At 41.1% G+C, this 60,948-nt stretch overlaps 2 protein-coding genes across 4 annotated transcripts; one reads left to right on the top strand and one right to left on the bottom strand.

Annotated features, from left to right (window-relative positions):
* Positions 1-6,805: 6,805 nt before the first annotated feature.
* On the top strand, positions 6,806-32,994 carry TERF1 (telomeric repeat binding factor 1). Of its 3 annotated transcripts, XM_075141658.1 has the most exons (10): positions 6,806-7,085; positions 10,736-10,831; positions 13,055-13,185; positions 13,871-13,957; positions 15,328-15,477; positions 19,575-19,681; positions 20,762-20,827; positions 20,917-20,960; positions 22,066-22,130; positions 29,931-32,994. In XM_075141658.1, the coding sequence occupies exons 1-10, from the start codon at positions 6,806-6,808 to the stop codon at positions 30,087-30,089; spliced, it is 1,185 nt and encodes a 394-aa protein (XP_074997759.1). In that variant the 3' UTR covers positions 30,090-32,994. The 3 variants fall into 3 exon arrangements, with proteins under 3 accessions (XP_074997759.1, XP_074997762.1, XP_074997760.1); XM_075141661.1 differs by lacking the exon at positions 15,328-15,477 and having other exon boundaries at positions 6,870-7,085; XM_075141659.1 differs by lacking the exon at positions 20,762-20,827 and having other exon boundaries at positions 6,870-7,085; positions 29,931-30,303.
* On the bottom strand, positions 32,356-43,017 carry SBSPON (somatomedin B and thrombospondin type 1 domain containing). The gene is made up of 5 exons (XM_075141662.1): positions 42,748-43,017; positions 35,100-35,294; positions 34,435-34,525; positions 33,424-33,600; positions 32,356-32,729 (listed from the first exon to the last, which is right to left on the bottom strand). Exons 1-5 carry the CDS (start codon positions 42,962-42,964, stop codon positions 32,612-32,614), a joined length of 798 nt encoding a protein of 265 aa, XP_074997763.1. The 5' UTR covers positions 42,965-43,017; the 3' UTR covers positions 32,356-32,611.
* Between the last annotated feature and the right edge of the window lie 17,931 nt (positions 43,018-60,948).

Below are 60,948 nucleotides of genomic sequence, written 5' to 3'. Positions count from 1 at the left end.
TACTGCTTTAATTATTACCCACTCTTGCTTGCCTGAGTGGGTAATAATTAAGACCATATAAGCAAGCCCTGTTTAATCACTTCAAGCAGGTTCCACAAGTATGTTTACCTTAGTAAGGTAAGGAGAAAAGCTCTAATTTTTCTATGAAATATTTCAAAACTAAATCGAAAGTTACCACATTTCTTGGGGAGGACAAAATAGGATTCCCAGTAATCAAAAGAAATAAAGAGCTTAGTATATACAAAAAAATCAGTTCTATAGTGTTAAATAGTAACAGAAAAGAGTAGCTACTGTTTTACTGCTTTTTGTGTCTGAGCCCTCATTCTCACCCACGAAAATGAACAAAGAAAAAACAAATTTAAAGAGGCACTACTGCATAAATATGCAGCTACCTCTGCTTTCTGTGAGAAAATTTTCACTGCAGTATTTCCCCGCAGTTAACAATGAAAGTGATTTTTGGATAATCAGCATGTCTTGTTCTCCTTGAAATTTCTAATCATGACTTCTGCAGAATTAAATCAGAGGGACTGTCAGCAATGTATCCAGAGCTCTGAATTAATAAAATTGTAATTCCAGGAGTGTGTTAAAGTTGCAAATTAATTTGACATTCATTGTGATATGTCTGATCAGGGCAAACTACTTTGTTATCGTGCAAATGTTCAGAGGTATCGCCTGTCACAATAGCTATTTAAAACAGTGTGTCTATCTAATGAAGTCTACCAACCTCCCACTTCTAAATTTTAACCAACAGTAAATTATCCCCCTTTCATTTGGAAGCTTGGGTTGATAACAGCACCAGATTCAGTTTCACCCACTCAGCTGAATCTTAAATTTTCTGGTTTATGGTATTAACTAGAACTCATCTTCTGTGTCACTTTTACAGATATACAGGTAAGCATGTCTCTTTTTAATATTTTCACAATATTTAAAGTTGTTGCAAGTCCATTCTCTTTCTCCCAGTCTGCTAAACGCATGCAACGTTCAGCTAATCAGTAGAACCAGAGAATCATATTTCCAAGACCTTATTTTCACACTAGGAACATTTTCAAAGCTGTAAGTTTCTAGTGCCTGGCACACTAAGCAAAATAAATAAACACATAAATAAATTATTACTTCTAAACGAGCAAAGTTTCCGAGAGGTCTCTAACAATCATTCCATGGAAATATAGTTACCTAAGCTGAAATTGTGTATCTCAGGGATAATTCCACAGAAAACGGTGCCAAATGTCAGTCATTACTCAGAATACCAGAGATACCAGTATCTGGCCAGTAACTCAGGGACTCATTCTGCAGACCTTTATCAGGCAATCTTCTTTTACATAAAACGTAATCCATAAAGATCATTTAAATTCATTAAAGCATGTAAACATCATGCATTTGTTTAATTGATTTAAATGCCTTGATCTTAGCCAAGGAGAACTCCATATAACTTCATCAGGAGTTTGGCATATGGGCTATAAGAGCATGTCCCTGGTTAAAACAAGAGACATCTAGTAAAGTCAAAACGTGAGAAGTATTTGCTTTTGGTAGCAAGTGCTAGAGAGCATGCCAAGTTACCATTCTTCTTGCTAAGGGGAATCTCACGCACTGTGGTAAAACATTAGTTTGACACTCAGTGATGCGAATGTGCCAAGGGACATGGCTGGTGATAATGTGGTCAGCTATATTGTCTTTAACTCTATTTGAGTCTCTGATGTAGCTCTTCAGCTGAGGCAGAATAAAATACCTATCAATTCCTTTTCTGTGTGTGAATTAATCTCAGCAAAGGGGAGGAGACCCTGCCGAGTTCATTGTATTGAATGCTATAATATGTTTGTCTCTAAAACTGCATTACATTAACTGAGAATAATACAACCTTTATTCTTTCATACATATATTAGCTTAATGAGTCATTAAAATGTCTAGAATTTAAAGCATACAATGAGGAGATCTATAGTTTAAGCTTCAAAATCATCCAAACATCTTACAAGTGCTAATAGCACTCTCAACAGGAGAAATCTAGCCTTTCATTTATTTTTAAATTCCCCTTTCATTCTATTCCATAAAATGCATTTATTTACAAAGAATGCAGGAGAAATCTGTAATACTGAATCAAGTAATCTAAGTTAGGAAAGGCAAAATGGGAGCATATATGTTGGATAATACCCTGCTCCTGCTCAGGTCCCAGGAAATTCCACTCATTTTCTCTTACACTTTCTCTAGTTAATTAATCAGAAACTTCTTCCTTTCCCACTGATCAGCGTTCCATAAGGAATCTGTCCCCTTGGAACCAACAGTATCCTTCCACAAAGGGGCCATGTGCTTTTGCAGTGACCTCCAGATCCCCCAAACACAGGCTCTTACACCGAAAGGTTGGGTTTGGACCTCACCATGGGAATTCCCCAGCACTCATGTGGCCTGTGACTGTAGACAAGGGAGTCACTGGTTCAGCCTTGCCACTTTTGCCTGCAAAGCCTAAACCATTTGAAACCACAGCAGATGCATGCCCAGACGATCAAGGAAAGACAGAACACGGTTGCAGAGATATAACTATTTTCTATTGCAGACCAACCTCACCCATTGTACTTTTCTCCTCTCAGAAATTTACTGCATCTAATTGCTTCTGTATGATTGGCTCAGGAACAATACCCATAAATCTATGAAATCTCTATACGTATTATGCTTGCATAATCTTGGCATACTCCTAAATAAAATCCTTCACCGAAGGGAAAGTTATTGTCAGTAATTTCTAGACACGTGATTTTCCAAGATCTGTTACTTTTGACAGTATTCTACCAGCAGTCTGGCCTGATCCTTTATCTCTATGTATGATGAATAACTTCAGGAATATTCTTTTAACAGAACTTGCAAGGCTCTGTTACTTTGATTTTTCTATCAGTCTATATTGCATAACTATTACCATTGAACTAATTTAATAAGGTGTATTACAGTAAAGCAACATTTCGGCTGATTAAATGTGTATCAAGAGTATTAAACCATCTCTTTCACCTTTGTTCCAAAGCAACTGCATATACTACTGCATAACCACTACTATAACTAAATGTGTGTTTCATGGTTGTAAGGATTTTAATATAACTCATTCTAAAGTCTACGGGTTCAATCGGTCTCATGGCTCAGCAGTGCTAGTAAGATTAAAAAAAGAACCTATACTATAACACTCAGGAGAAATTACAGTTTGCGAGCCAAGAAGCAGCTTTGTCATGCAACAAAAGACTGTAGTACAACACGCCTGAAAAAGCTCAGCAGCTTTGAAAGTGTGCCTTTTAGGCAGAAAAGACAGCAAAAGGGATAAACTGGACTAACACCATAAAAACTTCTATAGGGGGCCTTGGAGATTTCAGTGCACAACTTCTTTTTCCATCTCGCTAGCTTCTCTGATAAATATTTTTAATAGGATTCTTGATTCTGGTTGAGGCAAGATGAATATAATAGAAGACCAATTCACGCAGAGATTTAAAAGGAAGGCCTTCAGAACAAGGAAACCATTGCATTTTGTATTATTTATGGAAAAAGCAACGGAAAATGTTTTGGGGGGACTCTAAAACCTATGAAGTGCTAGAATGTATTCCAAATTTGGAGCAACAGTGCAAAATATTGATTAGTGAGGCAAATGTAGCAGTAAGAAATGCCACTGGATCTCAGTGTATTTTCCAAGAAATAAAAAAAACAAACTTAATCTAACACTGTTGCAGTTTAAAAACTTTGACCAACCTATCAGGCCAGCTCAAGAACCTCTGCATTCCGGCAGGGAACTCTGTCAGGCCCATTTAAAATAAAGTTCAGGCTACCTATGTCCTATACTCATATCCTTCCTTTCCATATTTGTTTCCTTATAAAATCCAGAAAATAACTGTAAAAAATGAATTTATGCAATGTTAATAGTTAATGCTCAGTTTATAAACATGCAAAAGATGTATTCTCAGTAGGCACATACACACAGAGCACATGTATTCACCACACCTATACATACATATATATACACACACACATATATACACAGCTGGCCACAGAGATCACAGAGAGAGATTCAGAAAACTTACACAAACACTGATGACAGTACCAATGGCCTCATCCTGCTCCCTTCTCTGGCTGAGCAGGATGGAGGGCCACTGGGCTCAGACACAGACACACACAGAGCCCTCATCCAGAAAAGAGTTAGAAATTAATTTAATAAGGACATAGGACACAGGACACACTGCACTGATCGGGTGCAGACAAGCATAACAACCAGACAATTATTTTCATGCAAACTTTTATCCCCTTGCCCCTCTATTTTCCCACATTTGTCCCTCCGCTGTATCACCTAATCCCTCCCTTTTCCTGCCTTTTGTTCCTCCCTAAGAAGTCCTATAATAAGTCCTGTGCTATTGGAAAATGCTCTTCCCCTGCATCCCATCATGTCCTCCGCTCCTTGGCAGCACTTGAAAGGTGATCTGGAGAGCTGCTCCCGATGACTCATGGTGATGGGTTTCACGCCTGGACACAGGGGGCTAAGACTCTCTGGGGGCAGCCCTGGGAAGGGGCCAGATAGAGTGTTCATTCCTGGGAGTCTGCAGTTTGGGTTCCCGCCTGCCATTGTGTCCTGTACTCCTCTGGGCTTGTGGAGATGGGCCTGTGATGGGCCTGGGAGTATCCAGGGCAGGGGATTATTTGGGTTCTCCCTCCCCCATCACAGTCTCTGGTGCTCCTTTGTGGGTGTGCAGACAAGCTGCTACAGATAACTTAACACAGAGTACCATAAAACAACAGAAAGGCACAGGCTGCAGAAAGGAGTTTGAAAAGTACATTAAAGTAAAGTTACATTAAATTTGTACTTTCCTAGCTGAAAAGTTAATTGCATTAGGAGCATCTTCACACATTGTTTTCAGATTGAAGAGACAACGTAGTTTTTAAAACACTGTCCTCTGACGCTGCCCACAAGGCAGGCAGAAATGTTGTAGTACTGTTGTAAGGTGCACAGGTATCTTGAACTTTCCAGGTCTTAGGAGTGGAGATAATCTAAATACAAAAATCCACCCATAAAGATGATAACTAAAGGAAAATCAAACAACACTCAAGTGTTTGTCACAGAACGTAGTGTAGAGATACTGCACTGGTTGGGGGGTATTTGCTGAGGCTGAACAGGTCATAGCGACTACTGTGGCTTCCCAAAATACATTTTCAAGAAACTATCTTCTCTCCATTTGAACCACTACAGTCAGAATCCTCTGAAGGTCCTCTGAAGAGGACCAGAACAGGATTGCTGCCAAAAAGCCAACAGTTTGCAGGTTTGCTCCTGCTGTTGTTTGATCATGGTGATTTTGAGCTTTGATATACCTTCCTGCCACAGTTTCTACTACAAAACCCCCAAAATCCATGCTCAATTAAAGATTAATGCATAATGATCTCATTTTTATGTCTAACTGGTTCATGTCAAACACTTTGAGAATTTTGATTCCTGTGATTATCAGCAGCCTGATAAAGCTTGTCAGAGTTTCTGGCTTGCCATTATCCTGAAGTACTATCAAGCAATATGGCAAATAACAGCAAATTTGCCTAGTCGAAAGAATTCATGTCCTTGAAGTTGTGACTGTAGATACGATACACATGCAAACACGCATCTGAAAGCTTACTATAACATAAGCTTACGACTATTGCCAAACATTAGGTCTCTTTCAAAGTGCAAAATTAAATCTTGTATTCTATTAATAAAGATGTCCAAATAGATTTTTTTTTTAAGTTAAATTATGTATTTTCTTCTCTGTTTGGCCTCAATTTATTTATGCCACAGCAAGACTGCCGCAGGTACATTTAATGTGACCACAGGAGTCAAAGGCAGCAAAGACCTACCAGTTCTTTCATTCTGCTCTCTGATATCACACTGTTCATTCCAGGAGTAAAGTAAAGCTCAAATTAAAGGCTTTCACCAGATCTACCAGAAGACTATTCCACTCTCCATCAAGTCGCAGACAGGAAAACTGTTCTGCCTTTCAGCATTTGCCTTAAATTCACCTCTTCGTAGACTACCTTCTTGCTCCTTAGGTTTTACACTTTAACATATACAAGGACTGCCTTCTCAGATAGATGCACTCCACACTCCAATTCAGTCCCTCTTCACATTCCATCCCGGGCTTCGTTGCCAAGTCAAGGCTTCCACTTTTCAGTTTCCAGGGCCTGCAACGCTGACATGTCCTCCCTGCTTCCTCCAGCAGCCTTCTCTCTCTAGAAGCCACATGAAGACATGCTTACGTGAAGCCCTTCACATCACACATGCACAAAACACTTCTGTTTTGCCTTTTACTCTCCCAGAAACCGTGGGACATGGCAGCCCTCATGGCCACCTGCTCTAAGCAGGACACTCCTTTAACTTTTCAGCCTCGACACCAAAAGACACCTGTATTCATATCGCTACACCACAGGTTCTCAGGACACAGCAAGAGCAGAGGAAAGCTCTCAAATCACGATCGGCCAGCCGGGGCGTGGCCCAGACCTTCCAGAACATTCCTGTCAGGGGACAGGGTGCCGCGACACGCTTACACCGCGTGGGTCGCGTCACGTCGTTTATTCAGATGAGGTAAAGGGGATGCCCTGCAGAGGGGCTCCTACAGGCCGAGGAAGCAGTGCCGGGCACGCTCCGCCCTGGGGCCGGCGGCCCCTGGGCCCACACGCACCAGGCGGGCCCCCCCTCCGGCGTGGTGGCGCATGACGTCCCTGCCGCACCCAGCCCCGGCTCCGCCTCTCCCTCTCGTCAGAGGACTGACTGGCGCGGCCCCGCCCACCCGCAGCCGTGACGCGGCCCAGGGCCGGGAGGAGGTGGCCGTGCTGAATGGCTGCCGCGCAGGAAGGGGCGGGGCTGGGGGAGCGCAAGCCCGACCGTTGGCAGGGGCGGGGCCGGCAGCCGTTGGCGCGCGGGTTGAAGATGGCCGGGGCGGCGGGGAGTTCTCCGGGAGAGGCGGGCGAGGGCGGTCGGGTCTGTTTGCCCCCGCCGGCCGAGGTGGAAGCCGTAGTCGCGGACTGGATGCTGGAGTTCGCCTGCCACTGCCTGTGCCGGCACTTCGGGGATGGGTGCGCGGCGGAGTTCCGGCGGTGGAGGGACGTGGCGCAGGGTGAGGGGCGGCAGCCGTTGTGGGGTTCTGAGGGCGCGGGCGCTTGTGGCTCTCAAGCAGCTGCGGCCGCTCCGAAGGCGGTGTGTCCCCGCGGAGTGCGAGGGGCAGCTCTCGTTAGCGCGCTAAAAGTGCTTCTGCGCTTAGTTCTTGCTCCGCGTAAGCACGTTTTACACGCGTAAAGTGCGTTTACACGCACGTAACTGCGTTTAGCCTTCTAATGATCGCCGTCACTAGGGTTGAGGAGGTTTTCAGGGCTTTTGAGGACTTCAGAAGATCCCTCGAAAGATACAGGGTAGTCTGTTGAGGCGATTTAACAGTATCAGCAGCGTTTGTACATGGTGGAAATACAACAGTGCAGGCTGAGTTTTTTAGTTTTTGAGGGGGTTTTTTGTTTTGTTTTTGGTTTTTTTTTTTAATCCACTCGTGTTTGAGTTTAGCATGCAGTGGCAGCTCTGCTGGAGTATTGTAAGATAATCATAGTTTCGGGGAATTTTGCTGTTTTAATTAAATGAGACCAGGGAAGGAAGCAAACTGAACAGTTGTTAGAGGGCTTGCGGTGAGGTCTTTTAGATGATGAGGTAAATACAAGCATTGGTGCTGATCTATCATCTTGATTCTATGAAGCTTGAATGTATAAAATATATATATATGGTTGCCTCTATACCACCAGCAGTTACTGAAGCTGAGGCTTCAGATGCTGAGAGTTCAAGGCTACTGAAAGCTTAAAGAGGATTTAGTGAAGAGATGCATATGTGGTAAAAGGCAGAGTAGAATTACTCAAATACACTGAGTTCCTTGAGTTTATATTCAGGGCTATGATAGAAGACTAGAAGTATTTCAAGGAACTATAGTCTAGCAGACAAAGGTGGAATGAAGTCTGCTGACTGGATTTTGAATAAAAAAACATGTATTTAAAATCAGAAATACTTAAGAGTGAGAGTAGTTAACAGCTGGAAGCAAATGTCTAGGTCTCAGATAAATTTGATGGTTTTATGTTGGTTTTTCTGTTAGAAATAATTTTCCTGAAGATACCGATTTAGAACATTCGGGAGTTTTTTTTTTGCATGTGTGAGTCATTACTCTTGACTCAAGTAAATGTCTTAGTATGACTTGTTTAAACTTTTGCAAAGAATGGAATACAATGGCATGCAGAATGATTAGTAAGGAGATTGATATGAGAAATTGTAAGAGGTAAGAAATCTAAAGATAACATAATGAAGTACATTGAATGGGGGGCTGCTAGATTAAATTATTAATGGTGCTTCTCTGTGTCTGGCCTTGGGACTGTGGCTCCGTGGGAAAGTCGTACTGAAATTTCATGAAGATGTAGGTGGGAAGCAGAGACACTGTCAACACAGAAGCAGATTGGATTATCTCCTGAGAAGAACAGGAAGACACTTCAGGACCGTATTAGTAGAAACAATTAATTAAATTGTACAGAATGCAAGGTCATGTGGAACTGGGAACTAAGAGCAAATTTGGAATTTGTTCCTGCTCTGTTTGGCAACAGGGGAAAGAGTTGAGCATATTGGTCCTATAAGATTAGAAAGTCAGAAGTGTAAAAGTCTATGGAAAAAGCTAAGCATGGTCATAAGATTGCATTAGAAAAGTGGGTGTGGGTTTTCTCATAGAAATAAAGAACTACTACTCTTGCATATGTCAAAGTGAGACCCTACTAAAATAATGATTGGCTGTCAACAAGAAAGTCAGTTCAAACTGAAACAAGTGCAGAAAGGTAGGAAGGTTAAGGGAACAAGACGAGCTGTTTTGTTAGGAGATAAATAATATTTCTGTTTTGCTCAGTACACTGCCAAGTAGAAATAGCTAGGTTACCTGGGATTAAAGATTTAAAGACAGCACGGCAAGATTACATACCTTCCCTACCTTATCCTGCCTTGACAGGATATTATGGTCTATATATGTGAACTAGCTTGTGTAGGTATCTACGTGACAAGGAACTGGATTTCTAGAATTTCTAATGAAGGGCGAAGATGAGAAATACATTTGAGTGGCCATAAGGAGGAAAGCAATTATGATTGAGGGCACTATTAACAAAGGAATTAACAGAGACACTGCCTTGGGGGCCAGGAAGGAGAACAGTCTAGAAAAGATTACTAAGGCTATGTCTCTTTCTGTTTATCTGCATTACTTGTGCATAATTGCTGCTAAGGACCCCGTGTCCACACAGTAAACATTTCAAGGTTTCTTTTTCTTTGGAATAGCTCTAAAGGAATTCAATTTGTGAACTCAAGATTGTTCCATTGTACAAACCAAGCACAGGAAGTTTGTTTTAAAAATGCACCCTGCTCTGAATTAAAGCACTAACCTAGGTGCACCTTAAAAGAACAGAGAAAGCTGAAAGATCTCAAGCTACTTGCCAAGATGACCCCTTTTGTTCTGTGGAATCATTCAGCTATAGTATTTTGCCTACTTCGAAAATTTCCAAGCTCTGGCTCCATCTTCAGGGCACCATGATGGTGCTTATGTCTGTAATTGAACTCATCCAAACTCTTTCTGAAATTGAGCTCTGTTGTCTGCTATGGAAGATGCATGAATTTGTGATTATAACGAGTGGCACTTTACTGTTGTTCTAAGCAATGTTCTTTTTTTACTTCCTATTTTGGCTATAGGAATTAAAAGCTCTTGTATCACCTGTCCTCACCGAAGCAGTTGTAAATGTGTTCTTCCAAGCCCAAATGACAATATCCTCTTTGATGTTAGCTTAAGTAATCATTTGGAGCTATTTAATTACTTCGTAGTTTCATGCTTATCCATTGTTCATAGGAGGCAATCATACACTGATAAGCAAGTAGGCTGAGTACTTCCAAGTAAAACAATGTGTTATGTGCTCTAGTTGTGTCACTGCAAAATTCGGGGGTCCCATGCTCCAGAATCCTGGCCTTTTGCTAGGCTGACACAAAAATGTGTACACAAACACTTCCTGAACTAGGGTGTTCGGTGTGCAGCTTAGGTAAGTCACTTCACACATTCTTCACTTTTCATTTTGAATGTTTCTGTGTTATGCTGTGAAGACTAATTACTATATCCAGCATATTAAAATAAGAAGTTCACAGTAACCAGCATGGTGGAAATAATCTCATGATAGCTCCCATTCTAAAATGTATAATAATCCTTGTGACCTTCCAACCTTGCGAGGAGGATTTCCTGTGTAGATTTACATTTCTGACTAAGTACTCCTTGTAGCTTTTACTGCTTTTGGTCTGTTGGTTGCTATAGCAACATGTAAATGTTGCCAGTCTGCATGTGGCTCATGTTTTGTGGGCATTCCACAGAAATGTTCTCTGGAGCAGACCGTTGTTTCTTACAGTAAGCTACTGAGCAAAACAAAACTTCATTTATGTATGTAAGGTACTGTGGTCTTCTAATTTGATGAATATAAGTCTGTAATGCATCTTACCACTTCTAGGTTACTCTTATGAACTGCAAGAAGTATAAATTTTTCTGGTCAAATTCTTAAGTATGATTTAAGTTCTTTTAACATGGAAGAATATTAACTAAATATGCTTCATCAGTTTCTAATGAATTAGAAATTTAGTAGATTATTGAAGTCTGATAACACAGTGTCTAGTATATTTCTAGCCACACTGTGGCAGTGCCGGAGCAAGACTGACTTAACTTTTCTTTTCCAGCTCTTATTAACGGCCTCTCCAAAATACCTACACATCAGAAAAAAACGGTGTATCTCTGTCAGCTTTTGATAAGAATTGCAAAAGGAAAAAACCTTGGTAAATACTTTGATTTTTTTTTTTCCACTTCTTGTTTAAATATATTTGTGTGAACTTGCACAGAGGTGTATTAGGTGTGCTTTCACATAGCCTTTACTGTACATATATGTATGTAAATAAAATGACTGAACTCTACATTTTGGACTGTCTATATTCCACATGTGACTGAACTGTATGCAGGACCAGTGTTATTCTGTGCTGAGTGATTTAGCTGCTTTGAATTTGAATGGCTATATGCTTCTTAAATTATAGGTCTCTTTTGTCAGAGTAGCATCAACAAAAGAAATACACTGGAAAAGATTGACTAGCTCTTAGTGAGCAATATTTGCAAGTTTAAAGCACAGAACGTGCGTTTCTTCCTGCACATTTAACTCTAGAGGTTAAAGTAGGACAGACAGTAGGAATAAGAATACAGATGAAAAGGATGACTGCCCTTGTTTCTTACAGAAGGCTGTAAGACTTTCAGCTGGCAGCAGGTCCTTGGGACTCCTGTTCACTACCATGTCTCCTGTTTGGCTGTATTCACAACTTACTGGTTTAGCCAAGCTGATTTTGCTTCCACGCTCAAGTTTCTGGAAGACTTAACTTTTTTGCTGCAAGTTTTCACTGCTTGATAAAACTTACTGGAATTTAAGGACTTCAAAAGCAGTCTTGCCAGCATGAGCATGGAAGAAAAAAGTGTACTTTAGCCTAGCAGTGCCACAAAGGCTTGTTTTTATAAAATAAAATTTCTCATGTTGCTTGTCAGGTAACACTCTTCTTGATTTAATTCAACTTGAGAATCAAATTCTAATATTTAAAATACTTCATCATATACAAATGATGAAACTTTTCTGATAATGCCTTAAAACTCTATTATTGTATATAACACTTGGGAATATTGCTTCAATGAGTGTTTTTATCTATCACTGTAGAGAATGACCTGTGTGGTGAGGAAAATTGCATGTGCTTAGTAGGTATTACATCAGATGTAGCTGCACAATGTACAAGGAAAGCTAATATATTGTATGGTAGCTTTCCTAATTCTATTCCAGTTATTAAAATATTTAATCTGTACTGAGCCTTAAAACAGAGTAGGCTGTTTCAGGTGCCAGCTCTTTAAGAGTTAAACACTTTGTTTTTACAGTATTAAAATAAACCTAATATGAAGTGTCATATTACTTGATTGAAACAATAGTTAAAGAAACACAGAAGTGTTTTTTTTAATGTGTATGCGTGTATATATATAAAATACTATTTAAATTCTCAGTGTTTGTCCTTTACTGTAGCAGGTATCAAATTTGCTTTTGTTTTTTCAGTATTGCTTAAATTGTTTACCTTCTATCTGAAAAATACTTACTGTAAGGGATAAGAAGATATTGAGAGAGATTCTGCTATGATGTCATATAAAATGAAGGAAAAAGTGAGGCTGTAGTTCAGTGAACACCTTGAGCTAAGCTGGCAGTGCCATGGCAAAAAAAGCAGTCTTGTGCACCTGCCAGCTCCTACTGCATCTGTTATGTTGGCACACTCATTTGTGTAGATGTCCAATGATGAGACTGGGAGACTGTTTCTGGAGTGTTGAGGGGGTAGTTATTTGGCTGGGCTAGATTTCTGCCAGAACTGGTCACTGATCCTGCTTGCTGGGAGTTTGCACAAACCTTAGTGTTGGCACAGCGGTACAATGACATGGGAGGCTGCTTCTGCTTTTCCAGTGACACTCCTGTGTTAAGCTGTTTGAATTTCCTTCTCAGTTTAACCCCTTCAGATATAACCAAAAGTTAAGACATGGAAATACAGAGATAGAGTCAGGAGAAAAAAACTTGGAATAGTGATTATATTACAAAATTAACAGTATCAATACCAAATGTTTTCATATCTGATGCCAAGCTTAATGTAAGAGTATTATTAATGCCAGCTCAAATATGTGATGCTAAACTTAGCACTATTGCAAGTGGCATTTTAAGTGAAAAATAATTAGCAGTTACATAATCTCCCTTAAAAATGCAATAGTAATGTTATTAGCAAGGGTAGGAAGAACCAGTCTCTCTGAAAAGAAGGCAGTTACTTCCGGTCTCTTAAACACACCTGAAGAAAGAGACTAAAAATTATTTAAGGAAAAGAGAATTGAAATTATGTATAGTACATATTACTTTATTGTGTATAAATAATGTAATATATTTAGCTTTATCCTTTAAGTTTTTTAAATACCTTTTTTTTCTATTTCCCCCCCCCCCCCCAAAGAATGCCGTTTTGAAAATGATCAAAGAATTTCACCTTTGGAATCTGCTCTGTCTTTCTGGACTTTACTTGAAACGGAAGAAATTAAACTGGAAAAGCTTCATGAAGATATTCGTCGTTTGATTCAAATTCAGGTCTGTGTGACTTATTCAAAATGCTTCAGGGTACTACCTATTCATTCTGCTAAAATGGTGCTCCTTTTAGAAAAAGCTTGGGCTATTAGCAGACTGAACTGAATATTCTAAGTTTGCTGTATTTTCAAGTACAGAGTAAATAGAGCTGTACAGGGGACCTTTTCCTATCTAAATTGGTTCCTATTTGTCCCAGTTCAAAATCGTTTCAAAAGCTGCCAATGTGAAAAAAATGGGATATCGAGAGAACAATTTCAAAACACTAGTATCTTGAGCTTTAAAATATATTATGAATAGCTTTTTTGTTGCTATTGCTTAAAAATAGTTCTTTGTGTTAGAAAACTTTTGATTTCAAAGAGAAACATGTAAGAACATCTTGACAGCTACTGGCACTATCAAAGTCTTTCAGGGAAAGATGAAAGCAATACTTAGTAGGTAAGTATGGGACATTTTGCATCAATGAGTGTCCTTTTAAATGCCTGATGGAGAGGCTTTAGGCCTTTGTACATAAGGTTTAATATTACTTCAGAACTAACTGTTATAACTAGATAATTGTTGGTGACCCTTAAATATATAATCCTCTGGATTTTGGAAGTCTTACAAAACTGTAAAAGTGTGACTTCTCTCGTTTTTTCTGAATCTCACGTGAAATGTATTTCAGCATATCTTGTAATTATATTTGTTGTAGATTGTAGCGGTCCATATGGAAAACGGGTATTTCAAGGAGGCTGCTGAAGTTCTTGAAAGGCTATTTACAGACTCGGAATCGGATAAGGTAGTAACTTGCTTAACTTGCATTAAGTGCTCTCATTTTCAGAGGAGAAGAGGGGAATGGATTTCCAAAGTTAGCAAATGCTACCTGCATAGCTTTGTCCTAATTACTGCCTATGCAGTCACTTACACACTCATGGCACTTGTAAATACAAAAGGAAATTTGTTGCTAGGGGATTGATAGAAATAATGGGTGATTTGGGGGAGTAAAATGCTTCTAGCAGCAGTTGTTCTTCGCTGTGGGCAGCATCAGTCTGAACTTCATCCCCTTTCCCACTTCATATGAAGAGTGAGGTGTCACTACAGATTCTGGGAACTTGATATTGCTGTTTTCTCAGAGTAAAGACAGTATAAACATGCTGGTAGAGACATAGTAACTCCCTAATAATCAGTCTGCTGACTTTTTCTGAACCATTGCAGTGCATTCTATTTATCGTCTCTGTTGATTATTGTTCTACACACTGAAGCATCGCAGGGAAGGAAAGCTCATTAGCATCTGTAGTATAGAGTGGATATTATTATGCCTCTATCTGGAAAAGATAACACATGTTGGTCAGGCCACTTCCTGGTTTGATGTTGACTGCATCATTCAGAAAAATGCAAGTTCGAGTGCATATCTCTTTAAAATAATAGCTAGTGCACACACCTGAATTTGCTGGGGTGGAGAAAAGAGCAAAAGAAGGACTGAAGGAAAAAAGAGAAAAAGTAAAAAATGCTGCCTCTGTCTTCCTCTGGTACATTAGGACACATGTTCTGTGTAAAGAGCAGCATGTGTATAACTTATTCTTCGGATACACTCTTCATTCAGAGGATTCAGATGTTCGGAAAGTGTAGGCTGTGGTAATAGTATTCAAATTTGTAAATAAGAATGCAACCTGTACACAGAAATTAATTCTTGGCTGTTTTGGTCTGTGTAAGAGTGGTTGGTAGACAAATTGTGAAGTTGCGATTATGAGTATCGATGTGTCCCTAATGCTACTGTACTAAATAGTCCTTTTCCTAAAAGCTGCAAGCCCCTTTCAGTGCCAGTCTTTTTGAGGCAGCAAATGAGAAAAGAGAACCCAATAATGAGCGGCCTTTTCTGGGTGTTTTTGCTCCATTGACAACCCTGCTTTCAGTTTTATTCATAAAAGGAATGAAGATGAGGATCTCTGGAAAGTTATACTTTACTTTATGTGCTTAGTAAACAGTTAACTTCTGGTATTATGCCTAGTTAACTTCAGAACCCTTTCAAACTGTAGCATGAAGTTGTATAGGCATATTCAGAAAACTATATAAACATCATGTTTACCTTTGTGTATGTCCTGTTTAGCATAGATGCCAAGTTTACCGCAGGATATATTTTTGTGTTGTGTAAAGCTGTGCTTTTCTTAGCCTTTAAGGGTGAAGCTGGCAACCGTAATTAAAAGCAAGGATCCATATGTTCCCCTTCTCCAAAGCTTCAGTTATAATCTTTTGATAAGTAAAATCAAGTCTTACATTGCACTTTTCATGAAAGAAAATGAAACTAACTTCTTAATACAGGTATGTCAAAACTATTTTCAAAACTTATTTCAAAAGAGGTACCTAATAAGATTAAATAGATTTATACTTTCAAGGGAGTTGTTTAGACAATATTCAGTTATTGTATTAGATGAAAAGGAAGTTTTATCTTCCTTTAGATTGTCTTATTAATTAAAACAAAAAAGGTTGAATATATGTTTAGGAGAAAGTACGAGTAAGACTCCTCTAAAATATCTTTTGTGAATGTTTTTTCCACAATTGTTTTGATTAGAAAAATAGTTAGGGAAAAAAGCATAATTAAAAAGAGGTCTGTCATTAATGTATTTTTAATAGAAGCCGTTCTGATCTGAGACTCCTTAAATACATAGTTTCAAGTTTGTTTTAATGTTTTTTTTGTTTGTTTAAGTCTATATGACTTCTCATACTAAAACTAAAAGATCAAGACCTGTTAATTTGGCTAAAGGCTTTAGGAATGTCAGAGGAGTTAGGAAATAGAAAACAATTAATGCTGTTTTCCTGTAAATAAGAAAGCTCCTTACAAACCATCTTGCTCAAAAGTGATTTAAAATTGGCAAGAACAACATTCCTCCTGCAGTTCATCTTCAGGAGGATTGTAAAGAATTTCTCCTATGTTTACTTCCTATAAAAGAATATTGAATTACTCTATTACAAGAGCACAAACATCTAAAGGTAATAAGATGCAAATTTTAAATAAACAAACCTGAAGTTCCTCTGGGGTTTTCATTTTCTTGCCACAAAGAGAGACTAGAGAAATTATTAAATGCATTCAAAGTATAATACAAGGAATGTCTTTTAATGGTTTTGCTCTGCTTTCAGTTTTCAAGTTTATTTTTCAAGGCTATTTCTTTGAGTCTAAGAGGAGATGGAGGTTTGGAGGTGTCACAGAAGGCCCCAGAACTCCATACTAGTGTACCTAGGCCCTCTGTGTTGCCCCCCCACTGCCTGCCCATCTGTCCTACAGTCTGCACCAATGTTCCAAATCTTACTTCTGAAATCTTTACTTTGGACTGAGTTACTCTGGGATATGGAGGAGACAACTTTGTGAAGAGTTCGCACTTCTGCTGTGCAATACATGTAACTGTTTCCCAGCAGCGTACCCTGTGTTCTCTACAGAAAAACACTCTAGCTTTAACTGTTAATCTCTCTTGTCTTTTTTCTGGTACCATATGTAGAAGTATAATCATAGAATAGTTTGTGTTGGAAGGGACCCTTTAAAGGTCATCTAGTCCAACCCCCCTGCCGTGGGCCGGGACATCTTCAACTAGATCAGGTTGCTCAGAGCCCCATCCAACCTGACCTTGAACATTTCCAGGGATGCGGCATCTACCAGCTCTCTGGGCAACCTGTGCCAGTGTTTCACTACCCTCATTGTAAAAAACTTCTTCCTTATATCTAGTCTGAACCTGCTCTCTTGTAGTTTAAAACAATTCCCCCTTGTCCTGTTGCAACAGACCCTGCTAAAGCTTGTCCCCATCTTTCTTATAAGCCCCCTTTAAGTACTGAAAGGCCGCAATAAGGTCTCCCTGAAGCCTTCTCTTCTCCAGGCTGAACAACCCCAACTCTCTCAGCCTGTCCTCATAGGAGAGGTGTTCCATCCCCCTGATCATTTTTGTGGCCCTCCTCTGGACCCGCTCCATGTCTTTCTTGTGCTGCAGGCTCCAGAGCTGGACGCAGTACTCCAGGTGGGGTTTCACCAGAGCAGAGTAGAGGGGCAGAATCGCCTCCCTTGACCTGCTGGCCACACTTCTTTTGATGCCTTCTGGGTTGCGGTTGGCCTTCTGGACTGCGAGCGTGCATTGTCAGCTCATGTCCAGCCTTTCATCCACCATAACGTGGTCTACATTGCTAGACTGTTTTGTAGGCTGCTTGTTCTAGGTTATTGTCAAGCTTGGAGTCTACAAGATTGCAGCTCCTGCTGTTGATTAAGTTCTTGTGCTTCAAGAAACTCTTACAGGTTAGCTGCCCTAAGAACAGTCTGCAGATAATGCATTACAAGGAAAAAGAACCTATACCAAGAAAGCATTTGTCGTGGTTTAACCCCAGCCAGCAACTAAGCCCCACACAGCTGCTTGCCCACTCCCTGCTCAGTGGGATGGGAAAGAGAATCAGAAGGGTAAAAGTGACAAAACTTGTGGGTTGAGATAAAGACAGTTTAATAGGTAAAGCAAAAGCCGCGCATGCAAGCAAAGCAAAAAAAGGAATTCATTCACTGTTTCCCATCGACAGGCAGGTGTTCAGCCGTCTCCAGGAAAGCAGGGCTCCATCACACATAACGGTTACTTGGGAAGACAAACGCCATCACTCCGAATGTCCCCCCTCCTTCTTCTTCCCCCAACTTTATATGCTAAGCATGATGTCATATGGTATGGAATACCCCGTTGGCCAGTTGGGTTAGCTGTCCTGGCTATGCTCCCTCCCAGCTTCTTGTGCACCTGGCAGAGCATGGGAAGCTGAAAAGTCCTCGACTTTAGCAGCAGCTAAAACATCAGTGTGTTATCAACATTATTCTCATCCTAAATCCAGAACATAGCACTATACCAACTACTAGGAAGAAAATTAACTCTATCCCAGCCGAAACCAGGACACATTGATCTGAATACTTTATAAATTTTCCTTGTAACTTTCATTTCTCTTTCAAAAGAATTATTTTTAAGGACAAGTACAATTTGAAAGCTACTGTTAACTTTTAAAATACAATATAGTGGATTTAAACTTTTTTTTAAACTAAATCCTTTCTACCCATTTATCTGTATGGAAACATGTCCTCACTTTCACATGTGTTTTGCTACCATCAACCATTGTGAAAGAGACAGTATTTTGAAAACTTACAGCTAAAAGATGTGGTAGTTAGGGTAGCTATAAAACTTCTGACAGGTGAAACATTTTCTTCTGTGATTGGAGGTATTCTGTGACCAGAATACCTTCCAGTATTTTCATGAATGAATGAGTGAAATAGAGAATATTTTTATATTATCTGACTCCTATAAATGTTGAGAGATTCTGCAAGCTACTGTGAAGGACAGGTTAAGATTTCAAGACGACTGAAAATTGGATGGATAACAGAAAATTAACTGGAGGCAAAAGCAAGCCCTGAAAGAAGAAATTCTTTTTCTGGTTAAGCAGAAAAAGAGTTAATATTGGGCCTGTAGTGAATAGTGAAATTCTGTCAACTCTGAATCATTTTGATATTTGAGTGTTGCAAAACAGATCACCTTTGGGATATATAGACAGTGTTGATGGAAGATGGTTGGCTGTGCTTAGTAATGATGGTGCACAACAGGATTTTTTTTATGGTTTGGGCAGTAAGTATACCTTAAGATGCTAGAGAAGAAAGTTGATAGCAAAGTGGCAAGAATGACCTCATGTGGACTAAGTGATTTTTTTTTTTTTTAAGGTGGTGTTATAGCAAGTAAGTGGGAGGAATCTAGGGAAAAGTACAAATCCTATGATCCTCTGGACATTCTATAAAGAGTAATGAACTACTCCTTACTCCTCTTGAGAATGCAAGAGAAATAGTCTTAGTTTGTGGCTAAAAGTTTAGGCAGGATGTTACGAAATTCTTTTGCTAATACAAGAAAGGTTACATTACAAGCCTAAAGTCTGATTAGACATGTGTCTTCTGAAAGTGTTATTGGTATGCTTGATCCTGCCATGCGCTACAGAACTAGATGAACTTGTGAGGCCTGTCAGTTTTCAATTTCTAATCCAGTTATAAAAAACAGCCTTTGGAGTACTTTGATACTGAAGTATTTGCAGTCTTAGTTAATCTCTGCAATGTATTTCACACATCTGTATGTTCACTTATTATGCAACTATTATGCAAGTATTTGTTATATTTCTGTGTGTCCATATAAATATCACTTGCGGCTATGACTAAAATTTCTCTTGAGTTACTGGCGGATAAAGATCTTGGTGGATTTCAACTTAACATGCTACAGTTGTTTTGAAACTACTTATTTTAATGGTAATACCTCTGAAGAGTCTGTGAAATAAGCACTGTCAGTGCTAATAGAGAGTACATATATTAATCTTAGTGTAAACTACTATCTAGGTACTGGCTGGTTTTAATTTTAAAGTATCAATTCCATTTCTCACAGGCAGCCACAAAACAGGTAGAGTCTAAAGGATTGGGAGCAAAAGCATTGCAAAACAAAACTGTGAATGTTGATGAAAACGACAAAAGGAATCTGGAAACAAAACAAAGGTTTGTATTAAGCATTATACTGCTGAGGGACATGCTTGGACAGTAACTTGAAACTTGTAGAACTACAAGTAGGTAGAAGGAAAGCTGTTAAATTCCAAACTGCTATCCAATAGAAAATTAACTACAAGAATATTCTCTATTTTTAAGTTTTGGCTTTTCTGTGGTTGTTACTTTTGGCATTTACACCAAATAGCTTGGCATTAAGTTTAAGTACTTGTTGAAGATGCAGATCTTTCAGTTTAAACAGCTGTCAGTCTTGTATAACAATAAAAACATAAAAATACTTCACTTTTTTTTGTTTATGGTTGATTGAGCTCCTTTTAGTCCTGGCCTCCTAATTTTAGGCTATAGGTCATCTGGAGAAGAAAGAGGATAAGGAAAGTCTATTACTTTTTCCTTATAGCTAAACACAAGATTCTTTTACTTAGTGATACTAGTGTGATGGGAAGTAGTTATGTTGCTTCATGATTCTGGCAATGGGAACCCTCAAAATGCTTTTCTAAGAAATGCTGGGGGAACTTGAAGCCCAGTACCTTCCCCCCTCCTTTGACTTTATTTTGAAAAATACTAATATTCTAGGTTTATCACCACTTGTTTTTCATGGAGAATAAATTGTAGTCTTTAGTTGGGATAGAGCTTGTATTTCTGCAGTTTTATACTTGGAATACTTGGCATAGTTTAGTTAAGGAAATTGACTGATGCATATAAAGTATACAGGAAGACAAGTCGTAAGATTTTTTGGTTTGGAAGGACAGCTTCTGACACAATTACATCTCAGAGGTATGATGAAAGATCTGATCAAAAAACCTATGGAAACAATTCCTAGATTGTGAAGAAGGTATGAAAAAATAGATGTGCAAAATTCCTCATGTCTTCAACTTAAATGTGTAATGTCTTGTGTATTTCTCCTCCAGGTATAGGGAGGCAAGGTTAAGAGGGTTGACAGATCGAAGCAGTTAGTGTTTGTATGCCGCTGTTTCTGTAGAGAAATCTTGGGATTTTCTTTCATTCAAATATTGTTGAATCACATAAATGCTAAGTTGCTGCCTAGAAAATGATTTTTTGGCTTTTTTTTTAAAGATCAATGAAAGAGCAACAGAGTATTACAAATCAGTCACCTGGAGACATAAAAAACCCCACAGTAAGGTAAAAATTTTTGTTGTTGTTGTTGCTCTTGTTCATAGACATTTCATGAAGTTCTGTGTATTTTTACTTCAGTTCTGTGTTCCTTGCAGGCCTCATTCAGGACAGAAACACAGAATGAGCAGTGCTCTACAGAGTGAGTATTAGCTTGTTTTTACACTTTCAAAACAAAGTCATGTCAAACACTTTCTCCCCCACCCACCCCTGCAATAAATGGGTTGGTGGTTTGATAACTGCTATTCAGTGATTGGATTAATATAAAAATGATCATGGTGAAAAAAAAAACCCTCACAATTGTTGTGTGTGGTTTCTGCCCAAATGCACAGTTGGTGCTTGCCACATTTAGGAAACTGTGAAATGGCTTAAGGTTCTCTGGCAACTCATTTTGCAAAATCATTCACTATTTTCTGGTTCGCTGGGGTTTTTGTTTGCTTGTTTGCTTTACTGGGATTTATGGTATTCTGCGCGAAAGCAAGCTGCCAGAGGAGTACTGAAACTTGTTGCTTTCTGACTTCTGACCTAGATAGCTTTGGGGGGAAGGAACTAAAGAGGTTGGCTGATTGAAAAAAAAAAAATTGCAGTGTAAAATGCACAAAGTTAGGATGTTCATGCATCTTCCTGGTATTACTCTTTTAAAATCTACAACATGGGTTATATAATATCTATAAGTAGGTTCTGAAAACCATTAGCACCTTCTTACTACAAAGAGATGACATTATAGCCTCTGCATATGGCTATGTTGTACTTGGAGGGACAAACTCTTAAGATGCCTTGGATGCTTGCCACAGTTAGAACCTGACACGTGTTCTGTGGAGATGATGAAACCTGTATATAAAGTATCATAGCTCTGATTGCTGGTTAGTTTCCGTTGTCTCTATGTAAAATGAGAGCAGTATGTATAGTAAAAATGTTTTTACCAAAATGAAATAACAATGTTTTATTGTGTACCAATTTTTACCTAATTGTGTAAAATATAATGCTTCTGTGAGCACTATTGCATAGAGCTATTTTGCACTATTGACTTTTTTGAACACGCTATTTTTTGAGTCCTTAGACGAAGGTGAGATTCGTGTGTGTGTGTGTGTGTGTATATATATATATATATATAAAAAAGTATATTCATATATTAACAGACACTGAAATTTTCCTAGTCTGTCAAGCATATCAAAATAGTGTATATTCTTGTCTCATGCAAAACTCTGCCTTAATGTTGGTCTGGATATATATTAACTGTCTTCTAGGTCTGAACAACTTGCAAAATGTGGAAAAATATGGAGATGCTTTGGCTTGTGGCCGAAGAAGACAGGTTTGTACCCATTCTCTATTCTGAATGGAGATAAAATTAATCTGCACTGCATAGAATTTTTTTCCCAACTTCATTTGACTCTGTCCCCAAAATGCCTGGGTTTAAGATTCTCCACATTATTCAAGCTGTGCTACAGTTCCTGAAACTGTTAAGTTCTAATTCCTGTCTTTAAAAAAGAAGGAATTTGTGCAGTCTCAAATATTGTTGCTAATGCTGACAAGCCTTTAATTTGTTGAAATACACTGTTACTAAAACTTAGTCTGAGTTGTTCTAAAACATGTGAAAAAAAACAAAAAATTCTTTCCACTGTTTGGATTAAAGAATTCAGGATGTCATTTGCGTATGAGAGTTTTGGGCAAACATCAAAGACTCTGTTTTCCCACTTAAAGGGTTAAAGATTTAGAAATTTTATAATTCAATACCTTGTTCATATGAGGTGAAAACATGTATTTACTTGGGAAACTATTCTAGTTTTTATAAACCAAATAATAGGGTCTTTTTATAATGCTACATTTCAAATAGTCCTTTGCATTCTCTTCATGGGTAAGCCTACTTCATTGAATTACTTTAAAATAATTCTACTATATTCACTAATGCTAGAATTCCCTATTGGTGGGAAGTACAGAAGTGTATGCCTTAATAGGAGGGAATTTGAAGCTGACTTGATGTTCGGGTGAACTATTACAAACTGATTTTTGTGCATAGCCGATTTTCTTCAGTTAGCATGATAAAATGATAAACACTTCTGAATTAAATTAATATTAAATAAATGTATTCCCATTGTTGAGTTCCTCTTGAGAATATTTCTTAGGAAACAATATGGAGTCTTTCTGTTTAGATAACAGTGCAAGTTATTAACATACGTCCATTTTGGTGTGAGCTGTTTCATTTTTCTGATGTTCATTTTGACATTTCATTTGTCGTATAACAGGGAAGGACATACCTGCTTATGTTTTTTCAGACTGTCCTTGAGGAGAGTTGTACTTATTCCTAGTGCTGTAAGCATTTTTACTGAAGTTGAAGTACTGGTTAAATCTTCAGTTACATGCTGTCCTCAAATTGGTTGAGATCTGAACGAGAGCTCATCTATCCTTGGAGGTTAAGCCCCCTGCTATATATCCCCCCACAAATCTCAGGAATAGTTAAATTGCTGAGAGCCTCCTTAAAAGCTGCAAATACAGCCAGTGCCCTAAAAACCAAAATACCAGTGCTTACTGGATTTGCATGTTACTTTATTGTACCACCACACCTTGTCAGCCAGTTGCTGGTAAGCATGCACACTTCCATCAGTCTTGTTTTCAACATCAAGATTTAATCTAATGGAACCACAGCTGACACAGAGCTAATGACAGCTTTATATTCACCTGTTTTTATGTTGAGGTAGTCTGTTACGGTGTCAGCTACAAACACTGTATCCTGGTCTAGGTCTTGTGCACAGATCTCACTAGAAAAAAATAGATGTCATGTGCTTAATTCTGTTGTTAGAGTTCAACCTTAATTGAAATGTAAAGACTAAATTTATAGACAACTACATCTGACAGTAGCAAAGCAAAGAACTCACTGAAAATTTTATAAAAACTTGCGAGAAATTAAAATTCACAACTATGTTTCTTTAAACACTTAGAAAAGTAGGCATTTGCTGTCTGCCTGAAATTTATGCCATACTCCCTGCCAGTGAGACCGCTCATAAATATTGTATAGAAAGCAATGATATTGGCCTTTTAAACAATAAATCTGCTCCTCTGCTTAATTATCTGGGTTATAAAATTGTCTGCATGCATGAAAGAATGCAGTGAATGTCAGAGCTGTTGACTTCTAGAACTTCCTTTTCCATGTAGTCCCTCTTTCAATGTTGGCATTGTTTGCTCTTGTTTTGTAAATGGCATTTCATTGCAATGGTTCAGTGCCTGTTTTCAGCCTTTCATTGCTGTGTTTTCAGTTAGCTGCATACAACAGTCTGCAGTGCTATTGAAAGGAAGTGACTTTATTTTCTCATTCCTAAATTAGGGGATGCAAGTGTCACAGATTTTAGGGAACTGTTTGTACTCAGCTTTATATCCTGTATGTGTCCTGCGAGTTGTCTAAAATCTGACTGACAGTTTGCTTAAATTAAAGAATGTGTCTGAAAAATCTGGGTTTTCAGAATTCAGTCAGACCTGTATGGAAAAAAAATCCATATATTTAAACTCGGGGGGGGGGGGGGGGGGGAGGAATCAGCATCCCAGAGCGCATAACCAAAGGAAGACAGGTTACTAGAGCAGAACTGACTCTAAGGAATAACAAGATCATTAGACATGTGAGGGTATGTCTACAAAGTCTGTCCAGCAAACTCAAGCTTGCTCTGCGAGCATTCTGAGCTAGCCAAATGTCACATTGCTCTGGAGTAGGCGCTGTGATTACGTTAGCTCAAGCATAGCGCTGCATTATGTCCAGTCTCTCAGCCAGTCTTGCTAGCCTGTAACAGTGCAATGCTAGCGTCTACATAACTGCCATCCCAGAGGGCACAGGCAGTTTCTTAGTGTGTGTGTGGGGAGGCAAGTTACTGCTTTATGTAGTTCCTCAGTGAAAAGAAAAAATCAGTCAGTCTCTGGTTTACCTGTAAGGCAGGCTCCTTGTTTGTATGTTAAACTGGAGAAATTTATTTTTAAAAAAGCTCAATGTAAGCAATTTAAAAGCAAAACAAGCAAAAAACCAACCCTTTTAACAACAAATGTAATTAATCATTACAACAAGTAATAAGGATTGTGATTGTCTCTGTTGCTGGAAGTATTTGAATTATCTGATGCTGTAGGTCAAGCATAACTGTGCTGCTTGAATAAAGATTTTATTTAGGAAAGTTTCTGGCATGCTCTGAAATGATATGAACTAGATGATTCCAATGGAATCTCTGGCCTTTTAATAATAGTGGGGGGGGGGGGGAAAAACCAAAAAAACCACCACCATTCACTGCTAATGTTGCAAGAGATCTGTGGAACAGGAAGTATTGGAAAAAGGAACTATAAGTATTTTTAATAAAGGGTAGACTACTATAGAGAAGTTTTAGGTTTCTAACCGTTTAGAAACACAGCTGAACTACTACCACTCTTAATTCTTTCACTGGTTGGTGAGGTTTATCAGGGATCATAGTTTCTTGAAGAGGCACTGATAGTTGCATTAAGCTGGAATAAGTCCCAACTTTCAGTATACCTCAACTTGCACTCTGTGTAGATGCCAACTTTTCGCTTGTTGCAGAATAACCAGAATACAATTTTGATCAGGCTGAATGTTATCTAAGCTCCTTCCCCCCAAGAGACACCCCGCCCCTGCCTTTCACCTCTGAGTGCTGCTGCCACTTTTAGCAGCTTAAATTCAAGAGAAGGGGGGAACCATGCAGACTGGCACTTAAAATTGTCACCTGGCCCAACCCTGGTGCCTAAATTGTTGTTGCTCTTAAGGGCAGAATCTTTTAAGGATCCCCAGAAGGGTTCCAGTTCATTTGGAGAGGAGAAAGTTGTTTTTTTTTTTTTTTTTAAAAAAAAAAAATCTCTGTGGATGAGGGATTTATCTGAGCATCCTTGGACACATGGACCTCTTGTGCCACTGACAATCATACTGGCTGGCCCTGGATTGTCCAGCCACCCCTTGTGCACAAGCAGGATGGTATGCATTTGTCTAATCACAGCAGCCCTGAGATTTACATTTCCACTGGGTACATTATTTGCGGAGTTAAGTGATGTTTGTTCCCCTGTAATTCACAGATTTCCTCTGTACTACTCAGTTCTACTAGTTGGCTTTATCAAGTTTAAATTTCTGTAAGTTGAGGTTATTCCTTTGCAGCTGCATTTCCCTTTCTACCCAATTTTTCACAAGTTTGAAAGTTCCAATTGTAAAAGTCAGCCTTAGCCTGATTTTCTCAGGTTCCCTCCTGCTTTATAGCCAACACCATTTATCCATTTGGTAGTTGAAAGTGATCTGTTACTTACAGGAGGAAGTTTTGTACATATTCTAGTAAACCTCTCTTTTCATTCCCCACGCTACACATTCTAGGCCTTCAGCTTCAGCCATTTAAAACTCGTATTGCTCTTCTAATGTTCTATAAGCATTTTTTTTTTTCCTTCTTTTAATCCAGTTATTAGCACAGGTCCCCTTTGGGAGCCCCCATAAGGCTCTACAGGTTTGGTTAAAAATTTATCATTGTAGGCACATTAGCAAAGGATGGGTCTCCCGTCACGTAAGGATTGTATACTTTTAATCTCAGGAATACTCACAACTCCACCAGATCCTGCTGGCTACAAAACTATTAAGGGATGTTAGGAGCAGCCACCTCCTCCAGCATCCCCAGCCCAGGACCCTCCTGCCTGGCTGCTGGAGCCCAGCCAGGGGACCCAGGGCCTCTGCCCAGGCTGGGGGGCGCAGCTGCCACTTTCCCATCTGCAGGTTCACCCGGTAGCGCAGCTGAGCACAAATCCCAGACACACACAGGACACGCACACAGAGGACACTGACATGGCTGGTCACACAGACTGGTATGGACAAGGTGCTGCCCTCAACAGCACCCACACATGGTACCCATGTAAGACAAACACAGGCAGCCAAGTCCTCTCCTCTTCTCGGTCTGGTTGAGGTGTAAGTTCACTGGTGAAAGCACACACATGCCTCTCTAGGTTCACGGGCACAGGAATGTTTGCAGATGCCCCAGTATGGGCACAGCCCCTCTGCACACCTGGTAACCCTGCCTGCATCCTGGCCCTCGCACCTGCTTCACGGGTCCTTTACTTGCCAGCTGGTGCAGCCGGATGCACCAAACACAGTCACACACTCATCCCATAGGCACTCTGTTCTGGTCGTACTCCAGTGTACACTTGCAAGATGCCTCCCTTTCAAGCAAAAGGTGAAATTTTCACTCGTTCAAGGAGATGAAGAAAAGGCAGAGGGGGCTGTGCCGCCTGGATGTCAGCTCGCAGTCACTGCTGCCAGGCTGACCCTCCAGCCTGACGATAACTAGAGACTCAGAGGAAAAGCTACAAGACATACAAGGGCTCCTCCGGGTTACAATGTCTATCCTGAGCCTACTGCACAGGTTGGCACTGCTAACATCAGGTCCCGAGGAAGCTTGTACTGGAGCTGGAGAGAGGGAAGGAGAGGGGATAACTGGCAATCCAGGACCAAACCTCCACCCCTCGCCCTTGGAGCCAAGTTAATGCCGATCCCTGCTGGGGCGGCTGCATGTGGCTTCAGCCCTGTCTTGAACCCAGCTTGTTCATTCCACGCTCATACCATGTTAATAGCTGAAACCAACCCAGACTTTCCCGACCAACCTCTCCTAAATTTTACCAGATACCAGAAGTACCTTTACCAGACTTACCTTGACCAGACCAGAATTACAATTACCTTTCCCTCTTCTAGCTGGCAGTGGGGCGCTGGACTGACCTGTATTAAAAGCTGGGATTCAGCAGCCCCCGCATGCCACAGGAGCCTCTAGATGACCCTCAGCTGAAGCCCCAGCAGGGATTTCAAAAGGTCCTATACCTTTCCAAGCAGTGGCAGGGAGCAGCCCATGGTCCTCCTGAGCGAAGCAGGACATGTAAATCGCATTCACAGCACCAGATGCTGTCGTGGAAATAACCCAAATTGCAATTTAGATCAGGTCAGAGCTGAAGCGGTTTATTGCTATGGCTAGGGGAGAAGATGGGGAGCAGCAGAGCAACAGCCCCTGCTGATGTGAACTCTGCCCAGCTACAGAGGAGCTGGGGCAGCTACAGAGTTCCCATAACTTTTACAACCTGTTTTTCACCAAAACTGTGTCAGATAAGCAGTATATGGTACATAACAACAGCGAATTAAATTCATCAGACAAGGAGGCTCTAGACAGTACATCCTTTTACGAATAGTTCACTCCTTTGTCAATTAAATCGTTCTGACCAGCAAGACCATTAGCTGCAAATGCTTCTTAGCTACTGAGGCCTGCAAAGGCCTATGAGACATTAACTATTTTGCTTGCACGCACTGAACATGAGTAAGTAATTGCAGCTTTTGATCACTTGCCTATGTAAATTTCATAGTGCTCTTATGAACAAAAACACTGACTTATTTGCTATTTCAGAGCAACTCCAAAATAAGTAAAGCACAGGCAATGGTTAAATGCAGAAATAAGAGAGCTTCTTGGTTGGATTTTCAGCAGTCATTTGCTTATGACATGCACATAAACACATGCAGATTTTGTAAAAGTCCAGTAACTAATGATTTGTAATGTGGAAACTGCTGGTGCTCACAGAAATGCCAGCATGAGACCACTGAAAATTGATCATTCGTCTCCTTTCATAACTTACTATGGTCCGTGACACCATCAGGAGCAGCAGGACATCTCCAGTGCAAGAAGCAGAAGTGAACACAGATAAATTAAATGGAACAGCTACACAATACAATTCTTTGTACATCTCAGTCTCATTAGCATTTTTAAGTTTACATTTTTTCTGTAAGTTAAGTCTTCACATTTCAGATTTTGGGGAATAAATTTAGAAAGAACATGCTATCAAACTGCAGTTTGGAATAGAAATTGGTACTTACTTTTTAGAAACAGTTTTCCTACACAGTTTTTTCAACTGGAGACCCTGTCCTGTATTTGCATAGATGATATGCAATTCGGTTTGCCTAAGGAGGTATGCTGATGATACATCAGTATGATTAGTTGTGTATTAAGCAACCAAGGATTTGAAGACATTTGCGGAGGATCAGATTCTAGCAGAATAAGTTGTTCTAAAATAATTTCATATTAAAGTTGCTAATTGCTATTTGAGCGAAAAAATGACTGTAATATACCTGTATTAAAAGTGCAGTGGTTAAAAATGGGCATGATAGGATATATAGGATCTGTAAACTTGTAATAGATATGCTACAATAAAAAATACAATAAAAAAAAGTTGATACTCAGATCTCCCTCACACTTTACTGTAAAGGTAAGTTTTTAAAAATCAAGTATTTGGTTTTTAAAAAACTCAGTTTTCTTTCACTCTGTATGCAGTCTTAAAATTGTTTGTATTGAGAGATTTGTATCAAGAAGCAACTAAGGAAGAACTGGTACAGTGGAGAACTTCATTGGAAGGGGCTGCTTACAGATGTGTAACTGCAAGTAATTTTCTCCCCTTTCATGAGAGAAATGTCAACCCCTAAAGATTAAAAAGCTTGTAGGTCATGACAGTGAGACTTAAGTAGCGGGCTCAACAAATGGCCAAAAACAAATGCATAGCTGTTACTTGAGGATATGAGTGATCTCACTTTCAAATGCAATATGTATCATTTTGCTTCTATCAGCATTCTAAATAATGGAATTTGTTTTTTCTAAGCACACTGAAATTCCTTTGTTGTTGGTAAATGGTGTCTTGGTTCTCAGTCCCTAGGTTAATGTGTCACAAAATGCTTTCTCTTTTGTGAGGCGTACTAGGATCAGTCAAGGTTTGTCTTGGCTCAATTAGCTAATAAAATACAATTTTGGAAAGCATGTTTTGAATGAAACAAAACTTTGCCCAATGTCTTTTTTCTTCTCTTTTCCACCTGTAACTTGAAGCATGTGGTACTCGTTCCAGGTGATGTCTGCTACCGTGTTGTAACACTTGACTTGGTAACCTTTATTGTTGTATTTAGTGTCAAGTTAATGGTGCTCAAAAGAAAGCAAAATGACCCTACTGACCCTCAGACATCTGTACTCTGTAATAACTAGAAAGCTGTATAAAAACTTGCTTTTATATTTTCTATAAGTTTAGCTCTTACATTAATATCTTTCTCTGTTCATGAATCTGGTATTTTTCCCTGTTCTTCCCCTAGCGATGGACTTACAAAGAAGATTTGGAACTGAAATCAGGAATAAGGGAGTTTGGAGTGGGTAACTGGGCTAAAATTTTGGTCCATGGTGACTTCAACAACCGAACTAGTGTCATGTTGAAAGACCGATGGAGAACACTGTGCAGGATCGAACAAGGCTAATTTGGACTACAGGAATCAATTCTTCATGACCTTTCCCTACATAAGAACCTAGTCTAGCTTTTCAGAATAATAACTTATTTTAGTCTCAGAGTGTCCAGCAGTGTTGCTGTCCTAAAACATGAAACAGAATAGTAATAGCTATAAAATGTTCATGTAAGCTCACTTGCTCAGGTAATGGTGCCTTATATGTAAAGCTTGGTCTTTTATCTACATGCAATAGATGACCTAATTTCTGAAATGTGAAAATGCTTGCAGTGATTTAAGAAAGGTCAATTATGTACATAGGGGTATTAGATGATTGGCAACATGTTTAGCTTGATAGAAGCTAATAGAGTCAAGTGTTTTGTATTTTTAAAGGGTTGTATCTCTAGTCAGATTGAGCTTTTTATCATTTTACTTCCTGCCATACATCCCATTCTAATCTGATTTGCTTCACTTTGAAATTTTGGTCAGACTTGTCATCTCTGTCAGTAAGTTATACCAAAAAATATGTATGTATTGGTATTGCTAATTTTACAAACTGATTCCTTTTTTTGCGGTTAAAAATGTGATACTCCGTGCAATTTTATATTTGTAAGTGGTAAAGGTGCTGCTTTTTTTTTTTTTTAAGAATTAAGGTTAAATTCTAGGTGGAAGATTATTTTGAACTTACTGTATTGGCATAATAGCACTTTTTATCTTGCAGAAGAGATGGAAAACATGGAAAGTAACAGTATGATACTAGCTCTTAACATCTCTAGATTATCTTGTGCCACCTACCTTGTCTTGAGAAGTGGCTTCTTCTAGACCAGCAGGAAAGGGAAAGCTCAAAAACGAATGGCCAAAGTAGGGCTCAGTAACAAGTCTATATTGACACTGATAGCACAGCTCATGAGACATGTTTCACCTGTGCTCTCCACTGTCTCTGTCTGCAGCGATAGCAAGCAAAGATACACTCTGATGGGGGTAACGAACTATCAAGGTGTCAGTTGGTCACTGTAAATGTCCTGCTCATGAGAGACTAACAGATGGATGATGGTACTACGATGAAAAGAGTTCCACAACCTCAGAAAACCCATACTTTCTACTGTCATACTGGTGTGAATCTAGTGACCTGAACTAACATATCACAGCATTCTTTTAAAAGTGAAATCTCTTCAGTTCAGATGTTTTCTGTACCTTTGTCCTTGGATAAGGTTTTTATTTTACAAGAACCTTAAAAGGAAAAGCATCTGTCCAAACTGGTCATAATAAAATAAACCTCTCAGATATTTTTGCTGGCTACAAAGGAAGGGATATATTCTTGAAGGCTGAAATGTTCAGGAAGTATTAAGATAATCTCTCTGCTTTCTGTTTTGGAGACCTGCTTCCATTACGATAAAATGGTAAAGTACGGTTACAAGGTTTGTTTCACACTGTTATTGTGGACAGGACCTCAGCCAGATCACCTTCCTCATTCTTGCCACCAGAGACTACGGTTTCTTCTTGCAGCTGCTGGAAACAGCGGCAAGCAGTAGTCTTTAGGTTCCACAGAGATGCTGCATGTCTTAATCGTAAATTTTCTCAACCTTAAGGCATAATTTCTTTTTAGCAAACATTGTGAATTTCAGGATCTTGATAAAATACAGGCTTTGTCCTTCAGCAAGGAATGCTAGAGCAGCTGTAAGCCAACAATTCAAAAAGTCATAGCAGGTATCTGACAAGTGAGAAAGTGCAGTATGCAGCCTCTTTAATGCTGTAACAATAATTCAAGGTAAGTAATAGGTAACAAGGATTTGAGCTACCTGCATTGCAGTCTTGCCAGTGCTCTAATTTGCAGGTTTCTGTGTTAATCATTGTACGTGAGCAGTTTTAACTAGTAATAAGTAATTTTTTTTACTGTTAGCCAAGGCTTTAGTCACGAAGTCTTGTTTAGGTTCGTCTGCCATAAAGTTCACACTGCGTATTAGTGACATGAAGTTCTGAACAAGACTACTTCCTTAACAATGCTGACTAGTCATATGTCTTTATGAAGGTGGCTGAACATTAAAATTGCTATGTAGAGGAAGAATACTTACCACTTTTAGTATAAACAACTGTCTAGATGATATTGGGAAGGAACAAAGGATCTAAACTGAAATCCAGTTTTAGCTTTCAAACTTTCATTTTTATTCACCCTTGCTACTTAATGATGACATAACTATTCTCAGACTTGAGAACGTTTGGCTGGCTCACCAGTGAGTAGGAGCAGTGCCTGTAGACAGAACGGGGGCCAGTAAAGAACGAGAGCTTTAGGAAAAGCGGCTACTGCAGTTAGAAACATTAGCTCTTTAATTACAAAAGAGAAACATGGAAACATGCTTCTAGTGTTCTAATACAAAGATCAGTCTTAGCGTTTTGTATTAAGGCAGAGAGAGTTTCCCAAAATGCTTCTTCCAAAGTTCTGACTCCTTTAAAGTTTGTTTAGGCTCCAGAAAATGCAGCAGAAAGATGTAGGTTTCTTGGCATTGGTGTTAATTTTCTTAATCTTTTTGTTGTTGCTGTTTTAAACGTCTTTTAAACTTTTATGTAAAAATAAAGCTATGCACAAGGGGACATGAACAGTGCTCCAGTTGCCGAATCTTCTTCCAGGTTCCTTGGCACTGAGAGTTGCCAACTGCTTCCCAGTGTAAGATTTTACCTCTGAAATGTGACAGTAAATGAGGAATTAAAACACTGAAAACTGTATATTTCATGTCACTACGTTGTGTTATATAACATGTCAGAAGATTAGATTTGCTTAATAATGTAAGACTTTAATTAGCTCATCTAGCTCTTAAAATGCTTTCTGGAGCAGGCACTATATTCCTAAGTATAGTATAGAGGATGGTGGATTGAGTAGCTGGTTGTACAGATGTTAAGTAGAATGCATATTAATAAATGTATAGATCAAATAAAAATCCATTCCAAATATTAAATGTCTACTTTCAAAATTACTGTTCTAGAAACCAGGTGTATAGGTTTGAGAGAAATACTGATCCACCAGTGTTAAACCTGAACTCAGATTTGGATTATGGCAGGAAATACTGTTTTTAAGTCAAAGTGCCCATAGGTGTAAAAATACCTCTTGCACAGAAGTTGCATCATCCCTTCACAATAGTAAATAAAGCATTCAAAGCACTGAACTCTTATATTGAAATTATTTCCCAATTTTATCTAGGTTTTAAAAGCAATTTCTGTGAGAGCTGAACAGGTGAATCTTCTGAGCTCTACAAGTGTATGAGCCGTTTCATTTTTTAGGTATAATAAATGTAGCTTTTAATGAGACCTTGAGAAGTCTTAACTTCTGTACTGGGTTTTGCTACGGAAGAGACAGCAGAAAAACGGCTTTCTTTACCCATCTGCATTATGGCCATCTCCAGAACAACGATGCGTGTCAGTATTCATAGCTGGAGGCTGGCAAGCTACACACACAGTATGTCCTTCTCGTAGGTACTGCATCCATCGAGCGTACGGCCGATTCTCCAAAGCACAGTGGTGTGAAAGTGATTCTGTTTTAAATTCCACACAATATCTGCTCAGAAGGAAAAGTTCTAAATTAGTTATGATAGATGAAGCACATGCTAGGTATACACTTCAAATGTACTTACATATCATACGGGTGGTATTTGTGAAGTGCAAGTTAGACATCATCATTGCTAATAAGTCTGTTTCTGACCCTAACCTAATTAATGGATTCTTAAAAACATTATGCAAATTATTTCTCATTCCATGCCCCAGGGCTTTATGTATAATCTCACTTTCTGGTTGTGTTCTGTATTCTTAAATTATATTGAAAAACAGGTGTCAGTAACCCATATTTTTTCTTCTGTGCTGCTAAAAGAAAATGGAAGAGAGGCTTTAAGAATACTGACGGGCTTTATTATCCTGGGGAAAGTAGCATAGGGCAAAGCATTATGAGCATTACAGACCCAATAATAGCCTAATTTAAACTTCATAACCATCTCTACCGGTAACTAAACAAAATTTTTTACTGCTTGTGTCAATTAATTTAGAAAAAAGGTCTCCTGAGACCGATCACATTCAGCCCATTTTGTTTGTTCAGAGACCTACATCTAATTTCTCAGACTTACACTTACGGATACTTTCTGCTTTGGCTTAGCATTATTTACTGTTTGCTTTCAAGAGCAGCTATCCTTAAGATTTGCCATGACCCCAATGTCTAATTCAGGACAATTAGCAAGTAATAGAAAACAACATCTAGAACATGCAAATGAACTGCAGGAGAGAAAAACAGTACAAGCTATAGCTTATTGTTTAATTATTGCAAATTTAATTACATTTTTCTTTGTAGCCAGCTATTTTCTATTGAACAAGATGACCCACATGCATATGATAAATAGGTTACCCAGCTGCTTCTTTGTCTGAAGGCCAGAGAGAAGATGCTGCTCGTCGTTTTCTTTCTTTACCGTATTCAGAGGTAGTTATGAAAGCAGGGACTGAGGAAGAAAACAGTTACGGTAAGGCAGCGAGACACAGTTGAGTCATATTTCAATTACTGTAACTGAATGAATCAGGAGCTTGTGGATGGTGATGCTGACTGACTTCATTGAAAAAGTGATAAAAAGTTGGCAACATCAGACCTCAACCCCATTCGCTACAGCGAAGCTCTCTCCTTATTCAGAAGAAATATATCTAGAAATGTATACCATCTAGTCTGTGAGGAAATAGGATGTGCTGGAATCCTACAAGGAGCTCTGTTTCCTGTTCGTACTGAATTTGTGTTCTAACTTTGCACAGAGATAATCTGATGCTTACTGAGGGGCTGAAATCAAGAAACTGAAGGAATGCATGCAGCTTAGTTGTTTACTTAATAGAAACTGAGAAAAGCCTGAGTAGGAAAAAAATATAAGAATAGAATAAAGAGCAATGTGACAGTAGAAAGTAAGGTTTTAAATGGTATATTTAACCAGCTAGCTGCAGAGAGATACTTTTTTTTCTGTTCATTGACATCAGTAAAATTTATGAAGGCCCTGATGGGCACAATGTACAGATAAATCAAAGAGAGAATACCATGTTCATGGCCGCAGTCCTCTCCCTGGTAAGTCAGGTATTCCAGGCAGCCAGCCTTCTCCTCTAGAGCAGGACAAGGTTCCCCACCATTTTTAGGTTCCTGTTGTACATAGCGCCTACGTATCCGCAGGTCGGGTTGACATTGTTCTGCGCAGCCACTCCAATGACTCCACTCCCCCACAACGCATGGAAGAGCTGCAAAGCAGTATTAAAACATTACTAGTAGTCAAGACTTCTGTTTTACCCTAATTGCTCTCAAAAGCTTGAGTAATAAGGCTGTGTCTGGTTTTTTCTTTCTTACATACTTTTATTTATAGGGTTTTAAATGCTTTTCCAGGAGTTTGCATCTTCAAATTTAACATTCAAACCTGCCTACAGTGCTTGGCTCCCTATTGCATGCCTTGTCCAGAAAGAAACAGCTCCTCATGGAAACCTTTCACTACTGCTGTGGGTTTCTTCTGTACCCTCTTCTGAAGCATACAGCATTAGCCCCGAAGGAGACCAGCTCATGGATTATCTAGACCAGTGAGTGGTCTGACCTACCTGGCAGTTCCTACACCGCCAGATTTTGTTTGAAGGCTGGAACATAAAGTAGCAGAATTCAGGAGGCCTTTCAGCCCTCTTGATTCCCCTCAAATTGATTTCTAACCCCTTTTCCTCAACACTGAAATAAGTTCCACTACCACAGCTTTGTTGCCCTGTTTTAGCACAGGGTGTCCTGCTCCACGGTCCTTGCTGCAAAGACAATTTTCGGTGATAATTTTGGTTTTGTTTAGTCTCAGAACAGGGACGTGTGTAGAGTTGTGTTTCTGTGTCTGTATAGCTACTGATATAGATAGAGCTTTACAACAAAGCAGATATTTAAACGTACTAAATAAAATGTGTAAAAATGTGATTTTAAGGCCCTCTTCCCAACTAGAGAGTAGTCCACTGGCTATTTGAATTTTAGTTCTCATAGATCACAAAATTGCTCTGAACTTGACCAAAACATTATGGGGAAAGTGCCATTATTTTGAAAGAAAATTTCGAATCGTAAGAAACTGCATTTCCCTCAGACAGAGCATCAATAGTACAGGTACCATACACTTGTACCTTCGGTCTCTCCTAACCCAGCCTAATACACAGAGGCACAAAGAACTTCTCTCTTCATCTGTTACATTCACATGTTTTAGGTGAGCTCACTGAAGGCCTCAGATGAAGAAAGAAAGAAAAATTCTTTGTTTTGTATTCTGCGATATTTTTCTGGCAACTGTTGAAACCCTTAGCCCAGTTCATGGCTTCTGACACCTTTTTGGTTAAATAACACACAGGTTCTTTAGAAAAAAAATCAATCATCATATTATGTAGAGAATGATCTCTTTTCTCATATTTGTCCCTTTCCAGGAGAGATGTAAATGATAGACTAAGCATCTCTTAGTTTCGGTATTGTCTTGAAACTTAGAAATGCTCAGATCTATCATATCTGTTATCCACTAGTCATTTCCTTCCTTATTTTATTCTCTGCAGTGCATCTAATAATAATGGCATGCTCCTTGTAGTTCTCATTTATATTAAGCATCATACGCATTTTTCCAACCTATAATTCTCCCTTCTCTTGCATTTCTCATTTATATTCTGGCAAAACAGTAGCTCTGTGTCAACCTTGCTAATGTAAGCATGGACAATATGCCAGATACCTTCCAGGTGGATACAAATAATCTACTCTGGAAGAAAAGATTTTGCAGCCAGATTCCCAGAATGCAGAAACAGGTGATAGACACATTATTCCTGAGTAAGAAGCTACATAACACAGAAGTCTTCACTTTATTTGTCCATTACCACAGCACACCACAGTAAAAAACACACAGCCATTTCACATGTTTCCATGAAACTGAACTTCCCTTAGCCTCACCTCCAGGAACACCAAGCCCCAGGTTTTGAAAACTGTGTGGCCTAGCAATTTCACTTTTAGCAGTCAAAATGAATACTACAGCTCTTCAAAACTGTACTGAGCACTGACCCTTGAGGGGCTGGATGAGGATGATCTCTGGGTGCTTACCAATGGAACAAACACAACCCTTCCAACGAGGAACTTCAAGTCTACACAGCCTCACAGGCAGAGCAGTGAAAGAAGAGGTAAGAAAGTCTTGCACATGGGCATCCATCAAGAGGAAGAATCCTCTGAGGATAAGCAGTCATTTCACTACACGAGTAGTCCTCAGCCTGTGGCCTATGAGGACATTTAATCTGACCAGAGGTCCATTCCCAGTAGCCTCTTTTCCTGGAGGCCACCTGGTAGGTGCTCCAGATTGGGCAGCCGCATTCCTCTGGGCCGCTTGCCTTCTCATCGGTGTGTGTGTCCACAGGGAATGTCCTCTGCCTGGATACCAGCAGCAGTACCAGCTTTCCCGTGTGCTGCTGGACGAGCAGGGAACGGCCGTGTCTGCAGCTTTCCTTAACGTGAAATGAGACAAGCAGTCAAAACACTGCAGCACTCTGTACTAGTCCATGCTGCTTTCCCTAATATCATTAGCTGCTTTTTGTCCTCTGATGGGCTTGCTTTTTCAGTAAAGTTATAATTAATGTCATGTAGTTGAAATACTAGCACATAGTGTCTCATAAAAACCTAAAGGTGCCTATGTTAATATTAGAGTTTCTTATTGATATGGAAATTCCCCAATTCTTCAAAGACTTGTTTTCATTGCACATTGCAAATAGGCTTAAAATTATTTTCCATGTAGTGTGAATCACATTTTACTTTGCTTTTCCACTCCTTTACAAAGGCAGGTCTTCAACATGATACTTAGAGAATGGTACAAAATATATGTTATAATCAATGGTTGCGCTATCTTAAATTGGTTCTGAATTGTTTTGCATCATGCCTCTCATTATCTAGTTAAATGAAGCTTTTTCCTTTCCCATGTATGCTGTTTCCCATTAGCTTGTAATGGAACATATCACGTTTTCCATCTTTTTTTTTTCTATATTTCTTGATTACAATTTAAATCCCCAAGAAGCTTTACAGCTTAACCGCTAGTTGCGTACTTGTATCAGCATTGCAGGAAAGTAATGGGACCAAACTAGTCTTTCAGGAAAATATTTTATGCCCTCTGGTATTCTGCCAGTACAAGGCATTGGGAAGAAAGAGTAAAATGTGATAACTTCTTTGGTGTTTGTGACTTTTCATAAGACACAGAAATCGCTGGGTTTGCTCTGTCACTACATCTCTAATTTCTTGGAGCACTACAGACATCATAAAGCAGATAAAACCCCTGACAGAGGCTACCTGGCAGGTGTCCTTACCATGCTATTACAATTCCCCTTCTTTCCTCTCTGTTCTGACCAAACTTGCCCACTTTTGAGTGTCCCGACAGCACCAGGCGTACAAGTGGCCAAGGATGCTGCGTCCCACGCCCTAAAGAACTCCACTGAAACAGAACCACAGAGCAGCCCCGGGCATTGGGCCCCCAGTTGTCCATCCTGCTTAACTATATCCATTCTCTGGCATTTTCTTCCACTTCCTAAAAAACACCTTCCCAGACAGCTCCTGGGTCTGATTTGCAGAACAGCACTGGAAAATAACATGGAAAAAACATATGGGTCCCTTTGCCACATGCAGGTACCTGCGGCTGCACCACCAGGCAGTGCCCTCAGGCACACCGAGGTACCCCAAGGCACACGACACAGTCTCTCGGCTGCAAAGGCACCACTTGTAACATGTTGCAGCACAACCCTCAAACATTTGTTTCAAGCATTTTGAACTAGAAAAAAAGAAAACCAGTGATAGTAAAAATGTCTTAGACCCCGCCATGGGATAGCCAGGGCAAGCGCTAAATGTAGTATGGACCTCACAGTCTTTGCCACCTGGCCGCAGGACCAGAAAATCGTCCTTGGCCCCACTTTATTTAATAGTACAAGCATAGACTTCAATGCCTGATCACACATCTTAGTTCTACCTAGAGTACCCAAAGGACAGTATGTGTCATCTTATCTGTTGACTCTCTTTCAAGTCGGCTGTATGAATGACCTGCAGAAGTAAGAACTTCCACGTAATTTTAATCCCATACTAGCACCTTGATATGCAGATAACATCAGGTCTAACACCACATTTTCCACACAGAAAACTTCCAAAGGGACTGAGTAGCTGCCTAACAAATAAAGCAATGACTTCACGTCTTACTGGAATTAAACCAAGCTGGCAGTTAAGTATTGGTCATCTGCAGCAATACATGGCAATTTTATGGTCATCAAGATTTAGAACAAGAAGTATGAATTGCCTTAGTCATGTGGAATAATAAGAATATTGGGTTGCTAGAATGGAATTTAGCCAGTGGGATAATAACGTCGCTCTTGCAGTCAGTACCCAGCAACTATTAAGGGTCAGTACATCAGCTTTGCGCCTCATTGGAAAGATATCAAATTCCCCAGCATGACAGACAATGGGTCCCAGAGCGGACATAAAAGGAATGGTGCCATCTCTTGAAATACAAAAAGAAGTATCAGGGACCCATAGCTACATCTTTATGGTCTCTGGCTTTGTTACTATTGGTCCAGCTTACTTAACACAATAATGGGAGATGATAATTCATTGAAACCATGAGAAGGATGCAAGTCAAAGGAGCCTGAAGGACAGGTTTTGTGCTGAGGTACCTACCAAAATGTGGAGGCTAGTGAGACACTTGGAAGTTCAAAAATACACAGAAAAATTACATTGCTATCCTATGAAACACAGCTTGAGTGGTCAGTACTTCCCCCGCCCGCCCCCCCCCCCCCCAATTTACAGCACTGTGAATCATAGATTTTTTTTTCTCAGTCACACTCTATTTAATTTTTTCTCATCTCTGGAAAAAAGAGGATTACAGTATCTTCACTGAATCACTGCACAACATATATTGTAATGTATAAGGATCTGCGGATTTTCTCAGAGTAACCACTTCCATTCAAATGATAAGGTCATTCCTTTTTCAGGTTTTCTCATTGTACAGTAGTTCCTACTTAAAATGCTCTCTATGTACAAAAATATTCTTTCTTCATTGTTAGAACTATAAGGAAATTATTTAAAAACCCTTGGACTTAGGTTCAGCAGCCCCTGGACTTCTGCTGAGCCATCTATTTATAAAGTGCCAGACCTACTACGATTTTTAGGCATGACAGAATTTAAGCATGGCGTTGGCAGCTTTAGGACGCCCCTCCTTTCAGTGGTTTCTATTATTTTGGAGCATTGTTTTTGTATTATTCCTAACACATTTCTTGATTACATATACTTGAGGCACTTTACACTTTCCCCAAATACTTCTTCCGGTTAAATATTTGCAAAAGGATAAAATGTCATTTCAGCAGGTGCTGAAATGATGAGTGGCGAACAGGCTGAGAAACAAGCTGTAGCACGAGAACCATTGGTCACCTTTCTTCACATTTCTGTTCTCAATTTTTGAACTCTGCATTCAAAACAGTATTTCAGAGTGAACTATGCCAATAAATACCCTCGGTGTCATTAAACACACGGACAGAATTTAGAAACACTCAGTGGTGAGATCTCAACATCCAACAGGAACAAAAACGACTTTAAAATTTCTAGCCACACTTGTCTAAGTTGATACAAGCTGCCACTGGAACTATTTGGAATTTCTGTTTATATAAAACATAACTTACTGGCTGCTTGCAATAGAGAGTATATATAATCATTTGCCTTCAAAAGAAGGACTTCTTGTGATCAGTTTTGTAGTTTTTGGATGTATGAGTTCTAGGACCACCTGGCCAGGCTGCCTGTCCTCCCGTGCTACGCCCATGCATTGGTGCTCGCACAGCTGGGCAGCGAGGCAGTGCAGGGAGTCAAACCAGCCAGAAACGGGCAATAGAGAAAAACAGAAATAGTTTCCTGCGGGTTTAGCTCCCTGAACTGGGCCACCAGAGGCTGTCAAATTCCAGCTCTGGTGCAGAAGAGAGAGAGAGAGACAGAGCGACTTCACTGAGACTGCCTGGATCGTGGGCACCCACGCAGGGTACGAGAGAGCTGCAGCACAAACACATCATGCCTTTCGAGGCAACCACCACTGAGCCTGAGACAAAAAATAACATCTCAATAACAATAAGGCATCATCAGGTGCTGGAAGTCATGGTGAGAAAAGTGTCTAAATTAGAACTTTTCAGGCACAAGTTTGAGCTTCTTTTTGAAGAGCATAGAAATTTTTATCAGATTATAGCTCCGTTTTAATGCTAACACTATGCACCTTTATTAGCTCTCTCCTGTTACACTTGAATATTAAAAATCATCTGATTTACTGAAAAGACGCAATATGCTGTAACTATACGACAAGCAAGCATCTTGCCAGTTCTCCCCCTACTGATTTTCCTGAACAAAAGATCAATATATAAAATAACGCTAATTTTAAAGATGCTACCTTCTGTCAGACCTCATGGTGCACGTTTTTTTCCCTTCTGTTATTCTGGAGAGATTAGCGGTCAGAGAACTGACTGTGTTTCCTCTGGAGACCTGGGGTCAGAGCTCTGCTCTGCTGAGTCTTTCTGTGCAGCTTTACATCACCTAGGACGGGTCTATACCGTCCGACAGTCGTACTCCCCCTTCCCAAACCAGGCAGGCGCAAGCCAACTTGGGTCCCAAAGCTATGTGGCTATGTCAGCACGGCGCTGAGCCTGCTAAATGCACCCTAATTGGCAGGACTGTGCAGCAGAGACTCGTGACTTTGGCTGGTGTGCGTCCAGCCAGCTGGGAAGAGACATTAGGCTGTCTGAGTACTAGTGCTGCACCTGTAAAGCGAGGGGACGCATCGCAGACAGAGGGAGGGAGAACAAATTGTGAAGACCGCGAAGGATAGAAATACCACAGAAAGACGGGGTGTAAATACCTACAAGGCTGGTGGGTCCAGTTTGGTAGAACTGGGCCACTTTCCCCTCCTTGCCACTGCTCCCCTGGGAGGCGGGCCTTCCCCGCAGCCTGGCAGAGGACCCTCTCACTCATTCCCCTATGCTCATTTTGAAGTCCTTGCTGATTCCTGCCCCTAGAAATGAGGACAAAACCTCACGCTGTGGATTTCCCCAATTATTTCACTGATGTTTGTTTGGCAAGACATGAGGAATCAGCTCAGAGACACAGACGGTGCTAAATGAATCTCCCTGTTGTCTCTCTAATCCTACATCCCCACTGTAACCGATGTGTATTTGGAATGAGCATGAATGAAAAGTAAGTAACATCACATTTGAGAGGGAAAATAACTTCAGACAGGCAAACCCCAGGCACTATACTACAGCTGATCCAGAAACCTAGCTAATGTCTAGTGCGGGAAAAGTCTCTCTTCCCACTCCTGTGCCTGCTGTTACCCTCACCAGCCCCAGCCTGGTCCCTGTTCATGCCCCCGCCCCAGGCTTCTGATAGCGGGGAGGAATTTGGCCTTGCAGAGCCCCCTCACAGCTGAGACCCTTACCGCACACCCCATCTCCAAACCCCAGGAAAACTTCCAGCCCACAAAGCACCGGCAGCAACCAGCTAACTATACCTGGAGAAAGGGACGGGGGTGCCCGGGGACTCCCCGCTCAGCCTGCACCCCATCCTCGCCCCTCTCGGGGGGCTCGCTCCGGGCTGCGGACCAGCCCGACGCCCCCACGGCCCGGGGGGGGCGGACGGGCCGGGGCGGAGGGCGGACGCACCTACCCGGGCACGCCTGGCCGTGGTCGTGGCAGCAGTCCCCGGCTCGCCGGCATCCTCCGTCGCAGTAGCAGGTCCCGTAGCCTCCTCCTTCCCTCCATCCCTCGCCGACACAGGCGGCGTCCCGGCCCTCGCAGCACTTTCCCGAGCAGCTCCCCCCGGCCCCGCTCCCGGCCCACAGCAACCCCAGCCACAGCGCTCCCGACAGCGCCGCGCCGCCCATCACCGTGCAGCCCCGACCTGAGGATCCCGCCACCGCTACGCGCTCCGGCCGCCACCGGCAGCCGGCGGAGCGGGGCGGGCTTGGCGGGCAGGGAGCGGGGGCGGCGGGAGGGGGGGCGGCCGGCGCGGTCCTGCCCGGCCCTGCCCGGCCCTCCCTGCCCAGTCGGCCGGGCAGGGCCGGGCAGGACCGCGCCGGCCGCCCCCGCTCCCTGCCCCGAGGGGCCCCGGGCAGCGGTAAAGCCACCGCGGCAAAGCTTCGGGGTGTGGGGGGGAGCGGGAGGTGAGGAGGGGGTGCGTGCCCCCGGGGGTGTCCTGCAAGGCGGTGTCCCGCACGGGGATGATCCCCGCAGGATCCGCATGGCAGTGACGCACAGAGCCACGTCTGACACAGTGATGTCCCACACAGTAATGTCCTATACAGGGATGTCCTGCACTGCCATGTCCCACACAGCCATGTCCCACCCAATGATGTCCCACACAGCAGTGACCCATACAACCGTGTCACACAGAGCCATAGCCCACACAGTAGTGTCTCATACTGCAGGGACCCACACAATGGTGACCCCCGATGTCCCCCCCAGCAGTGTCTTCCACAGTGATGTCCTATACAGCAACGTCCCACATGGTGATGACTCACAGCAACATCCACACAGCAGTGTCCCACACTCCAGTGACCCCCACAGCACAGTCCTACACAGTGCTGTCCCTCCCCCACAGCGATGTCCTGCACTGGTGTATCACGCAGTGGTGAGCCACTGAACAATGTCCTGCACAGCAGTGTCACACAGCCATGTCCTGCACAGCGGAGGCCCTCACAGGACGATCTGTACAGCAATGTCCCACCCAGCAGTGCCCAACAGTGACCCACACAGCTGTGAACTGCACAGCCATGCCCTGTACAGCAGTGACTCACACAGCAGTGACCTGCACGGCTGTCCCAGAGCATCCCCATCCACCTCCACACAGCCCAGCGAGCGGGGATGGCCTGGGGCCACTGGACGTGGTTTATTGGTACAGGCGCTTTCTCATTTCGGGGAACATCCCACACAGCCAGGAGCATATGCTTGTGTTATGTTTTTCATTTTCTTTCTCTTTGTGTTTTTTTTTTTTTTAAAAGCTCTGTTTCCAGAACAAACAAAAGAAGCTTTTCTTGCAGGTGCACAAGGAAAGCGGGATGGATCCCCAAGTAACTTCCTAAAACATGAAGATTTGGATTCTGTTTTTCAGTTATCTCCAGTCCTAAGAGGTTTTCAGGATTAATGAGACCTGATCACTTTAGCCAAAAATAAAATTCCCAAAGTAAGTAGTGAGGTGACTGCAAAAATATGTTAGCTTTGCACACTTCAATTTGCAGATAGTTAGCTACTAAGGCAAGAGACATCTGGTCTCCCAAAGCTGCCTACAGATGGGAGGTAACAGTCTATTATATTATCTGCTACATGTGGGTACTTGGACCCCCTGAGACAGCTCGGGCCAGCCAGAGTTTAATTTCTTCTAGCCATCACAACGTTGCTATTAAAACATTGTTTAAATCCCGGAGGATTGGGTCTGCGCTGTTATCCCGTGTGCCACTAATGAACTCACTGGCATATTGCCAGCCTAAAACTTGAACCCGTGAATAGTGAACGTCGGGGGAGTTCCTGCGGTGGGTGAGAGGACAACAAGACTTGCAGCCTGCCTTGGTAAAAGGCGGTGTGAGACCAGGAATGCTGCTTTATGTTTTCCTTTCCTTTATTGGATTCCTGCGGTTCACCTGAAAGGCAAAATGTTAGCAAATCGATGTAGAAACTACCTTTATAAGTAGATAAATCATGTGCAGATGACTTATGCTAAAGGGATAAGTCACTAAAACTTGCACGAGTTTGGATCAGATTAAAAAGTGGCTTTCTCTTAGTGGATATGTTTACAGAAAACCAAGAAACTATGTCTGCAATGGTCTAATAAAAGAAAACAGAATACAAATGAAAAATGTTAACATTTCTACTAGATGCAGTAAAGCAGATTCTTCAGAGCAACCAGAAAAAAGAATCTTAATTAAAGGAGAGAACAAGCTCATCCAGTTTGTTCCAGCAAATACTTTGGGTTTTCCCTTTTAGTTTAGTTCCTCACTATTAGGAGTAGCACTAGGTAACTTGTGAGTAAGAAGAACAAATAAACAGAGTGATGTGTTCTTGGGCAATGAAGCAGCATTAAAACTCTTACAGGCGGTACCAGCAGATTAGGCAGAGATTTCTTTCTAGTTTGACATGAGATGATCCACAGAAAGTAGGCATTGCTCATGCCCTCCTATTGGTTATCTTTTTGTCATGCAGATAACTTTACGAGGAAAAGCAGTTTTGGGCAAGGCTGATATACAAGGGATGTGGAGGTAAGCTTAGGGAATGGGCAGAGCCCTTGCTCTGTCTTCCTCGTAAGCCACGGAGGAGCATTGCATGGAACAGAGGTCATCAGTTATCTGTCCCACACGTGCCCTCGGAACTGAAATACTACTTCTTAATCCCAGAGGTGAGGAAAAATCTCAGGACCGTATCGTAATCCTCTCAAAAGCAGGTGTTGCTGCTGGCTCTGAGATTTTGAAAACCACAGTCTAGCTCAAGTTGTCAGCCATTTTTGTACTTTTATGCCATTTCTGCCCTATTTTAGCTTTGGGTACTCAAAGCTCAAATTCCCAAACTAAAACATAGCTGCAGTATTATATGGTAGGAGGGGAAAGGAAACCAAGACTGTGCAACATGTTTTTCAACTAATTTCTCCAACATGTAAATGGTTCCAATGAGTCTCGTTCCATTGTTTCCTTATTTCCAACCAAAGTGTCCCCATTGCCTTACATGGAGTTCTCCCTGGTTTATAACACCACAAAGACAAAACTGAGCCAAGTGAGCTCCAACAGTAAATTAGAAAGAGAACTACTCTCTGTTATTTACCATGCTTACCAACTCTATTATTTACCATGATTATTTATGCTTTCTATATAAAGCATGTAAAGCAGAGCCAAACTCTTACTCTCTGTCCATTCCTACGGTGCACACGTACGCATAATATTAGGCAGAAGACTGAAAACACCTGCAACTGGGAAAAGCTTCAGTCTGGGAACAAAATATATGTTTGATAGTAAAATACCTCTCTTATTTTTCAAGTTTATTTTACAGCCACAGTGACTTTGAGGACCTGATATAAGGACTATTCAGCTCAACTTCAAAGTCTTTTTCAAATACATTGCCTGTCAGCCAGCAGCATTCCACATGCCCACATCTCCTCATGAGCAAACTCTCTGGAAGGTCCTAACTTGCACAAATAGGGCTCATTTTTCTTTGCTGCAAGGAGGTTAATCCAATGGCAACAAAATGAGAAGACTTCAAAGATCCTGCAGGGCATTTCTTTTTCTTTTAGACCCATGTTTGCACACAACTCTATTTATTTTACAGAAATACCCTTCCGAAAGCAACCTGCTTACATTTTATATTGAGACAACACGGTGACTGATGTGATTACAAAGGCTACGGGCTGTCTCCATCCTGCTACGCAGGATCACGCTTCCTGGGAGCACCACAGGCAGCTACAACTTGAGTTTGTCATAAGAGGCCCTCGTTCCCCCTGTTCTGGAAAAGTAGACTTTCTCCTGATAAGAAATAATCCCTGCTAAGGTGAATAACCAAACCATGGTGTTTGCTAGTGTAGCTGACAGCTTAAAGCAATAGCAACATTTTGTATGTAAGAAAAATGAGGAGTAATTTGTCTTCACTAACGATCAGCCTGTGTAAGAACACAGTAGATGATACATAAAAGAAGGTTTCTATAGTTTCATAGCCCGTGCTGTTATACAGAAAGCATAATGCTGTTTCAATGACTAGCTTGAGCTCTTCTATGTCAAATTGCTCATAAGGGAGCATACCTGGCTATATTCGAGAGAGGTCATTTGCTGCACAAACAGCCTTCCCCTTCCACCCGCTTTGCCCTGGCAGTCCTGTTGGGTGCAACCCTGCTGTGCGAGACACATTGACTTGTGCATCTCGATTACAACCCTCGATTTTGATTGGGGTTGGTAGTGATGCATGAAGTTGTTTGAATTCCAGAGGTTAGTGGAAATATAGCAGAGCTATCTATTAAGATATTTTTAGCTGATTTTTAAAGGCCTTCACCCTCCCTGTAAGTTACTGAAGAAATGTCCAAGTACTGAGATGAACACAGAGCTGCTGTTGAGCTTCCATGCAGAAAAGGTCAGGCAAATCTGTATGCCCAGCCTAAGTGAATCAGGGCTGGAAAATATCCTTCTCCTGTTTTTTTTCTCTGAGTTTCTCCTTTTACAGGTTCAGGGAACTCAACTGAAATGAAGCACCTGAGCCAGCATGAGGAAGGGGAGGCAGCCCACGGCAGGGCGGGCAGAGGGCAGCAGGACTGCCTCCACCAGCAGCAATTAATGATGAAACTGGCTCAGCTAGTGCACGTGGTAGAACATTCCCCTTACTCTATCAGGCTACAACTACATCGTCTGTCTGAATAAACAGCCTATGGCTTATGGAATTACAGTATCGCAGTCATAAGTACATTTTCTTATGTTAGCTCTTATTTTATATTAATTCTAAATGCTATTATAATCTAGAAGTGTCATCATTATGTCATTCCAATTTTCATTTGTCTTAGTGATGTTGAGAACAATACTCCCCAGGGATCACTCACAAGGGAGCACGCTGAGTTCCTGGCTGTGTTTGAAGAGGAGCATTTGCAGCATAACCAGTGATGCATAAAGGGATGAGTTTTCTAACTCCTGGTCCTGGAAAGTCAGCCTGTTATTCATACAACCTGTCCTGGTTCTTCAGGCCAAACAGGACACCCGTGCTTTCAAAGGCTTTGCTCAGATATGAAGGCATCTGGTCATGATGTGTGAGGAACACAATCCACTTGACTCCTGTTTGTTAGCTATCTTCCTGCAGGGTTTACCAGGTAGTTTTACTTTTAAATGCACATGCTCAGCCAGAGTAAGAGAAGGTGGCAGTTTAACATAAGCGCTTTCCAAAACAGAACTGCCTCTTATAAAGTAAGAATCCCAGGACATTATTCCACATACTTCCCTGTTTCTCTTGCTTTTGGGTTATTTTGTTTGGTAGTTACAGAACACCTCTTTTCTGTAATCATGACTAAATCAATTACTTCCCTTCCTGATGGAGGAATCATTATTACTATTTTAAAGATAGGAGAAAACAATACTGAGAGATTAGGGCCCCTATCCAGCAAAACACTTAAGCACTTGCATAACCCGAGGCACATAATAACCCCACTGTAGGACTGTTCACTTGTTCCAAGTTATGCAATCTTGGAGCATTTACCGAACCGGGGCCTCCTGGTGTGCCCCAGGGCTCCCTGAGACGCAGCTCCCTCGCTCTCAGCTGCACACTGCAGCCACCAGCCTCTCCTCGCACAGCCTCAGAGCATCCACGCTATTCTGCCAGATCTAGAGCAAACGTCAGCCCTGATTTAGGCCCAATCAGCTCCTTTTTCATCAGGATATAAAACCAAAGAGATGAATAGCTTATCCTCGGATTCGTTATTTATATTCATCAAAAAGTGGCTAAGACTGTTTATTTCTCATTAACTCCCGATCAGATTTGCCCTGCTGTTTTAAACTATAATTAGTATTAGCAGAGTCCGAAACTCAATCTGTTTATTTTTTTCTCAGTTATCACGTTCAGTAGCAGAGATTCAGCACCTTGGAGTTAGTGGGTGATTTTGATGATGGTGTATTTTGCAGAGAAAAATGCAACTCCCCCTCCTGCAGCTGATGAGCGCGCTCTGCTAGCAGGAATAAACACACTTTTTTTGTCAATGAAGAAAGCAGGAATAACAATGAGTTTATGAAACTAGGGCACCGAATTGTTCAGAAAGAGAGTCATTTTTCTGATCGTAATCCCACTTTTAAAAACTTCTGCCAATCTTTCCACTGGTCTGATGAAAAGGTGGATTTTGCTGACTTGAATAATTTGAAAGTAAATGATGATTCTGGTGTACACTGGCTGGCAGAGGAAACTGTTTATATAATTCTGGGCTTGCTAATAACCCTCTTCATAGCTAGAAGTGGTGCCAGGGAAGCTGCTGGCTATGTAAAAATGCTTTCCCATTTCCTTGCCTTTATTGTTTTCTGTCACAGCTTGTTTTTTTTTTAATTAGTACATGAACTATTTTTAGTGTCTGTAGACAAAAATGTATTGTTCGAGCTAAAATGAGGCCAGGTACCATGAAAATGTATTCAGGGAAAAACATTTGGAGCCAGAGTTTGTCTTTGGCTAGGTGCAGTGAAAGTTTGCGTGCTTAGTCCAATTAGTTACAGCCTTGTCACTTCACGTAAGTGAGTGTAATTGTGTCAGCGTACAGGGCAGATTTTGGCTCTCAGGCTGCAGAGAAATATTCTGAATCGCACACAGCTAGCATCTGTAGCATCTAGAATATTCTGAATTATTTTGTCCATCCAAATTCCACGCATATCTTGTGGTTTAAGAGCAGAACAGCGAACAAAGCTTTTCAGTCCGATGATGGACTTAGGCAAATGTGATTTGTGATAAGGCACCTCTTTGTAACTCATCTAATCAACTCTAAGAGATCTTAGAGTCCCTGCATTGTAGGCAGACCGTATGCTACCCTGAGTTCTACCCATGTGTGTACATACCTGTGCGTGCACCATGCAGGTAAAGGTGCAGCGAGGTTTTGTGAGCCCTAATGCAGTCTGAAGGAAATAGAAAAAACTTTTCCATATGTAACAGTCTCAGCTGAGAGGCAAGACGTGGAGCCCTGTCATATCATTTCCTGCAGAATTTCAAATCAAGTTCAGAGTCTTTTCCTTATGGTTGCCCAAAGCCCAGTCCCACACTATGCCTCTACTCTAGTCAACCATCAAATTCCTCTAATGCGATGAGGGCTCCATTACCAGGGGAGAGGTTCTCTGTGTGGAAGTAGTATCCATAATGGGAACCCGTGGAGGAATCCACCAGAAATGAAGAGCTTTCTCAAAGAACCAAGCGCCTTCTGTATGCCGGGTACTACCGCAGTCTTTGATTTTACCTAAATAAAAAGAATCATAGAATCATTAAGGTTGGAAAAGACCTCTAAGATCATCGAGTCCAACCGTCAACCCAACACCACCATGCCCACTAAACCATGTCCCTAAGCGCCTCATTCTACACATCTGTTAAATACTTCCAGGGATGGTGACTCCACCACTTCCCTGGGCAGCCTGTTCCAAGGCCTGATCACTCTTTCAGTAAAGAAATTTCTCCTGATGTCCAATCTAAACCTCCCTTGGCGCGACTTGAGGCCATTACCTCTCGTCCTATCGCTAGTTACTTTGGAGAAGAGACCAACACCCACCACGCTACAACCTCCTTTCAGGTAGTTGTAGAGCGCGATGAGGTCTCCCCTCAGCCTCCTCTTCCCCAGGCTAAACAACCCCAGTTCCCTCAGCCGCTCCTCATAAGACTTGTGCTCCAGGCCCTTCACCAGCTTCGTTGCCCTTCTCTGGACACGCTCCAGCACCTCCATGTCCTTCTTGTACTGAGGGGCCCAAAACTGAACACAGGATTCGAGGTGCGGCCTCACCAGTGCCGAGTACAGGGGCACGATCACCTCCCTACTCCTGCTGGCCACACTATTTCTGATACAGGCCAGGATGCTGTTGGTCTTCTTGGCCACCTGGGCACACTGCCGGCTCATGTTCAGCCGGCTGTCAGTCAGCACCCCCAGGTCCTTTTCCTCTGGGCAGCTTTCCAGCCACTCTTCCCCAAGCCTGTAGTGTTGCCTGGGGTTGTTGTGGCCCAAGTGCAGGACCCGGCACTTGGCCTTGTTGAACCTCATACAGTTGGCCTCGGCCCATCGATCCAGCCTGTCCAGGTCCCTCTGCAGAGCCTTCCTACCCTCCAGCAGATCAACACTCCTGCCTATCTTGGTGTCGTCTGCATACATGTTTACCAAAAAAGACTCCCAAAATCTACCAAAATAAGTCACTCCAATGTGCACACTTTCCCTGTTAAAAAAAAAAAGAAAAAGACAACTATTACTCATGTTGTTAAACACACCTGTGGAAGTTTATCCAATATTATGGCAACCAGAAAAGCAAGACGTCAAGTTTAGGATCAGTCTTAGCTGCCTATATGAAATGAGTCCTGATATTATATTCAGTAAAAGAAACCAAGTATTTCAGAAAGAGAGAAAAAAATATTATCTCCAATCGTGTCACCTGTACAATGCAGGCTTTTAACACTTCACCAGATAATTCCCATGCAGAGGCAGATTACAGTTAAAGTAGCTCTACTTTAAAGTAGCAGGCACTTTCAGTTTATGGGTTCCTAAAATATTCCATTAGATGCACAGACCTCTGCAGAAAACTCACAATATCTAGCATATAGCTCAGAAGCAGCCCATAGAAGAGACACACAGGTCACAAGCTGATAACCACTGAAGCAGGGAATCACTTTCAGGAAGAAATTGGGCATTGGTTTAGATACTAGAAATAATGGAGAAGTCACTGGATCCTATAGTGATCCAAATAGCTGTGTTTTCATATGTGTTCAGCCATGTTTTCAGCCTCCCACCCTGGATCCTGCCAGCAGCATAACTACCAAACCTGCTGTAATCCACTAGTGACCTTCAGCCGGAGCAGGACAGGGCTGGATGACAAAGACAAGAGAGGGTGAGGGGATGAGCCCCAGTGCTTGGCTTGGTTGGAGGCCCACCGTGGCCCACCATGGCCCACTCTGGTCTTTCAACACCATGGGATTTGAGTATATTCTTCTACCTGCAAGTACCAGGGTCAGGACCTGAAGGTCCTCAGGGGATGTGTAGGTACCTCTGCCAGGGAGTGAAGCTCAGAAGTATGCAGCTAGTCCAGTTGTTACCACTTTCTTCTTGTGTTCAAATCTGTCTTGATAGCAATATCCTTTGACTAAGCTACCACAGAACCACAATATGTGCGTGTGCCAGAATATGAGCCTCATCATATAGGGCCGAGAAACAAATTAACCTTGCAGACTTATATCAAGTGGAGGATCTAGTCTAGGAAGATCCCTCCATTGCCACCATGATCTTCAAGGCTTCTCTCAGCAGATTCTCTTCAGGTGTCCTCAGAACTGCATCACCCACCAAACATCACTTGCTCCTCCCTCCTACCACTTTCTCCACTTTGCTGCTTCTGCCGGCGGCGTGGCCAGGCGTTGCCCGACGGCCCTTTGCATGCACTGCACTTGCAGCACGTGACGGGTTTGTGACATGCGGGTGGAGGCAGCCACAATTGGGAGAAATTTTCCGCAGAGACCCTGAATGACTTATCACCTGGTATACCCTCATCTCCAGCTTTGAAGGTTTTCCTTGCGGAGGTAAGTGGCCTCTCCCGGGCTCGCAGAGGGGTGCACGTGAAGGACCTGGGAGTGCCTTGATGTTTTCTTATCACTTACTCCGTTGGGAGGACTATTATGCGCTTCCTTTTTTGGGCTACCAATAATGGATACTTCCTTGTTTATAGAAGCACTAAGTAGAAGTGCAGGCGAGAGCGGTGATCACAGAATCAAAAGGCCCTCCTGCTGCAATGTAAATATTCTTGAGTGCTTTGCAGTTCCACTTACAAAACCTGTGTATTGTTTTAAAGATAAATACTGTAAACTTTAAAGAAGAGGTTAATCCCCAGTCTCAGCTGGCATCACTCCACGTGACTTACACGGAAATATGCTATTTTACATGGAGATCTGCCCTTCCGTGTTTCCCTTAGTTCATATACTTGGAAATTCTCAGAGTGCTCTGCACTGCATAAAATGGCCCTGAATGGATTGGGTTTCTTCCTGGTGTGCAATACCTGTATTTCCTCTCCCTTTTTAAAAAGGTAAATTCAAATATTATTAAAGAGGTTTGGAAGAGCTTTCTTCCTGGATGGTGCAGCTGCAAGCAGTGAAGGAGTGAGAGTGACAACCGGGCACAAGCAGTGAGAAACAATCTTTTCTGCTGAGGTGTTGAGTTGCTTCCAGTTCAGACTCTGGACGCAGGACGGGTGCGTCTCTTTTCACTACTACATCAGTAGTAACAGCACCAAGCCTGGCCCGGTGTACATGCAGCCTGGGCACATCTTTGTCACCTAAAATGGAGATTACTCAGAGTGTACAGGAGGTTCATAAAGTATTGAACAGTGCTAAAGAGCACAAACAGTTTATGCAGCCTGTGCCAAATTCCCCCAACACAAATTTAGTATTGTGCCATTTCTAAAAGTTTTGTTCTTCATATCACACAACTGCAGATTGTAATTTGGATGTGAATGGGTGACACTTCATTTCCTTCAAGGGTGCTTCAAATGGGATCTAAGATGGTAGTAACTAACTCCTAGACTCTCCCAGTACTTTTGCTTTCTATTCCCACCCAGCTTTCCATGAGGCTTTGGGTAGGCCAGATAACCTCCCCGAATAACTACAAGGTATTTAGGGGGCATTTAAATGAGCTAAACCTTTAGATTACCCTTAAGAATTAATTAACAATTTAGTACCACTGCATGGTTAGAAGAAGAAGGAAGCAATAAATGTGGCTAAGCTTTACATTCAGTTGGGGTGGATGGATGGCAAAGGCAGATACAGCCCTGAACTGAACAGGAGCCAGCTCAGCTTTGCCTGTAGCAGATGAAGCAGAGCAGGCATCTCATCAGCCAGTGCCAGGAAGTGCGAGGGCTTTTCCCACCCTGGGAACCCGCTTATCCATGGGCCTGAATTTATTTCAATATCTCTGTGTTTAAATGTATGTATTATATGTGTCACTGCATAATATTAAAGAGAGAATTAATTTTAGGGCTACATTGTGTCTTGATTTGTTTATATCTTTCTGTTAAATGCCTTGTTTTGCTTTCTCGCTTGAAGATGTGAATACTTCAGCTGTATTTCTGTCTCTCTCTGAATTCCCATATTGGCTTAGTTACAAAGCAGAGGTCTCCAGGGCAGAGGATACCCGCAGTTAGGCGCCTCTGTCTGAAAGATGTTTATCAATTCCTCGTGCAATTATCTGCACATTAATTTGATTGTAGACCAGCACAGCATGTCCACAAGTTTGATGTTGAAATTCTTTACATCGGTTTTGTGTTCAGCTAGAGATATAACATATCCATGGAGAGCAAAACTAGATATACCACACTTAGTGCATGGAGAAGCTTATATTTCAGAAAGGAGAGCAATTACTTTTCTCATGGAATCACATTCTGGTTTTATCCATAACTTGTGAAACTCACAGAACAGTCCTCCTGCTATACTGAATGTATATTGATGCAAAATGGGCCACCAGCAATCTGACAGTGGATTTAAATTAGATTGAAGAATTAAAATTTGTAAGTTTTTATACATTTTAAGTGCATTAGCTCCAACAAGGATATACTGTAGAGACTCTTTGATGTGACTTTCAAAGATCCTGAACACCTACAGTAACCAGGCCACCCATTCATAACTATGCTTTCTGGCAGACAACATCAGTCTTGGAGAGATCTTTTTGTTCATCCAAAGCAATCAAAAATACTGCAATCACTCATACGGAAAAAAAAAAACCCTACACCCATTTTGAATGCCTTCCGATTTACAGCATTAGGAAAAGGTTTGACAGCACCAAGTGTTTAATCTGAAAAGGGATTATAGTTATCTTCACAGCATGCACACATCATTAATGTTAATGGGAACTGCACCTCTAAGACTCGCCCTAAAATGCTGGCTGTAAATAGCATCCCAGTAGGATAATTAAAAGTCTAGTAGAAATACAGCAAGTTCCAGCAAACATTTTCTCCCAGGGTAAGCGATCAGAGAATTTGGAATTGAAAAAATAATCAGCAGTTTGCCTTAGATGGGTAGTGCATCAGCTTTACAAACAAGCTCATATACAAAGGCTTTTTCCAACTTAGGTATAATTTTGGTTGGTGTATTTTGTCCTATGTTTCTTAGTCTACTTGTTTTTTCCTTCATTTCTGTAATCCTACTTGACCTGAAGATCACCGCTGGGCTATGTTTGCAATCATTATTGTATCAGGATTGCCCATTCCCATTTCTATTTCTCCCACGCTCCAAACCACTGGGAAGAAAATATCAAAACTGATAGCAGAGCTACATCTTTTTTCTCTCTTGTTTATTTCTGCTCAGGCTTAACAGAAATCCATGTTTCATCACTGGAGTGCAATTGCTGGAAAAGAATATTTCTTCTGCCAGAATTAACTCTATCTTCTCGAATTATGGGGTCACCAACAGATAAGTACAGCAAAACTGATCCATCTTATTTTCTTATTTTGCAAAGACTGATGATGAAGGTGAAGCTAGGAATGAAATCAAAATAATCATCTAATACCCCATGAGGACCAAACTGCACTGTCAGAAGGAAATAGCTTAGAACCTCTAGACTAGTAATGTTTCATAAGTTATCCTATTGTGAGATGACAGTATTTGCCCAAGGGGCAAAGTAAGCCGTGGGAATGGTTTTCCTAAACCACAGAGGTTTTAAAGCTTCTAGGTAACATTATAGACCTTGACACATTCTCAGCTGATCTAAGATGTTCACACAGAGATTCAGAGCTTAGCCAGTAACCTTTGATCTCCGTCACTGACACCAAGAGACTTCAGACTTGGCCTCCACCATTTGCCTGTCTTGGCCTTGGAGAAAAAAAATCTCCCAGCATATTCCTGTGTGTGCATGTTTGCATGTGTACATGAGACAAGTGCCTTAGCACAGGATGTAAAATACTTCAAACAGAATGGACTTGATTATTTATGGGGAAAAGAAAACTGGTTTGGAAGTGATGCCACAGGCAGCAGCTGATCGTGCTGCAAAACACGAGGCTTTAAGCAGATTTTTCCTATGGTTTTTCTAGAGGAAAAAACATTTTTTTAAAATGGAGATTTTCAGCCTGGCATGCCTAAAAGAGCCTCTATCATCTTTTCTGCAAACATTTAACGGAAAAAAAAGGATGTTCCTTTGTTGTGTTACTGGGCTTCTTGATCTCCTTGCAAATCAACTCCCATCCCCTCTGGAAGGGTCTTGGTGAGATGGTGAACACTGCCCTTTAACGGGTTCTCGTTTGTCTACAGAACAGGACTTACTGTACACAAAAAGCAGATTAATCACTTGCATGACTCCACCGAAATCAACAGGCCCTCTCAGTCAGGAACTGGATCCAAAAAAATTGACAAAAATGGGGTTTTACTTCTTTACACATCACCAGATTTGAAAGTATAAGATCAGTACTGCCCTGCACAGCTCAGTTAAAGCAGCAGGACTAAAACTGATCCCGTGAATGAGTAGCACATGGATTTGTGATGCACGCAGAGAAAATGTAGCACAAGGCAGTCCCAACTTCTGGCTGTGGCCTAAGGCGACAATGTAGTACAGATAGCATGTTTGTTAATAGGACTGGATTATTATTGGGGGTAAAAACCAAGCAGCCAACAAGCAGAGAGCTTCAGGCTGCTGCGGCAACACAGTGGCAGGGGTGAATGGCTGCAACAACTGGTGCTGTGTTGGAGGGCCTGAAGTCTGACCATAAGCAAGCGGTACAGCTCCCCAGAGCAATGTGGCAAGCCACATCACACTCTGGGTGGCTCTGCAGGATCACTAATTCCCAGTAATCTCTCCCAGGCTAGGGAAATACTGTCAATGGCCTTTTTCTGTCAGTCAACCCGAGTTTACAAGGAATTTTAAAAAGGTTGCAACTGGCTATGCAAACTCTTTGCACAGCCCTCATCACACTGTGAGCTATTGAAGTGCTTGAATACCATCTTGACCTGAAGATGAAGGGGCCTCAAATAGAAGAAGATCTTCAAAAGAATAGAAGCAAAAACTACCAGCTTTGCATCACTCTATTACTTTTGGATCCAGACATCATCCTGCAGCCCTGCACAGCATTAGCGCTCCCACTGCTACCACCCAGCATGTGACCAAAAAGATCTCACAGCTCTGGAAGACATCTTCTCCGTGCCTCTGGTGCCACCTGTCCCTCCAGCGTCTGCCTAGCACATGTGCTGCCCCTCTTCTTCAGCTCTAATGCTTGGTGTAATCCCCTCTTTTCCTGAACTGAATCTCTGGGAAAGAAGAGACACATTCTTCACAGTAAGAGTCGTCAAGCACTGGAAGCGGTTGCCCAAAAAGGCAGTGGTATCACCACCATCTTTGGAGATACTCAAAATTAGACTGGACAAGACCTCAGGCAACCTGGTGTAACTTTAAATTTGGCCCTGCTTTGGGCTAGATGACTTCTGGAGGTCCTGTTAGACTAGTATTACTTTATGATTTTAAATACAGCTCTTCTCTTATTCAAACTAATGCAATATGTCTGCAATGATAGGAATTGAGGAGTATCCCTTTCACAGCTTGTGAAATGTCTGGTGACCTGTAGCCTGGTCACTGACTAAAGGATACAGTACCTGACTGCATCCTCTGTTTCGGAGCCACCAGAACTCAGTCGAAGCAATGGTGTTTAGCTGTTGCTTCGCCTTGCACACTACACACTGAGTATTTACAGAGAGTAAATGGATATATTTGGACCTCACCCACATTGTTCCTTCGGACTGCACACTGTTTGAAGAGAAACAGGCAAAGCAGAGACAGGATCCTGCTATACAGTGAAAAAGGACAGAAACTGCAGGTGCCTAATGAACATGGAAAGGAAATATGGTCTAAGTATTAGCTTAGGAAAGGATTTGTTTTAGAAAGGATTTTAATTGCTCAATTAGTTATCAAGTATATAATTGCTATCTGATGAGAAAAAAATAGCTGTTTTCCCAACAACAGTGAGTCTAATAATTCTGAACTGCTGTGTATTCGATTGCTCACATCAAACAGCCAGTTGTGTATCTGGACTTGACACGTCACTTACACGCAGTAAACAGTTAATTTTGACTTCACTGTGCCCATTCGGTTCCTTTACCAAAGTAAAAGACACAGCACGAGTCATTGCCCACACTAGGTAGATCAATGCCCTTTCTGTTCCACAAAAGAGTTTCATGTTATATTGTAGAAGATCTTAATTTTCTTCTTCCTTAATTTTTCAAGCACTGATTTTTTGCTTACTGTCAAGGAGGTTAGTGGGGAATTTGCTTTGTGACATAGAAACTCTTAAAGCAACGGCTTAAGATTTTCAGTGTGTACAACTCTCTGTTACAGTAAGTAACAAAACCTTGTGTTGGTAGCTATTTCAGCCTGTTAATTTTATCCCTAGTGGAAATCTTGTCTTTAATATAAAATTAATTTGATTTAGGCAGGTGGAAGTAAAACAAAACAAAGACTAAATGAACACTTTAGATATTTGCAGATATAAATGAAAATTTAATGTTCTGCACTCTTGGTAGCATCAGGAAGCTGATGCTGAGCTAGATACTGTCATGGCTTGCAAACAGTTTTTTACTATGATCACATTCAATTTTACTACAGTAGTACAAAGCAGTCTTAAGGAAGAAAAACGAATCCAGCCCTTGGGCTTTCTGCTTAGCACCTGGTGGAGTGATTTACACCTGCAGGAAGCAGACAGAAAGCACTGCCAACGGAGAACTATCAGGTCATCTGCTCTGTTTTTTAAGCCCAGTTTGTATAGGTTGGATGGGTTTCCTAAAGTGCAAGGTGGTGGAAAGGCAGCACAGTTAGAATCAGCCAGACCTTGTTATCCCAGACAAACTTGTGATGTCGAGGTCCAGTTTAATGATTAGCTTAAGGTTTTTTAAGACCATGCTTCTGCGCAAACGGTAGTCCTACCTTCCCACTGTCACCACATGCATAATTCTGCTACCACCTCTGTCTGATATTCGGGACAAATAGAGTGTCAGGTCAGCTAACTGATTCAGCTAAATGCTAATCTATTTTCTTTTTGGTTTTGGGGTGGGGCGGATGGGCTGCTTTTCAAGCAGCTGTGCAAGCAGATCCAACAGCTCTGAGATTGCATAATTGCCAGTGCAAATGAGAAAGACATGGTGGGCACGTACAACTGGAGCACAGATGATTGCACAGGCATCTTTGATGGCAACATGACCTTGCATTGGATGAAGACACCACCTGTAGAAAGCATATTGTGGTGTTGAATATGACTTGGCACTAGTATTGCCATCATGTTTTAAAGATAATGAGTATACAACTTTATATGTTATTAATCATGGTGCCATATTTACCCTTAAACCTACATTATTTTAACTTATCTCATCCTTTTAGGTTGGCCCTTACCCAATAAATTCACTTTCTTGAATAAATTTCAAAAATTTAACTTAGCTTGCTAACTTCAACTTCTATTAAACATTTAATTTAGCTTGGTAAATTCAGCTTCTCTTAAACATAAGCAGAAACACAGTATTCAGTGTCATTTTTGAATATTTCACAGCAAAGCCAGTAGCAGAAGTTCATCTTGGTAAGGAGGTAAAAAGAAAAATACTTGTTTATGGTAGCCTGCTTCTAAAGAGCTACAGGCTTATCAAGTCCAAGAATATCCGAATTTCAATTTGATAGCAGAGTACCCTCTCTTCCCTTGAACAACCCCTTAAGCGAGCACACTATTTGAACGCTGGAGTCAGTGAGATTTTGCAATTTGACTTCACTGGAACTCTGAGCAGACCTTTTACAAGATGCTTGTCTTTCATTTCAGGGAAAAAGCTGACTGGGCAAGACTGTTTCCTGCTAGTTTATCACTTTTTGCACCAGAAGTATGGTTTTGGCATTTTTCCTTTCAACTTCAATGGAAATGAAGAACAAGCTTGACTGAGGTATTGCCAGCTCTCACAATTTCATCACAAGTCTCACTACTTATGTTTTTTTTTCTTAAAGCCTCAAGATTCTGGCTGAGAGAAAGCTAAAACATTTCTATTTCATAAGAATCTCCTGTTGCATTAAAAGCAAAGCTTCTGTCTTTTTTTACTTCCAGACGAAGTATGAAGAATGTGAGGCAATTATAGTTTCAGAGCTTACTCCCAAGTCAGATGTGAATAACCCACCTTTCTTTTTCTTCTTCATGTCCTTTATGCCATTTCAAGACTATGGGGATTATATTCTTGTTTTCTTTAAGTTTGCGGTTGGCAGCACTACAAATGTAGCAGGAAAAAACATAAGCATCTTTTATCAGTTTTCAGTGTGACCTATCAAATTGAAAAAAGTAGGACTGGGATTTGCAAAGCTGCCTTCAAGATTTGGACAGCTAGTAGAAACAAAAGGAAATGGTGCAGATGAATGAAATTGCGTTTGTGTCAAGGGAAGCATGATGTTTAAGTAATACCCAAGTTGTTGATATTTTTAGTTTGTTTCAGCTTAATATTATTTTAACCCTAGGTCATCGAGGTTGGCAATCTGTAAGTACTACAAAGGAGTTTTTTGAAACTACCAGCTTTCCAAAAATTAAACGTTGCTGTTTGTTCTGTCAAAGATACTGCATCTGATAGTAAAATTTCCATATTCAGTGAATCATCTGGGAATATCAAATGTAACAATGTAGATAAATAAAAGAAAATCCTACCCTACCTGTGGAAAATATAGCCATTAAAATGTTAATATTGGAAAAAAAAAATCCTCAGAAATTATTTTATCATATTATGATGTTAGCAGAGACAATGTACAGTTCACATTCTCTTTAGCATTTGGGTTTTAAAAACTGGATCATGCTCAAAACAGGCATGAGCACAAGCCAGAAGTGAAAAACTGGTATTTTGAACATTCTCCACTGTTATTTCCCCCATCAATTTGACCTGTTTATAGATAGACACACAGCCTGGCAAAGAACAAAAGTTTATTTATTTCCTGTCTTTAGGTATTCCCCATAAGTTATGCAGCACAAAAATCCAAGGAACAATTTGCTTACCCAGTAAATGGAGAAACTCTGTTGTTGGAGTATTTTACATGCCTGTCATAAGACATACTTTTTCTCTGCCATCTAATTTATACTAAATGAACACAAAGAAAAGTTAACAACACAGTTAGTTATGCAGCCAAGCTAAAACTTATTAATCAAATGCAAATATTTATTTTTATATTTCTACAAAG

The sequence above is a fragment of the Calonectris borealis genome, chromosome 2 (genome assembly GCF_964195595.1).
Source record: "Calonectris borealis chromosome 2, bCalBor7.hap1.2, whole genome shotgun sequence".
Taxonomy (NCBI): domain Eukaryota; kingdom Metazoa; phylum Chordata; class Aves; order Procellariiformes; family Procellariidae; genus Calonectris; species Calonectris borealis.
Note: the sequence above shows the minus strand (reverse complement) of the source record. Positions and strands in the feature narration are given on the sequence as shown.

Excerpts from the sequence above, each read along its gene's own strand:
- TERF1 (XM_075141658.1), top strand. The coding sequence starts at position 6,806 with ATGGCTGCCGCGCAGGAAGGGGCGGGGCTGGGGGAGCGCAAGCCCGAC. Across the intron at positions 13,186-13,870 it reads GTCGTTTGATTCAAATTCAG|ATTGTAGCGGTCCATATGGA; the intron begins GTCTGTGTGACT and ends TATTTGTTGTAG. Across the intron at positions 22,131-29,930 it reads CTTGTGGCCGAAGAAGACAG|CGATGGACTTACAAAGAAGA; the intron begins GTTTGTACCCAT and ends TTCTTCCCCTAG.
- SBSPON (XM_075141662.1), bottom strand. The coding sequence starts at position 42,964 with ATGGGCGGCGCGGCGCTGTCGGGAGCGCTGTGGCTGGGGTTGCTGTGG. Across the intron at positions 33,601-34,434 it reads TCAGACAAAGAAGCAGCTGG|ATATTGTGTGGAATTTAAAA; the intron begins GTAACCTATTTA and ends CCTTCTGAGCAG. Across the intron at positions 32,730-33,423 it reads GATGGCCATAATGCAGATGG|AGGTAAAATCTTACACTGGG; the intron begins GTAAAGAAAGCC and ends GTCACATTTCAG.